The 72089-nt window shown below is 38.4% G+C and overlaps 5 protein-coding genes and 2 long non-coding RNA genes across 11 annotated transcripts in view; 2 read left to right on the top strand and 5 right to left on the bottom strand.

The window, feature by feature from the left end:
- LOC112199277 (L-type lectin-domain containing receptor kinase IX.1) overlaps window positions 1-381 on the bottom strand; it is a 1788-nt gene extending 1407 nt beyond the window's left edge. The window contains exon 1 of the mRNA XM_024340315.1: window positions 1-381. This exon is cut by the window's left edge and continues 1407 nt beyond it. Coding sequence (XP_024196083.1) covers window positions 1-381 — 381 coding nt within the window.
- An 11504-nt stretch (window positions 382-11885) lies between these two features.
- LOC112200134 lies at window positions 11886-15730 on the top strand. 2 transcript variants are annotated; one of them, XR_002936165.2, is made up of 3 exons: window positions 11886-12314; window positions 14377-14494; window positions 15333-15730. It is a non-coding gene; the product is annotated as an uncharacterized LOC112200134 (long non-coding RNA). The 2 variants fall into 2 exon arrangements; XR_005809271.1 differs by having other exon boundaries at window positions 11888-12314; window positions 14393-14494.
- A 1628-nt stretch (window positions 15731-17358) lies between these two features.
- Window positions 17359-18929, bottom strand: LOC121052531. The gene is made up of 3 exons (XR_005809350.1): window positions 18837-18929; window positions 18374-18578; window positions 17359-17842 (listed from the first exon to the last, which is right to left on the bottom strand). It is a non-coding gene; the product is annotated as an uncharacterized LOC121052531 (long non-coding RNA).
- A 7637-nt stretch (window positions 18930-26566) lies between these two features.
- On the top strand, window positions 26567-33162 carry LOC121052950. The gene is made up of 2 exons (XM_040519126.1): window positions 26567-31368; window positions 31473-33162. The coding sequence occupies exon 1, from the start codon at window positions 27698-27700 to the stop codon at window positions 28889-28891; it is 1194 nt and encodes a 397-aa protein (XP_040375060.1). The 5' UTR covers window positions 26567-27697; the 3' UTR covers window positions 28892-31368; window positions 31473-33162.
- A 4573-nt stretch (window positions 33163-37735) lies between these two features.
- Window positions 37736-50512, bottom strand: LOC121052952. 4 transcript variants are annotated; one of them, XM_040519144.1, is made up of 4 exons: window positions 50275-50512; window positions 40378-40494; window positions 38474-40264; window positions 37736-38153 (listed from the first exon to the last, which is right to left on the bottom strand). In XM_040519144.1, exons 3-4 carry the CDS (start codon window positions 39477-39479, stop codon window positions 38029-38031), a joined length of 1131 nt encoding a protein of 376 aa, XP_040375078.1. In that variant the 5' UTR covers window positions 39480-40264; window positions 40378-40494; window positions 50275-50512; the 3' UTR covers window positions 37736-38028. The 4 variants fall into 4 exon arrangements, with proteins under 4 accessions (XP_040375078.1, XP_040375076.1, XP_040375075.1 ...); XM_040519142.1 differs by adding an exon at window positions 44210-44337 and having other exon boundaries at window positions 38061-40264; window positions 50290-50512; XM_040519141.1 differs by having other exon boundaries at window positions 38061-40264.
- A 10089-nt stretch (window positions 50513-60601) lies between these two features.
- Window positions 60602-62959, bottom strand: LOC112199276 (protein DETOXIFICATION 8). The gene is made up of 6 exons (XM_024340314.2): window positions 62723-62959; window positions 61660-62204; window positions 61469-61555; window positions 61326-61382; window positions 60943-61181; window positions 60602-60864 (listed from the first exon to the last, which is right to left on the bottom strand). Exons 1-6 carry the CDS (start codon window positions 62957-62959, stop codon window positions 60602-60604), a joined length of 1428 nt encoding a protein of 475 aa, XP_024196082.1.
- Window positions 62960-69212: 6253 nt separating this feature from the next.
- Window positions 69213-71680, bottom strand: LOC112199275 (glycerol-3-phosphate acyltransferase 9). Its single transcript, XM_040519109.1, has 7 exons — window positions 71658-71680; window positions 71441-71540; window positions 70926-71021; window positions 70738-70834; window positions 70136-70223; window positions 69944-70040; window positions 69213-69790 (listed from the first exon to the last, which is right to left on the bottom strand). Exons 1-7 carry the CDS (start codon window positions 71663-71665, stop codon window positions 69701-69703), a joined length of 576 nt encoding a protein of 191 aa, XP_040375043.1. The 5' UTR covers window positions 71666-71680; the 3' UTR covers window positions 69213-69700.
- Window positions 71681-72089: the final 409 nt, after the last annotated feature.

Here is a 72089-nt window from a genome sequence, read left to right as displayed (position 1 = left end):
TATCCATGCATTACCAAGCTTCCCCGAGATGATGCTAACATTCCAATCGGCGTAAACAACTGAAGCGACATCTTTGATATTGATCCCAATATGAGGTCCTGGTGGATCCCATTCGTTGTTCGACCAAGTATCAAACTCCACGCTTACAACTTGGCTTTGGGAAGCATTAAGAGTACTGGCATGGGTGTTGAAGAGTCCTAGACCACCAACTGAAAAGTCTGGCGGAAACTGATAGCCCACGGGAGATAGGAAAAAGGCAACTCCATCACTGAAGACTTCGCTATTATCAGTGTCGACCATGAAAGTGAAATGAGTACTGAAGTCGGCGAGTGGCCCAGTAGTACTGTTACTGTTCCATAGATGCAAAGGCTCGGCATACATAGCCCGTCCAACACGGTATTTATAAGTTATTTTGTTGAGCTCAATCACTTCCGACGAAGGCCAGGCATCACCTTGGTAGACAACCCCCTTTGTAGCAGCGTTGAATTGATTTATGCTGAAGGAAAGTGGATGAGAAAAGTGAGGGAAAAAAATTATGAAACTTAAGAAGCAAAGATTGCATAAGCAGATTGCCTGGTTGCTTCTGCTTACAGACATGATAACTTGAGACAAGCAAGAACTGAATATTGGTAACAATTATAAAGACTATCATTAGAGAAGTAAATAACAAGTCCACTCCAGCCGTCGGAGTTCAGAACTTCAGACCGGAAAAAGAAAATAGAAAGAAAGACCCAGAAACAAATAAAATAAAAGGATAGTTATAAGGTGGTGCTATCATTGCCGGCCTTGACTAGGTATGGGCTGTCTTATTGCAGGGGGCCACCAAACCGATGAGGGCACAAGTCTTATGTGTAGTTTTTATTACCAAGTCATTCTCAATCTACTATAGACTACTTTTGCCAAAAAAATCCAGCCATAAGAGACTTCTACCGGTAACTAGTTCTCTCTATGCTCATCACGTGTCCTGCTTTTGTTATTTTATTGTTTCACCTCATCAATGATCATCCATGGTCTCTCTAGACAACTCAAATAGTATTGGTATTCTTATTTTCAAGGATTTTTTTAAAAAAAAATTTTAGGAAGATTGCATTAATAAGCGACGAGAATATTTACATCGGATAGTTAATGAGATTTATCTCTATTTTTTTTTTTTTAGGGAAAAGGAATCAAGTTTCAATATATTACGACGTCACTGCGTAAAGTTAGAGGGTTTCAAGAAACCACTCATAGTACAAGTTCAAGCACAATATAGACTGCAAAAAGCAGCTCAAATCTCCTAGCCAAAAAACTAAAAACCTAAAGGAACTGCATCAATCTAACAAAGCGCGAAAATAAAACTCCTACGCCTATCCAACCCTAAATCAAAGCAACCAATTTAACAAGTTTTGACGCCTAAGACCATGTTGGTGTACATCTCCACTCATCAATCAGCAAACGACAGCGATCAAGGGTCATATAGGGTAAAAGCCGAGCAACGCTCGGTTATTGAAAGCAACAAAAAGCTGAAGTCTTTGCCACACTACCATCCCAACCAAACTAGGCCCCAAAGAGGAGGAAAAGAGAAAAAGATGATCCCAGCTAGGTAGCAGCCTAACCAAACAGAGCCCACGACCCATTACCCACCTCCTTCCCCTTCTAACTTCAAGTCAATCTTATATATATATATATATGGCCCTTCTAATGAGGGATCCTTTTTTTTTTTGTCATTTCTGGGGATAGGGCATTAGACCAACTTTTCCATCATAATTTCACATATCGACCGTTCAGTTTTTAAGTCCTAATGTATAGATCACTTATGCGAATTTTCAGCCAATTTGATGATCGTTAAGGCATCCAAAACTTCAATTTACCATTATAAACACGAATGGTTCCGGTTCGACAGATTCGGTCCGTTCGTGTAAATTACAGTTTTGGATGCCTTAACGATCACCAATTTGGCTGAAATTTGTAGAAGTGATTTGTACATTAGGACCTAAAAACTGAATGGTTAAGATATGAAAATATGATTGAAAAGTTGGTCTAATGTCTATCCCTATAAAAGACCAAAAAAAGGGATCCCTTAGTGGAAGCCCTCTATATATATATATATATATATATATAATAGAAGTAAAAAAAAGTCTTCACCTCCTTGCCGGCCACGGACCAATTTTTTTAATTTTTTTTTATAAAGGGTAAATCATTAATCACACTCAAAACATCCCTTTCTGAAAATAATTGAAAAGGACTGAATTATATGTGAACCAAAAGTAATCCTCAATTAGTCGGTCCAAAAGTTCATCATTGACTAGGTAGTAATAATTTTTTTTTTTTTTTTTAAAAAACAATTGTATGACTAAAATTATAAAAGGAATCTTCCTACAAACTCATGATTAACTTGGTAGTAAAACAATTTTGTATTTTGTGACATCTTTATCTTTTGTGCATTTAGTTTATAGGCTATTAGAGTAATGTTGACATCAATTTTTTTTTTATTTTAAACATGTTGTTTAAAATAATGTCAACTCATTTATTGCTTAGCAAAATTATACATCAAGCGGTAGGCTTCGGCCGTTACCTAAGTAATTCAACATTTTTAAGGGACAGTCTAACACATTTAAAACTAGGTACAAGATTATATGAAAACTGTGTTAATAAGGAAATTGCAGAATAGTTCCTTGCATGTGTACAAGGTTATATGCCTATAGTTGTACTATCTAACATTAGTTAAAACTCAATAACAACAATGTAATTCTCGTTATAAGGTTAGTTTATTTATCTGCCGTTTGTGATTTGTTTCTGCCATGAGATGAAGAACTTGAGAGCCATTCCAGTAGATTTTACTTATACTCCCAAGGAAAATATGTTCTTGTACTTATTCGATCCCTTCATATTAGCTTGTTCAAATGAAATTTGTATGTGGAAGCAAGGTTTTAGTTTTTTGCATAAGTGGTTCCCTTAACTGTTTCTTTTTCATTATGTTTTTTTTTTCATTATGTTTTTTGTTCTCAAGAGCTCTCATTAATTTTTGCACTTGATTCTCACAGCTCTAACTAAAAAGAAAATTCACTTGTATGATTATGAATTAGATAGTTATTAACCTATGCTCCGTATGCTCTGCCCAATTCTATCAAACCCTAGCCGCCATGGCTGGGGATCTAAGCAACGCCGGTCGGCACTATCACCAAGCAGAATCTCCCTCTCCGCCTCTCGCTGCCTCATCGCGGCAACCAAACGACAATCTCGTTCAACGATCTCTCTATTAGACTTCCTCTCCACAGTTTGTGGGGGGGGGGGGGGAGGGTTTTGCAGTAGCCGGCCGGACTCTTGCGCTGGAGTCTCGTGACTGGAAAGGATTTCGATCAAGATCCGGATCGGATCCGACCGGAAAGGGCAAGGCTCAAGGCTGGTATGAAGCTGGCAGTATGGGTGGGGATGACGGCAATGCAGATGCAAATTGTCCAATCATGGCAGGGACTAAGTTTCAGTTCCCCATGGATGACGGTGATCGGCCTCATGTCAGTTACAGCGGTGGAGGCGGCTATGGTGCTTCCAGGTGCGACCGCTATGGTGGCGTCTGGCTGGATCAAAACTGGTCTGATGGGTCAGAGTGGATTGACGAGGGGTATGGCGAGGTTGGTGGCGGCGAACGGAGGTGAACTGAAGAGGCGACGGCGTGTCTGGACGCTAATCGTCAATTGCCGGAACCAAGCTTCAGGGACTATGAGTGTGAATGGTGAAACAGTGGGCCAACCCAATCTGGTGGGTGTCAAGATCAGTTTTGTGGCCCAAGTCTTGTTTTAGGTCTAATTCTGTTTGGGTGCCCAAACCTTCTTGGGTGTCCAAACAAAGTTGGGTTCAATTCTTGAGCTCTGGATCTATGTGGTTTCGAATTTGGGACCCGGGAGGATAGAGCCAGCTACACCTCATTGTCCTTGCTTGGATACTAAGGAGAAATTTTAATTTTTTGTCGAACTCTGCCTATTTACTATGTTCTAGTTTTGTCATAGTTATAGGTTTGCTTCTAATAAGTGAGCACTGGTTGTCTAATGGGTGGTGTTAGCATACCACATCCTAAACTTGCCCTAGAGTTGGCAAGGGAAGGTATGTATCCATGCCATTCTGGCTTGAGATGAATGGAATTGAATTCCTTGAGATCAAAAAAAAAAAATTCACTTTTTCAAACCCAAAGAGGGAAGGAACACCCGAGGTCCATGGAACAAATTTAAAATGATTTCATATATAATTGTAAAGGGTATATCATATAATTAATCCAACTGTGATACCATATGATGGTTCATTAAGACATTCAAGAAGTTGAGAACCCTTGCACATAAAACTCTTATGAGAAGCATGCTTTGATATTTCTGTAAGATCAAATATGGACATAACACATATCATCATAAAGTAATTGATGATTAGCTTAATATCAATCCTAGTTTAACATGGATACAAGCAGTAAATCAATACTAGTGACTTAATGAATAGTGTATCAATTCATTAAGGATAGTAATCCATTGCTTAGTCTACAAGGAAGGCTACAAGTTGTGATACATTAAGAATCTAACTAGGAAACCTAATCCGATGAGTAATGCTTTAATGGGAAGCTTCTTGAGGGTTAAGTCACCTATATAAATAAGATGAATTGGTCCCTGATTACTACCGACGTTTTGCATATTGTTCTGTCCATTCAGAAGCAAGTTGGTAAGTAACAGAAGACCATATTCAGTGATTGTGTTTGCAGCTGCATAAGATGGAATCCACGCCAGTGATTGCTGAAGGTAAGCCTTAAACCCTTTTATGATTGTGTGCATATGTTGTGAGCATGTAATTATGGTTTTACAATTGGTATCAGAGCATAGGCTCACATATATCAAAATCGTTTTAGGGTTTTGCAAAACAAACACAAAAAAAAAAAAAAAAAAAAAAAAAGAAAAGGAAGGGGTTTTTGCTTTACGGGTCAAGTAACTGACCAGGTCACTGACCATGTAACTGGTCATGTAACTGATCAAAGTAAGTTACTTAAGTCGATTGCTGCATCTGGTTAATTATCAAATTCACGCTTCCGCTGTGATTTTTAGCAGCAAATTGGGGAAAAAGCAAAAACAGGTTTTTCTGTGAAATTGATTTCGATTCATAGCATGATAATTGAGTTTTTGATTGTGCTCAAGAACACTAGTTGCATTCCCGGCGTGCGTTAGGTTAGAGTAGATGGTGACCGGATGAAATTTACAATTTCTTGATTGTTCTGTGGTTTCTTGGAATCAAATCAATTTTGGTTATGCTTGAATATGCATGTTGAATTGATTGATGATATGGTATTGTATCTGTGATTGTGTAAAAATTGCATGAAGAACAAAAATCTCCCAGAATTTTTTACACATTATTAAAATTGACAGATACGAGAGCTTAATTTTCTTACAAGGATGAATTTGGGTAGAATATAAAGTTAAAAGCTCATGGGTTTTGTGGTTTTCTGTTGGCATAAGTGATTATGATGCACAAAGCATTCTTCATTGATGTTGGCAGAAAACAATGATCAGGTAACTGACCAACTAGTCAGGTCACTGACCATGTAATTGGTCGGGTCACTGACCAAGTAACTGGTCAGGTCACTGACCATGTAACTGGTCAGGTCACTGACCATGTAACTGGCCAGGTCACTGACCAAGTAACTGGTCAGGTAACTAATCAAGTACCTGATCGAATAACAAAACTGAAATTGTGTTTTGTGTTTTAAAACTATGCTTCAGTTTTATCTTCCAAAGAAGTGGTCAAGTATGGTTTTAGAATACAAAATAGCAATATGCATGCTTGATGAAAATAAATACGGATACTTAGAAATTTTTCTTCTATCTAAAGATGTGGATAAATTTCTTTGGATAACTTGTTTTCATTGAACATGGTATATTGATAAAGAACTCCAGGATGTTATGCTTCTGCTCAAAAGTGTTGCTTAACATTATTTTTGGTTTATGGACTGATATGATGGCAAGTATGGATTGTTTAGGTTTTCTGTATGTTCTTGTTTTGGTTGCTTAAAGCTAAATAAAACACAGAAAACTTAAAGTTATTTTCTTTACAAATTGAGAACTCACATGAATTTTTGTTTTGCTCCTTAGGTAACTCTTACATGAACTTGAATAGTGTCTTGATGTTAATTGGAACCAATTATAGAGCTTGGCTAGATTCTGTAGAGAACTATATGGGAATGCATGAGAACATAGACTATTGCTTCACTGAGGACAAACCTGGAGAGTTAACTGAAAAGAGCACTAAGAAGGAAACTGATCTTTACAAGAAGTGGCATAGATCCAATAGAATGGCTAAGAACCTCATTCGTACCTCTATGTCCAAGACTGTCAGGGGAAATATAGAAGAACCTGAGCTAGCATCAGATTTTCTGGAACTCATAGGTGCTAAGTTTAAAGAAAGTGAAAAAGCAGAAGCTGCTAGGCTAACCAAGGAGTTTCATGATTTGAAGTACATGGGTTCAGGGGGAGTTAGAGAGCATATTATGAAGATGATCAATATAAATAGCAGACTCAGGGAGCTCTTGATGGGGGTTAGGGATGAGCAGGTAGTGCATTATGCACTACATTCCTTGCCTAACAGTTTTAGTCATCTTAGGACCAGTTACAACTCTCAAAAGGGAAACTGGACTCTAGATGAACTTATATCCATCTGTGTGGATGAAGAATCTAGGATCAAGGAAGAAAAGGAACCTGCTACAACCATTAACCTCATTGAGAAGCCTAAAAGGAAAAAGCCCCAGAATAAGCTCAAGCCTACCAAAGCCATAACTAAGAGTTCAACAGCTGCAGTGGTCAAGGAAAACAGGCCATTTAGGTTCAAGTGCTACTTTTGCAAAAGAGTAGGACACATGAAAAAGGACTGCACTGGCTATAAAAATTGGTTAGCCAAAAAGGGTAAGATTTTTTCTAATACAGTTTTTTCTTTAGAAATTAATCTTATAAATGTTGAACCACAGTCTTGGTGGATAGATTCAGGCTCACCTATTCATATTACTAATTCTTTGCAGGGATTCATAAGGAGGAGAATCCCAAAAAGTGATGAAGTGAACCTGTGTGTAGGCAATGGCATGAGAGTGGGAGTCAAGGCTATTGGAACCTTAAAGCTCGATTTAGGATTAGGAAAATTGTTAGTTTTGGACAATGTTTTTTGTGTACCTTCCATGAGAAGGAATTTGGTTTCAGTTTCTCTTTTAGTAAAATCTGGTTGTAGACTTGTTATAGATAGTAATGGAATTCTTATTTCTAAAAATTCTGTTCAAATTGGTTCTTGTGTTATTATGAATGATTATTTACAGTTAAATTGTTCAATGGCTCAACAAGAAATTTTACTTGTTGAAAATAACACGAACAGTACTAGCACTTTAACAAGTGTTAAAAGAACCAAACTAAATGAAAAGTCTGCATTTTTATGGCATAGAAGACTTGGCCATGTTTCAAAAGAGAGACTGAAAATTTTAGTGAAAAACAACATCCTAAATGAACTTGATTTTTCTAATCTAACAGACTGTGTTGAATGCTTTAAGGGAAAAATAACTAATACTAGAAAGAAGACTGCATATAGAAGCCAAAATTTATTAGAACTCATACACACTGATATATGTGGACCATTTAGGCATCAAACTATCTGTGGGAATGTGTATTTTATCACATTCATTGATGACTTTTCTAGATACAGTTATATTTATCTACTTTCAGAAAAGGCACAAGCATTGAAAGCCATTCAAATCTTTAAGTCTGAGGTAGAAAATCAACTAGAAAAGAAAATCAAAACAGTGAGGTCAGATAGAGGGGGAGAGTTCTATGGAAAGTACACTGAATCCGGCCAACAAAAGGGTCCATTTGCCTTTTTTTTGCAAGACAATGGAATTAAAGCTCAATACACAACACCCTATAATCCACAACAGAATGGTGTTGCAGAGAGAAAGAATAGGACTCTTTTGAACATGGTTAGATGTATGATGTGTACAACTGGTTTGCCTAAATTTTTGTGGGGTGAGGCTTTAAAAACTGCAAATTATATTTGCAACAGGACACCTAGCAAAGCCATAGAAAATACTGCTTTTGAGCTTTGGTGTGGCAGGAAACCTAGTCTTCATCACTGTCATGTTGGGGATGTCATGCAGAAGCTAGGATTTATAATCCAAGCCTGAATAAACTTGACCCCAAAACTGTTAGTTGTTATTTTATAGGTTATCCAGATAAATCTAAAGGCTATAAATTATATTCTGCTCATCATTCACCTAGAATTTTTGAAACACATCAAGTAAAGTTTCTACGTGAAAAAGTTCACAATACAAATCTTGAGGATTTAACCTCAGATTTTGAGGAAATTGTGTCAGATGAGAATATAAGTGTAGCATTGCCTTTAGAACAAGATGTAACTGATCATGTCACTGGTCACGTAACTGACCATGTCACTGACCAAGTAACTGTACCTGGTCGAGTAACTGGCCAAGTAACTGACCATGTCACTGACCAAGTCACTCCCCATGTAACTGACCAAGTAACTATACCCGGTCAAGTCACTGACCAAGTAACTGTGCCTGGTCAAGTCACTGCCCATGTAACTGACCATGTAACTGTACCTGGTCAAGTAACTGGCCATGTAACTGAACCTCAAAATCCTCCAGTGGCTCTGCCTAGAAGATCACAGAGAGCAAGAAAACCAACTTATGGGGGGGAAGAGAGTGACTACATTGTTTATCTGCAAGAAGCAGAAATTGAAATGGATTGTGCAGAGGACAATGATCCAACTACATTTAATCAGGCCATTGAAAGTAGTGAATCTCATCAATGGCAGCTAGCAATGGAAGCAGAAATTAATTCCATGAGTCAAAATGCAGTTTGGGAATTAGTTGAACCTGACCCCAACCAGAAGCCTATAGGTTGTAAATGGGTTTTCAAAACCAAAAGAGATGCAAATGGCAATGTAGAGAGATATAAAGCAAGATTTTACACAGAAGGAGGGCATTGATTTTACAGAGACTTTTTCTCCAGTTTCTACAAAAGACTCGTTTAGGATAATCATGGATTTGGTGGCTCATTTTGATATGGAGCTGCACCAGATGGATGTTAAAACAGCTTTCTTGAATGGTGAACTAGATGAAGTGATTTATATGAGGCAGCCAGAAGGTTTTGTACAAGCTGGAAGTGAAAACTTAGTGTGTAAGTTAAGAAAATCAATTTATGGCCTTAAACAAGCTTCTAGACAGTGGTACAAGAAATTTGATTCTGTGATTTCTACTTTTGGGTTTACAGAAAATCTTGTTGATGAGTGTGTTTATTTGAAGACAGTTGGGAACAATTTTATTTTTCTGGTACTCTATGTGGATGATATACTTTTGGCTAGTAGTAACATTAAATTGCTTAAAGATACCAAGAGTTTTCTGTCAAGGAATTTTGACATGAAAGAATTAGGAGAAGCATCCTATGTACTAGGTATTGAGATTAAAAGAGATAGGGCACAGAGGCTACTTGGTTTGTCTCAACACAATTATATTACCAAAGTTTTAAAGAGATTTGGTATGGAGAAGTGTGCAGCTGGAGAAGTTCCCATGTCCAAAGGAGATAAGTTAACCAAGAAGCAAAGTCCCAATAGTGATGTTGAAAAGGAAAATATGGAGTCAAAGCCTTATGCCAGACTTGTAGGAAGTCTCATGTATGCACAAGTCTGCACTAGGCCGGACTTGTCTTTTGCAGTAAGGATTTTATCAAGGTTCCAATCTAATCCAGGCCATGAACATTGGGTAGCTGGGAAGAAAGTGTTGAGATACCTGCAAAGAACTAAAAGTCACATGCTAGTTTATAGGCAAGTGGATGATCTGAAACTCATTGGATTCTCAGACTCGGATTTTGCAAGGAATTATCCAGACTCTAAGAAGTCGACTTGTGGATATGTGTTCATGCTTGCAGGAGGTGCTATTGCTTGGAAAACCATGAAACAAACACTTGTTTCAACTTCTACTATGCAAGCTGAATTTATTGCAGTATATGAAACTGTGTGTGAAGGACTTTGGATTAGGAATTTTCTCATGCAAACCAAAGTATTGAGTCACATTGTGGCTGGAACACTTGTGATTTATTGTGACAATGAGGATGCAGTTTTCTTTAGCAAGAACAGTAAAAGGTCAAATAATTCCAAACACATTGATCTAAAGTATTACAGTGTTAGAGAAAGAGTAAAGCATGGTGAAATAGCTGTTTTGAGTTTTGACACAAATTCACAGCTAGCAGATCCTTTCACCAAGGCCTTGTCAGTAGCAGCATTCCAGAAGCATACAACAAGCATTGGAATTTTAGCTAATCTAGATGCTTAGGTTCAGTAGAGAGTTAGTCCTGTTGGAGCAATTTAAAATTTTAAGGTTCTTGAGTTCTTGTATTTTCAATTGTGATATTTTTGACTTTTGTTCATCACAACTTATTTGTAATGGCAGTTTATTATTATCAATAAAATTTTGAGGTATTTCCAAATATGATTTTGCTGCAGCTTTATTGTTTTGTTTTGGAAATTATCATCTTGTTTTGAATGTCATACTTGCTATCAGATGGCTTAAATCATGTATAGCATGATGTTGAGGTTCAAGCAATAATTTTAAGCCATCAGTGTTCGGTAAATTTGCTTGAGTTTCTGGTTTTAGAAACATAAAGTAGGACCTAATATATGTTTACTTGTTGATACACATTAACATATGTTGTATCACTTCTGATTTGACATATGTGGATTGCAGGAGCTTATGTTTGTGGTTTTGAAACTCTGCATTTTTGTTAAAGTGTATACTGTTTCTTGCTCTGCATAAGTAACTGTGATCTGACCATGTTGGAATGGATTTTCGATTTGAGTTTGTTATCTGGCGCGCACTTCAGTAAGTTAAGTAGGTTTTGATGTTCTCTGGTGCAAATCATCGAGCATGATATGTGTGAGTCCAAGGGGGAGATTGTAAGATCAAATATGGACATAACACATATCATCATAAAGTAATTGATGATTAGCTTAATATCAATCCTAGTTTAACATGGATACAAACAATAAATCAATACTAGTGACTTAATGAATAGTGTATCAATTTATTAAGGATAGTAATCCATTGCTTAGTCTACAAGGAAGGCTACAAGTTGTGATACATTAAGAATCTAACTAGGAAACCTAATCCGATGAGTAATGCTTTAATGGGAAGCTTCTTGAGGGTTAAGTCACCTATATAAATAAGATGAATTGGTCCCTGATTACTACCGACGTTTTGCATATTGTTCTGTCCATTCAAAAGCAAGTTGGTAAGTAACAAAAGACCATATTCACTGATTGTGTTTGCAGCTGCATAAGATGGAATCTATGCCAGTGAGTGCTGAAGGTAAGCCTTAAACCCTTTTATGATTGTGTGCATATGTTGTGAGCATGTAATTATGGTTTTACAATTTCACCATCATCCTCATTGAAACCTACACAATTCCTGGCATCGAAAATTTTTTCGACTTGCCAATAAATTCTAGATTCATGTGATTGTTGAACAATAGATTTTCAGGAATACTTAGAGTCTTAATTGCCGGACACCTGCAAATTAAAGAAAAAAAAAAAAAAGATCGATATGAATGAATGCTTCCTATTTTGAAATTGGTCGTAACTACAGCTTTGTTTAAGGGGTGACATACGCATCTATGACAAATTCGAATGCTTCTACCGTACAACATCTAGGTAGCTTGAGCAAGGTTGCATTTCCACCGCTACGATTGACGATGAAATTTATAAAAGTAGTGACGGTGCAACATTTCCCATTGATTCGATATTCACATTCGAATCTCTTCACAAGGTTCTGAAAACCCCAACTACTCTCGTGTATTAAACTTTTCATTGCCTGGAAATACGAGATGTTTCCAGCACGATGGATTGAGAGTCGCTTTGGGTGCTTTGGGGGTTTTGCTCCCCTGCTTATAAGCATCACACAGGTGTGCGTTTGGTAAACCTGCTTTTGCTTAGCTTTTGGCAGAAGCCATCGCTTCTTTTGGTCAAAAAGCCGAAGCCAGCAATCCCATGCTTTTAGAAGCAGGCACTGGCTTTTTCACTGTAGCGGGAGTTACTGTAGTTTAATGAACATTTCGAAATACCGGGTTGTGTCCTCTCTTGCTTTCAGCCATTACACCACACTGCCATCAAACCCTTCTCTTCCGTGTTGAAAAGTGAAGCCTCCAGCGCCGCGCGGTGAACACTCCTCTTGCATCTCGCTGACCGCCTCCTCTCATTAGTGTTCGAAGCCTCAATCCAATCCCCAGATTTTAATAACCAGGCTCTGAAAATCGAAAGCTCTGCAGGTATTAATAACTCCTCCCTTTTCCATTTCAGTTCCTATTTCATCTTTCATTTCTCAATCTATGATTCCCTATCTGGGTCCTTCTTTGATTCGCTTAATGCTCATCTGGGTCATGCTTCTATATTTAAATCCTTGTTTACAATTGTTATTGAGTAAGCTTGATGGTTTATAAGTTCACAGTTTCAACCAAGAAGCTGATTACTAGAATTTTGTTTGTCAAGAGGTGCTTGCCTCTTGTTTCTTTTGTTTGTCTTTTCAATTACGGATTATCTAGCTGCTACTTTGTTTCTGTATTGCTATGTGACATTGGGTTTCTGGGCTTAGACGAAGTGCATGTTTGATCTGGGATTTTGGTTGTTTTTTTTTTTTTTTTTTTAAATTTTGCTAGCTACAGATTGCTTGGTTTTCTGATGTTGGAAGAAATGAGTTTTTTCTTTGAGAAGCATACAGCAGTAGAGTTTTGAATTGCTTTAGGAGAGTTGTTTCTGGAATTTGAACTCATTAGTGAGCTTACGAAGTGGTAATTGATCTGCTCTTTCTCTCCATCATTCTGGTTTGTGAGTTTTGTGGCAAGTTAATTTTATCGTTTCATGTGTTTGGATTTAGTTTATTTTTTGTGGGAAACTCCAATCTAGCTAGGAGCTCTTGTGTTTGTTCATGATAGTTAATTTTTAATTGCCTTGCTTGGTTTTCTGATTGGGAATGTGATGGCTTGAATAACATATGCAATTTAATGGGTTTTGTCTTTGTTGGTTGAGTATTTGTGTGGATTGCAGGTTGCAAATTGTCTGGGATTTGCTGACAATTAAAAATCTGGGTTATGGTCGATTTTGATTTATTATTTCTTTCAAAATCTGGGTTTTTCTTCTTCTTCTTCTTCTTCTTCTTCTTCGAACTTGTCTGCTCAATGGCACCACTAAGTTATCATGTTTGTCTGCTCAATGTTGTGTTCGATCTTCTCCGTTCAGGGAGGAAAATATAATCTAGTCAATGCTTGTTGGGTCATATATAGAAGAACTAGATTGGATATATTTGATTGGCTTTGTCGAGTGCGTCAGGAATGCACGGTTCTGCTACCATGGTATAGACTCTTTCTAACACTGATATGAACAGAATCGTATAACACAAGCCCATTTCCTAGTTTTATCAATTCTGCCATCATTGGCGAACTAAGTTCTTTTTTATTGTTTTTGTTTTGAACAATTGAGTAGTGTATGTTTGGCAGAGATCCAGATAAAAGTAGGGTTCTAAACAAGTAAAGGATTTTTGGTGGAAGCACATTTTTGTGTTACCCCTTTGTGTTATTGCTGTTGCCCTTTTGTGGTTTGAATTTTGAAAAGAATTTTTTGGGCCAAAAAAAAAAAAATTGTGTTTATGGATATATTTGATTTCAAAGAAGAAGCAAAGTATCAACCTTTTTCCAGAATTTGGAAACCTTGTTGGGTGAAAGGTATATCCCATTGCATTTCTAAGCCATTTGTCTGACCTCATTGGTTGAAAGGTCTCCCAGGTTTCAAAAGAAACAGACGCTATATGTCCAAATTTTCACCAGGGCTCACACTCTGCTATGTTTAGTAGATATTAGGCAATAGTATTTGGAGAGATTTGTTAACAGTACATTGGATTACTCATATGTCAATCTGTAATGAACTTATAACCATTAACAAGAGAAGTCTTAGAATTACTCATATTCTTAACAGTACATTGGATTTTGTAATAATAATGTACAGTTTTATCACATTATGGCTTCATTCTTTGATTGATCTTAATACTGTTTATTTTTCTTGGGACTACCTTTTTCCAGTTTACTGGATCTAGTTTAAAATCATAGAATTGTAGTTAAAGAACTGGGATTGAAGAGTAAGGAAGAGAAAATAGGGAAATCTGTTTGGGATATTAACACTTCTAGGATATTAATCGCTGACAAAAAATGCATTAGGAAATCTCAAACATGACCTAAGAAAACTGTAGAAGACACAAGAAGCCAAGAAACTCTATAAGACAAGAAGACTCTGTATCAAACTCTGAACTTTGATATTTCCTGAATCTGAACTCATTTGCAGATCTCGGTCTGTGTAGGCTGGATTCACGCCAAGTGGTCGATACATGATGGTTGGTGGACACAAGGGTCATCTAGCTATTGTAGACATGAAGCAAATAAGCCTGATTAAAGAATTTCAGGTATTCTATGGTACTGAAAAGTGATACCTTTTTGGTCTGATACTGTATTTTACTGTGCTTCAATACTACTGCACTTCTGCAACCATCTTCACATGTTCTATACTTCATATGCGAAGTTTAGTTATACTAATGATGACAAGTTTAGTGAGTTTAGAAACAAAACCAATGAATCATAATTGTTTGTTTAAACTTGGAACCATTTACTTTATACTGTACATCAGTTTTCTGGGAGATGGAAGTTGGAAGGCATTGTGCAAGTAGAATTTGCATAATCTAAACTTTGACTCTTAGTAAGTTGGTTTTCCATCTTTTGTTTTCTAAGGTTTATGTCCAAGACTTTGGTTATGCAAACGTCTTGCTTTCTAAGGTTTATGTTTAAGAGCTTGGTTATGCAAATCTTGAGGTCAATATAGAGTTAAGTTCTTAGTTCAATATGATTATTGTTTTCCGCTCTCTGAATGTGATAGTAGTCCTTTTGATTCTAGATAGGTGAACATGACCGTAATCAATGCTGTGAATAGTTTCTGAATGTGCAGTTGGGTCATTAATAGGAGAATTGTTTTCTGTTTTTCCAGTGATGTACAGGAAAATTGGATGGGGTTTGTTTGTACCTCAACATTTGAGTGGCATGTGGTCTTTGTTCCATTCCTGAGGGATGTGAACTGAATTTTAGGTGTCTGGCATCTAACTCTCTCTTTGTGGGAGGGTGACGAGATTATATTTTCTGCCACAAAAAAGCTTCTTTGAAATGTTTCGCGGCATTAGGTTGTCATTCTTGATGGCTTTCTCCTAGCTGTTGGATAGCTTTTTTAAAATTTTTTTTGGGTCCAATTTTCAGGAGGTTGAGTATTCTGGTGGTGGCATTCCTCTATATTGACATCCATGTTTGTTTTGGTTTGCTGCCAATATCAGCAAGGATAATGAGACTTGCAGAAAGTGAAGCAGGAGGAGATGTGTTGCTGTGTACTGGCTGGCTAATGGCGCATAGCATGTGGCCTGGTGTGGATCATGTGATTCTAGAGTTTAAATGATATCAACTAAATTTTGTGGTGGGCAAAGAGCCAGTTTGTAGTACACTTTTATTCAAGTAACTCGATGGATTATCATCAAATCTGTATTTTAACAGTTTGATATTTGCTAGCATTGGATGTCAATTAGCTTTTCAGTGTGGGATTGTAATCCAAACTGAATTTTACTTTATTAGTCATTTTAATGCTTTGCTAGTCAAATTAGTCACATGGTAATGAGTATGATCATTTTTCTGTTCCATAATATCAGGTTCTTATCACTGAAACAACAGGTATTGCTTAAGTCGGAAGGGAAGATTATCTTGTAACAAAAAAATTTCCCTATTTTTTCATAAGAAAATAAAGGGACAGAAAATAAGAATTTGTTTGGGGTATAACTAAAATAATCTCTCATATCTAATTTGGTCATTCCACAAACAAAAAGCACAAGCCAGTTTGAGTTTACCAAATACCTTGCCACTGCTTTTGCCACTGACAGCACTTATAAAAAGTCAGTTTACCAAACACTCAGCAGCTTTGCTTTTCAACTACTTATTCTCATAAATAAGCGGAAGCCAGCTTTTCTGAAAAGCACAGCCATACCAAACATAGCCTTTGTGCCACGACTTGCACACAAAAGGGACATCCAAGAGAAGTGACTCCGTATCAACTCTTCCCAAAATGTTTAACAAACAATCTATGTTTAAGTCCTCCCATCTTCGTTGATTTTCCATCTGAAAGAAATGACCAATTTAGAAATGCAACCTGCAGACATCAATATGATACCATCGTGTGAGGAATAATATTTAACATGCATAACTTTCTTGTCAGGAATAAGAAGTCGTTACCTTCTTCGGGTTGCGTGAACTCAAATGCACTCTGGTAGCAGGAGGAAATTTTTCTTCTTCAGGGTGTGATTTCTTACTCGTTACTCATGGAAAAAAAAAAAAAGACATTGTTTGCCGCTACCTCAGTCTCTATGAGGGCCTCAAGCCATTTAATCGAGCAACTTGCCCCCATTTTTGAGCAAAATATCAAAACTAACATTCTGGTTCAACTATTAACAACTTGAAAAAGTTGAGAGGAATCGTTGTCTTCACAGCTATATATCTGGGGTAGTTAATCAGTTAAAAAAACTCGGTTTTTTCCTTTACAGTTCTACCAACTTAGTTATCATCTAACAAACATAGAAAAAATAGAAATAGAAAGACAGACAAAAATGGATAAAAATCACCTAAAAATAAGGGTATAGCTGACTATTTGCTTTAGTAGCATAAATTCTCTATTTGTAAGGGATGAGCCTTCTAACTTGATTGGGTTCCAAATCCCGCTATTTCAAAAAAAAAAAAAAAAAAAAAGAGGTAGATTCTAGTTGGACTAAAAAACTACTTCTTGTACAGTAAAAAAAGAATAACTTTGTTACAAAGAATAACAGAGAATAAATTACGTGGTTAATTCAAAGTTCCAAGATTCTCGAGAGTGCATAATGTCGGAAGAAGGACCCTCTTTAGCTCTAACATTTGTTCCTGGTCTTTCTTTGGTATTGGTACTCCTTCAGCACCTAGCCTTCATTGCATCGGCCTGGTTAGCAACTTTGCATGATCCTTTAGTTTCCATACCACGGTGAAAATTTCCAAGTTTACTTCAAACAATTAATTAAGATATGGTACTTAAGACTTTGTATTTCTGTTGATATTGGGGCCAAAGATGCAGTTATCACACGTTAAGATGTGGAACTGTGGAAGTCATGGCATTGGACATCCTAGCTCAAGCTGAAGATTCCAAGGAATGAGGCATTCTTAGAGGTTCTTGTAGGGAAAAAGAATCGTTTCTTAAATCACCGGAAATAAATGAAAGAATAACGATGTATCCCCAACTTAGTGAATGCTTCATAGTAATACAAGATAGACTTTGCGTGTGTTGGTGACTCATGAGAACAGAAGGCTGGAAATTGATAAACAATGTCACAAACAATTCATCACCAGAATCCCCAACAGAAGTTGGTCCTTTATTTGAGAGGTCAACCTCAAATACTCCAGCAAAGATATCAAAATCCACAGCGCAGTGGTGCATTGCAGTCCAATAGGCACTCAGATTGGTGGGGCTGCATAGTGGCTCTATGAGTGTTCAGGTTGCCTGCATACATATAGCACCAACCCGCAAAATTTCAAGGATAAATTTGCAAGAGCCATGGTGACGATGGCCAGCTAGCATTGGCTGTCTCACGGGCTCCCAATGATGGATCAGTCAGCAGATGATCAAAGCTAGGTTCTTAAATTCCACAGCGCTGTCTTAAGTGGGGTACATACCAAAATTCATTTGACATGTAACTGTAGGAGATCTACGAAAAAACAAATATGAAAGAGATGTAATGCTATATAACGAAAATTATAAGTACAACAAACATAAGAAAGAGCTTGCTGAAAAAATAAATAAAAATTGAAAGGGTGAATGGCAACAATCTTTAGCCAACATGTTTGTTTTGCCAACTACGTCCTAGATACACAAATCCATCCATGACCTCAATGAGACAAAAGACATCCATGACCTCAATGAGACAAAAGCTTCCCTCATGATCACTCAACAAAATCATCAAAAGCTTACTCAGAGATCAAGAAATAAAAACTACCTCGCTAAAAATTCAATTATGCAACACTAGATCGATCAAACAAGAGAGTCCCGATATGACTAGCAAGCTTGGATAATTTTTCATCACCAACGAAAACTGTACTACAATTCACCAACCAAAACTGACATCCAAAAACACAAGGTCTTTGCACCCCTTATTATTGTGATAACATCTTCAGGACGAAGCTCACCACAGTTCCTCAAGGTTAAGTACTTAATATTAAGTTGGAAAGTGACAACTAACCTTGCTGTGTCTCTATGAATAGAGGTGGTTTTCGTATTACACAAATGTAAGATGTGTAACTTCTTGCAGTGGATGCCGACCATTTCAAGAATTTTCTCCATTTACTAATCAGTTCTGGAATTCCTGACATCCAAAAACACAATTAAGGTCGTTGCAGCCCCGTATTATTGTGATAAGATCTTCAGGACGAAGCTCACCACGGTTCCTAAAGGTTAAGCGCTTAATATTAGGAAGGAAGTGAAAGAAAGATATTTGGCTAGAATGGATCTTCATTCATTCACGGTGAATAGATATACAAGAAGTGATTCCTAATTTCACGGTGAGTATCCCTACAATCAAGCTACAGCTACAATTAAGGAACTACATGTTAGAAAACATAAAATGAAATAACTTGAAATCCTAGAAAGCTATCTCAGAAAATAAATCAAATGTTAATATAAACTGAATGATTGAGTAAACTAACTTGGTTGACTGGTGTTGGAATCCATTTTGATCTTCTCCTAGATCCACACTATATCTTCTCCAGTTTGCTTGATGGGACAAATCAGAATGAGAATATTGCTGTGTTCTAGCAGGGATCAAAACGATGAAGGCTCCAGTTTTATAAACTGATTTTGGTGCAGTTGCATGACAGTTCCTTCCATCAAGGAACGATCTAAATAACTGCTTGTCCTAATCCGTTTTGTCTTAATTATCATACTTTTGAATTTAATTCATAACAGATAGATACTTACATATACATACATATCATTAACTCGATTAAGTTAATACACATATACATATACACATGTAAGTAAACCATATTGTACTCTAATTTGAGTTCAGGAAAGCTTGCTGCTGGTGTCTGATATGAACAATATATAAGACTAGTTCACATATGTTATTGCTGATATTACACTACAATCAAGGAATACAAATATTCACAGATATACACAGATCATGCTTATCTCATACGGAAGATATGCAAGATTTACTTTCTAACACTCCCCCTCAAGTTGGAGAGTGAATATCTTGAACTCCCAACTTGCGAATCATTGGAGTAAAAATTTCCTTTCCCAAAGCCTTCGTTAGGACATCCGCCAATTGATGTGTTGAACTAACAAATTTTGTAGCAACTGAACCATCTTGGATTTTATCTCTGATGTAGTGGCTGTCCATCTCAATGTGTCGAGTTCACTCATGAAAAATAGGGTTTGCTGCAATGTGCAATATAGCTTTATTATCACAATATAATAAGGCGGGTTCCTGATGCAGCACTCCTAAATCTCTAAGAAGATATCGAAGCCATGTTAACTCACAACAAGCACCTGTCATGGCTCAATACTCTGCTTCGGCTGAAGAAAGCGACACTGTTTTATGTCGTTTTGATCTCCACGAAACCAGCGAAGGACCAAGAAAAACACAATAGCCTGTGGTTGATCGTCTAGTAATCGGGCAACCTACCCAATCTGAATCATAGTAGACCCGCAATCTGAAATCACTTGTTGAAGAGAAAAACAAACCTTGACTAGGAGCATTTTTAAGATAACGTACAACACGTAGAGCTGCTTCCATATGAAGTTGTCGAGGGTGATGCATGAACCTACTTAATACATGTACAGAATACGTGATATCCAGTCTTGAAATAGTAAGATATATCAATCTCCCAACTAGTCTTCTGTAACGAGCCGAATCCTTGAGCAGGTCACTTTTGTCAGACAATTTTAATCCTCGTTCCATAGGAGTGTCAACAAGGGCTGCTCCCATTAACCCTGTATCCTTAATGATTTCTAATGCATATTTACGTTGGGAAATAAAAATCCCATTTCTAGAAGCAGAAAACTCAATTCCAAGGAAATATTTCAAGTCCCCAAGATCCTTAATACGAAAATGACTATGAAGAAATTTCTTGAGTGCAGCAATACTCACAGGATCATTTCCAGTAATTAGGATATCATCAACATATATTAAAAGAGCAGTAAAGGACTTGCCTTGTTTTCTGGTGAACAAAGAGTAAACAGCTTTGGATTGTACATAACCAGCGGATCGAATAGCTTCAGAGAACTTTGCGAACCATTGGCGAGACACCTGTTTCAAACCATACAACGACTTATGAAGTCGGCAGACCAAGTGTTCCTCCCCCTGCCTCTGAAGCCCAGGCGGGAGAGACATATAGATTTGTTTGTGGAGATCCCCATGGAGGAAGGCATTATTAACATCCAATTGGTGAAGGGACCATCCACGAGCTGTGACCAAAGCAAGTAAACAACGCACAGAGATAATTTTGGCAGTGGGAGAAAAGGTATCCTGATAATCAACACCTTCCAATTGTGTAAAGCCCTTGGCCACTAATCGAGCTTTATACCTTTCGATGTAGCCATCAGACCGATGTTTGATCTTGTAAACCCAATGGCAGCCAATCGGGATCTTGCCGGCTAGAAGAGAAGTGAGAGTCCAGGTTCCATTAGCTTGGAGGGCCTGCAACTCAGACCGCATCGCCTTCTGCCATTCAGATGGGCAGCAGCTTCAAAATAGGATCGTGGTTCGGTGACCTGACTGATCTGAGCAATAAAGGAGCGATGCGCAGGTCTGTAGCGGTGATAGGAGACATAGTGGGAAAGAGGATAGCGAGTACCCTTGTGTGGACCTGGAAACAAGGGAGATGACCGGTCGGAGGGTGGAAGCGTGACCTGAGAACAAAGATTTTATCTCAAAATTTCACCGGTAGAGTGGTGGTGCGGCTGGAGCGACGAAGAGGTGAGGGAGCAGGTGCGGGTGTGGGTGCGTCTGGTGTAGGTGGGTCGGGTGAGTGGTCTAGTGAAGACGGCAGGGAAGGCCTTGGGGACGGAAAGGAGGAAGCAAGGGATTCCAGTGAAAAGGATGTGGTGGCGGAGGGAGAAGGGACGATGGGTATGGCAGGAGATGGGAGAGGTGAGGCTGCTATGTGTTCGATGGAATTGAGAAAGATGGAAGGTGGAATAGGGTCAGAGTCAAAAACAGGGTCAAGAGATGGAGTTGGGTCGTGAATGGGGGAAGGAATTGGGCCAAAGATGAGGGAACGGGGCTGGACTCAACAGATGCATAAGGGAAGGTGTTTTCGTGTAAAACTACATCTCCGATCCACTGGTGAAAACTGTTCGGGTTTTTAAATCAAACATTTTCTAAGCCTTCTGACCAACTGGGTATCCGATGGAAACACATTTGATAGCACGAGGGGAGAATTTATGAGTAACACGAGGGTTGGTAGCATAAGCTAAGCAACCGATAGTTTGAAGGTGAGAAAAAGAAGGAGGTTTATTATAAAGACGTTCAAAAGGTGTTTGGAAAGAAAGAAGAGGAGTGGGGAGTCAATTAATGATATGGTTGGCAGAAAGAACACACTCCCCCCAAAATTGAGTTGGGAGTTGTGCATGGAATTTGAGAGCTCGTGCTACTTTCAAAATGTGACGATGTTTGCGTTCCACAACCCCATTCTGTTGAGGCGTGTAAACACAAGAGTGTTGAAAAACAACCCCATTATCTTTGAAGAAAGATTGTAGTGAAAGAAATTCTACACCATTATCACTTCAAAAAGTTTTAAGACGAGATGTGAATTGAGTGGACACATAACGAAAAAAATAACTCAAAAGTGATTGTGTTTCATCTTTGTGTCTCATCAAAAATATCCAAGTAAAGCATGTGTAATCATCCACTATAGTAAGAAAGTAATGAGCACTAGAAAGAGAAGGGTTTTTATATCGACCCCAAATATCACAATGAATAAGATCAAAAGGTCTTTCAGATGAAATGGCACTAGTTCCAAAAGACAAAAGACTTTGCTTAGCCAAAGGACATATATGGCAAGCATTATTAGAATTAACCAAAATATTCAAAAAATTCTTGGCAATAAAACTTAATCGGGAAAGAGAAACATGGCCTAAATGACTATGCCAAAGATCAGTGGAGGAGGTGGTGAGGTTGCAAGCTGGTTGGTGGTTTGAGACGGAAGGAGGGTTGGTCAATGTTTTCTTTGTCGCTAATGCCACCAAGTAATATAGGCCGTTACGCTGCTTACCCAAACCAATTATCCTCCTCGTAACCAGATCCTGTAAAACACACCAATAGGGGAAAAATGTCACCGAGCAATTCAAGCCTCTCGTTAGGCGACTAACTGACATTAAATCAACCTTGAACGTAGGTACACATAATACATCATGCAAATAATATGTAGAGTTCAGAGGCAATGATCCTTTTGTGGTAATATGGGCTTTCTCTCCACTAGGTAACAGCACTGGAGGTAATGAATAATTTTTGTCTCCATGTAAGAATAATTTTGGAGACAAAGAAATATGGTCAGTGGCACCGCTGTCAATGATCCAATTGTGAGAAAAGATTTTAGACAAACCTGGTTTGGTCACGGCTGCATGTGCTTGTGAATTATTACCACCATCATTAGCACTACCATCTTTGGTACTAAGAAAAGACAAGAGCTATTGGAGTTGGGCTTCGGAAATTCCCGATATCACAGATTTTACCTCATCTTTAGTCATTCCTTCGGAGACTTGATTGGCAGCAGAAATATAACCACGGTTCCCATCATTTTTCAAGTGGTTTGATTTCCCTTTTGGATGACCTGGTGGATATCCGATTAGTTGATAGCAAGTTTCAACAAAGTGCCCCATATCTCCACAATAAGTGCATTAAGGTCACCCTTTGAAGGAGCCTGAACGACGTTTATCTTGATCGGTACGTCGTCCATCTTGTGGTCCGTTAAAAGAACGGTTTGAACGATCTGTCCTTCCTGAACGGCCTGACAGATTTGATCGATTATTTCTAACGGCCATGGCAACACTTGTATTGGAATTTGAGGTCATCTGTGTGTTATCGAGAAGTCTTTGTTTTTCTTTTGACAAACTAAAGAATAAGCTTGCCGAACTGAAGGAAGAGGATTCATCAAGAGTATCTGCCCCCGAATAGCACTATAAGACTCATTCAAACCCATTAGAAATTGCATAAGCTTTTGTCGGTCATGTTGTGCTCCACAGGTGCAAGAAGACGCATCAGTGTAGAAAGATAATTCATCCCATAAACTCTTCAACTTGGTGTAATAAGCAGAAACCGAAAGTTGTTCTTGTCGATGATAAGCAATCTCTCGCTGAATTTCAAAGATGCGAGGTGCATTGCTTTGGGAGAAACGCTCACAAAGATCTTCCCAAACTTCACGAGATGTGGTGTAATAGATCACGCTGTTTGAAATTTCCGGAGCAATGGAGTTGACATTAATCCATGAATGGACCATGTCATTACACCTAGACCATGCAACATAATCATCCAGATGTGTTTTTGCCGAAGGAGACTTGATAGTGCCATTGACAAAGCCCAACTTGTTCTTGACATTAAGAGCGATGGTCATTGCTCACAGCCAGGTGAGTAGTTATCTCCATTCAGTGGTTTGGAAACCAAAACCAAACCTGGATGATCTGAATGGTGGAGGAAGTAGGGATTAGAGAGTTTTTGTTCGTCTGCCATGATGAGGGATTGGAAAGGGGCGCTACACTGCACGAGAATATAGAGCACAACAGCGAGAATGAGAGAGACAGGATTTCAGTCCTGCTCTGATACCATGAAAGAAAGATATTTGGCTAGAATGGATCTTCATTCATTCACGGTGAATAGATATATAAGAAGTGATTCCTAATTACACGGTGAGTATCCCTACAATCAAGCTACAGCTACAAGCCTACAATTAAGGAACTACAATCAAGGAATACAAATATTCACAGATATACACAGATCATCCTTATCTCATACGGAAGATATGCAAGATTTACTTTCTAACAGGAAGTTAACAATTGTCCTTGCTGTGTATCCATGAATAGAGGAGGTTTTCGTATTACACAAACATATATAAACTGCATAACTTCTTGCAGTGGATGCTCACCTGTTTCAGAATTTGCTCAAGATTATTTTTAGTAGCTGCCAAGGACAACTCCTCTAAAATTCTCCAATTACTAATCATATCTGGAATTATCTTTAATCTCAAAATTACCAAATCGTGATGCAAACCAAGAGATTTCAGGTGAGGCCACCTGCAAACAAAATTTCTGCTACTTGACGGAAATAAACTACCCGTATACTGAAAATCAAAACACGTGGGGCATTTGTTAAGATAATTATGGGGAAGATGAACTTACTCCGGTGCAACAAATTTCAATGCTTCCTCCGAACACCACCCAGGTAGCTTCAAACAAGTAGCTTTTCCCTTGCTGCGCTCATCTACAATCTTCACAAGACCATTAAGGAAAACACGACTCCTTTGTTTTATATTTAATTATTTATGTTCAAATCTTATCAGAGGAACAGGAACAGATAGATGTGATGGGTCTACATTTGGAAAATCAACACTCAGCCAGCATGAAGGATCATCAAGGCTTGCTCTATGCCATGACTTGCAGACAAAAGGAATGTCCACAAGAAGTGACTCCATCCCAACTCTTCCTAAAACATTTGCTAAACAGTCAATGTCTAACTCCTCCCATCTTCGTTGAGCCATCTAAGACAAAGGAAATGAAACTAAAATTAGTCAATACAGAAAGAAAATATTTAACTTGATTGCCAGCAATTTCATGGTCTCAGAAGCCACAAAAACATCAGTAATTCTATTAAAATAGTCCTTTCTGTAAACTGAGATAGTTTATTTGAGCTCATGTACTTGCATGAGTATAGCAAAACACACACACACACACACTCACATGTATACAGAATCACTAGAAGAAAAATTCAAAGTACCAAAGTAATGAAAATACACATATTAGAGAAGCAATCATTTTAAGTATTTGAACAGCTGAGAGAAAAGTGCAAGGTTGAACAGAAATGGAATTCTTTTAAAATAGGAAGCAATAAATCCGTGCTCAATCACCAACAAGAAAAAAGGAAAAATCAATGAACAAAATCTAGCTCGATGGACAAGGGACGATTGAATTCTTTGGAAATGACAAATCCGTTTACTTTCCAATCACGAAATGTTTTGACCACTAATGCTTTGTAATGCTTATGTCATTTCCACATATAATATAGCATGAGTATGACATGCAGGATCAAGCTTATATTAGACAACTAATTGAGCTTCCTTGGAGAAATTTCTTCTATGGAATGCTAAACACCTTCTATCTTATTCTTTCAACCACTTCTTTCCTTGGGATAAACCTAATCACAGTTATGCAGCCAGTCGGTGGAGGACTCACCTAGGACAATTTAATGGAAGAAAAGAAGAAAACGAAATTAAATGGATCAATTTCTTGGCTTCCCCTTGTGTAGATCCGCCACTGTGAACCTTATTAATAAGCTCAAACCTAAATTATCTATATTTTTCATAGGGAAATTTTTAAAAACATGAACTTAAGGCCACTCCGAATTAAGGTGGCCAACATGTCCAAAACCCAACTTCTGTACATGGACTTTGAAACTCGACCCACCTTTCATACATGTCGTTATTAGAGAAATTTTATTTGCACATCCTTATTTGTTTAATACACACCCCTTAATCTTTTTTTTTTTTTTTTTTGCAATTGTTTCTCCATTTTTTCTTTAATTACCCTTGCTTCTCTCTTCCTCCTTTTTATCTTTCTCAAACTTTCAAAGTCGATTTGCAATCCTTTTATCTTCCCACCTGCAACAACAACAATTGCCCCTTAATTTCTTCTTCTCTCTTTCTTTGGTAAACCAATTGTGGGAGGAAGAACTTGATAGTACTAGGAAGACTATTAGATATCATATATTTGATATGTATAAAGAATTAAACAAAACCAAAGAAGATTAAGTAATTTTGATGAACCGAAAGACATCATGTTTTGGCATCAACAAATCAATTGTAGTCTATGAATCCATCTTAAAAAAAATGAGCTGAAACATGTTGAGTGTAACTCGTAGGTTATTGCTAGTTATTGCTAACAAATCAATTGTAGGTTGCTTGATTTATTATCGATCTTCACTTGCAGCAGAGATGTAGGATTTTTTTTTTTTTTTTTTAGAAAGAGGGAGAAAATAGGAATTATAAATTTTACAAAAAAGTGGGGTGTGCATTGAGAAAAATGAGATGTGTAGATAAAATCTCTCCTAACTCTGTTAACTCTATATTTTTATTCATTTTTTAAAGGGTATTTTAGTATTTTTACTCTCTCTCTCCGTCTCTCTCGTTTTTCTTGCAAGCTCAACACCTGTTACTTCATACACTGCAAAAACCAGAAATGAAAACCAAACCAGAGCAGCAGAAACAAGCAACTGATCAAATACACATAGATTGATGCGTCTCTCTGATTCTCAGCAGACCCAGAAGCCAATTTTTGCAGCAAAGTCCGCAGTGATACCACAAAACCCAGACAAAGTGAAAAAGAAAGCAACTTTGTATGTATTTGCATCAGAAAAAGCAATAATAATTCATATACTCAGATCGGAGAAGAAGATCGGAAGGCTAAAAAAGATTGGATTTTGATTCCAATATTTGAAACCCAGTTTGTCTAACACGTCGTCGCCACCACCCACTTTGATTAATTCCAAAGCTAAATCATTCACCATCACCAAACACATTTTACTTCACTAGGCCTGCACCTCCTCAACTCTCTCCAATCCTCCAAAGCACCAATTTCTTCTCTCTCAATCATTGCTCTCTAAAAAGCCCCAGAAAAACCCATTACTGGGTTTTGAGTTTACTCCGACCTCCAATGGCGGCCGAGAACGCACTGATCAGACAGGGCTTCATTCCCCCTTTGATTCTCGCCATCAAGATCCACCATTTCTGAGACGCACCTAGAGAAAGTCTCGACCCACCAACAAGCCCACACCGCCGGGACCCAGAATGAGCAAAATCAAAGAGATGGAGGAACCCAGAACTCAATTAAGCAGAATCACTTGATTGGGATTGACCCCAATTCTTGATTTTGCCCGAAGCCACCACCACCACCAAACCCAAAGCCACCGCCACACGCCCCAATCCTCCAGAGTCTGCCAAGTCCGGTTCGAGTTTGCCTCAGATTGTGTTATGAATTAGTATTGAGACTAGGAATTATCTGTTGTTGAGTTAAACGCACCGTTCTATTTGTTAGGATGATTTCACTTTTATGTGCACAAGACTTGCACGTGTTTTGTTCTAGTTAGCTAGGGTTGAGTTAACTAGTTAGATGGTTGCCAGATGTCAAGATCGTATCTCTCTTTGATTGGGTATATTAGGAACCTTGTAATCCCCGCAGCCACATGAATGAAATCTTGCTTTAATTTATTTTTTCTTCATTTCCATTTTCTTGCTTTCTCTTTACTCTCTGGGGGTTCAGTACCATATCAACTGGTATCAGAGCCCTTGATTTTGGGACAATGGTTAAACTGAAAGGGGCTGGAGGTGGTGGATCTGTACCACAAGCTTCTGGGGAACTCTCCCATGTTGAATTTGATCTTCAGGTGCATAAGGATGAAACAGCTGCAAGGTTTAGTGAGCTGCAAATGACTCTCAACGTGTACCAGGAGTCGTTGAACTCTTTCAGGACGGAGTTGATGAAGGAACTCCAAACAGTGAAGGATAACTCAGCTGTTGCAGCAGCTCAGATCAATTCTTCCTTGCTCAAGTTTGGGTCCTTGCCTCCTACTTCTGGATCCCCGATTTTAGTTGCCAGAGAAGACTCATCTTCGTCTACAAGAGCCCTTACCACTGCAAATGGTAGCATATCTAAACCAGCTTCTGCTTCTCCTTTAAACTTAGTTGGAAACAACGTTGCCTTAGACACTACTTGTGGTACCACCACTGCTATGGTGGATCTATCATCTGAGGTTAACACAACTAGGGTCCTAGTCACTAATGCCTCTGGAGCTATAATTTTGCAAGCTATTAGTACTGGTTCAGCTGAGGAAAGAGATCTTAGCCGACAGAAACAACAGTGCAGTGAGGCACAAAACCAAACCCATTACTACCAACATACCATTTTAGGACCCCAACCTCTTGACCAATTTTTAGGACCTTATTCTGCTTCCAGCAGTAACCATGTGCATGCTGCTCCTTATTTCGGGAATCAAAACCTTTCCATGAGCTCTGCAGACCCCTTCACCATGTCGTATTCTGGTCCATACTCCCACACCCTCTTGAACTTTGCACAAGCAACCCCTCCACCCTTACAAAAATTTTCGGCACAACCTATGGGAACTGCTCGTCCCATATTTGCTACCACCATTACCCAAACACCCCAATTTAATGTTATTGGTAATGTACAAAACCACTCAGGCCCCCCATATTCCCAGCAACAGTATACACTCTTTCCTCCACCACAATACTTTCAACAATCCCCTGTGACTACTTGGGACCCCAACCTACCAACCATGAAACAAATGAAGCTTGAGTTTAGTGTTTTTAGTGGAGGAGATCCTGTGGAGTGGTTAAACAAGACTGAACAGTTCTTTGAGTTTTATCATATTCCTGAAGAAAGAAAGTTAGCCATTGCCACTATGCATCTTACAGAGAAAGCTTCTGACAGATGGTTCATGTTCAAACATGAATTCCCCAATTCTTGGCCAGGCTAGCTGATCTATTAATGAGAGAATTCAGTGGCTACAATGTCCTTGACTACCAAGCTGCCTTAGCCAGGATGTCTCAAACTGGTTCTGTTGAACAATATAAAGACTAGTTCACCAAACTTTCAAGGAGGGCCCCTGGCTTCCCACAGCAGGTGTTGTTGTCCTGCTTCCTTGGGGGATTGAAAGATAGTATTCAGCTGATGTTAAGGCTCAGAAGCTGAGGACCCTATATGAGGCATGTGAACTTGCAAAGATTTATGAGGAGAGAGAGCTACAACATAGAAGCTATGCAAGGAACACATTTGGTAACAGACAGAACACTGGCCTAGCTCCTAAGCAGCTTACTGCTCCAATCAACCATCAAGCTCCCTTTAGGGCTCCACAGCAAGCTGCCCCAGCTAGGCCACCACTCAATCAGCAACCAGCGGTTGGAAACAACATGGGGAATAGAAGATTAACCCAAGCTGAATACCAAGAAAGGAGAGCCAGAAATCAATGTTTTTTTTTTGTGATGAGATCTTCAGACCTGGCCATAATTGCATAAGAGGGCAGGCAATGATGATCATGGAGGTGGTGCAGGAAGAGATGGACATACCAGACCCCATTCCCCAGGAAGAAGAAGAAGGCATAGCTCAGGGTGATGAGGAGAATGAGGTCCAAAACATCCACCTCAATGCTGTGGGAGATGGCTGTAGCAACTCCACTATGTAGCTCAAAGGATCATGCAGCAAGAAGAAGAACTTACATGTTTTGATAGACTCAGGTGCATCACATAATTTTGTCCATCCTATAGTATTAAAAAATACGAAAGCTTTTGTACAGGTTATTAAACCATTACAGGTGAGACTAGCTAGTGGGGAAATTATGCAGACCACCAAGAGGGCACAACTTCAGCTCAATCTGCAAGGCTTTACTTGCATAGCATACTACTATGTACTACCAGTTTCAGGCTGTGAGCTCATTTTGGGAGCTAGTTGGCTGAAGACACTTGGTGACATCATTTGGAACTTTGAGTTCATGACCATGAAATTCAGTATTGATGACCATTCTTATTCCCTACAAGGTGAGACTGAAACTCAAGCTACTTTGGTTGGGTGTAAGGCAATGACAAGACTACTAAGGAAAGAAAGGGAAGCATTATTGGTGCAACTATATAGTAGCAGTACTTCTAAACCTGAAATGGCAACTCCTCCAAAAATCCAAGCATTGGTATCTAAGTACTCTGGGATCTTTGAAGCTCCGACACAACTCCCACCTATTAGGAAGCATGACCACAAGATAGAGTTGGTGCCCAATACTGCCCCAATTAATGTGAGGCCTTATAGGTACCCCCATTTCCAGAAGGGTGAAATTGAGAAGATCATTCAAGAGTTACTAGACAATGGGGTGATCAGACCTAGTGTGATCCCATTTTCATCCCCTGTGCTGTTAGTAAAAAAAAAATGGGACTTGGAGGCTTTGTGTGGATTATAGAGCCTTAAATACAGCCAGTGTGAAGGATAAGTACCCCATCCCTGTTGTGGATGAACTTTTAGATGAGGTCAACGGAGCAGTGATCTTCACCAAGTTAGACCTCAGATCGGGTTACCACCAAATAAGAATGAGTGAGGAAGACATTAGGAAAACAGCCTTCAGGACACACTCAGGCCGCTATGAGTTCCTTGTGATGCCTTTTGGCCTCACTAATGCACCCTCCACATTCCAGTCAGTGATGAATGACATACTGAGGGATTTCTTGAGAAAATTTGCATTAGTCTTTTGATGATATCTTGATCTACAGCTCATCCATGTCTGAACATTTGCATCACTTGGAAAAGGTGTTCCAAAGGCTGCAACAGCATTCTCTGAAAATCAAAGAGAGCAAGTGTAAGTTTGGGGTACCTCAAGTTGAATACCTGGGTCACATCATAAGTGCAGAAGGAGTGGCAGTTGACCCCACCAAGATTGAGAGTATCAGCAAATGGCCAAAACCTGGAACACTTAAGGAGCTTAGAGGATTTCTCGGGTTAGCAAGGTATTACAAGAAATATGTCAGAGGTTTTGGAATCAGTGCCAAACCTTTAACTGACATGTTAAAAAAAGATGCTTTCCAATGGAATGCTCAAGCTATAGCTGCTTTTGAGGAGCTAAAGAAGGCCCTAACCACTACACCTGTCTTAGCTGTTCCTGATTTTTCAAAGGAGTTTATGATAGAGTGTGATGCATCTGATTTGGGCATTGGGGCAGTGCTATCACAGGAGGGACACCCTATTGCAGTCATGAGCAAGGCTTTGGCACAGCCATGTCAGTTTATGATAAAGAGATGTTGGCTGTGGTGGCTGCAGTCCAACATTGGAGGCCATATCTTCTAGGCCACCATTTTAAAATTTTTACAGATCATAGGACTATTGAATACTTTTTGACACAAAAAGTGACTACCCCTGCTCAGCAAAAGTGGTTACTGAAGTTGTTGGGGTATGATTACACAATACATTACAAAGCAGGTAAAAGCAATGCTGCCCCTGATGCACTTTCTCGAACTCCTTCTATTTTTACACTCACTGGTGTATCTCAACCTATCCATACATATGTGTCTGAGGTGCAACAGGCCTGCATGATAGATGCCGAGGCACAAAGCATCATGCAAACCCTACAGCAGGGCTCAGATGGTAAGAAACACTTCTCTATCAACAATTCCCAGTTATTTTACAAAAACAAAATTTTTGTTCCTCAGGTTGATGGCTGGAGAAAAAAGATCATTGCTGAGTTCCATGAAGGATTAACTGGGGGCCATGCTGGCAGATCTAGAACCTACAAGAGAGTCCATAGAAATTTTGCCAGAGGATATCAAAGCATTTGTGGCTGAATGTGAAGTTTGCCAGAGAAATCATTATGAAACTATCAGACCCCCAGGCTTGTTACAACCTTTGGCAATTCCTGATAAGGCTTGGAGTAACATCTCCATGGATTTCATCGATGCACTACCCAAGTCTGAAGGTAAAACAACAATATGGGTGATTGTGGATAAGCTAACTAAATATGCTCATTTCATTCCTTTGTCCCATCCCTACATTGCCTCTACTCTAGCCCAAGTGTTTGTGCACAATTTTTTTAAGCTTCATGGAATGCCAGACAACATCATCTCTGATAGGGATCCTGTGTTTTTAAGTCTGTTTTGGGAAGTTTTTTTTCAAGTTACAAGGGACCAAACTCAGCAGGTCTTCTGCTTATCACCCTCAGTTTGATGGCCAAACTGAGAACCTGAACAGAACTCTGGAACAGTACCTGAGATGTGTGGTGGGGAAAAGCCACAAACCTGGGTACAAGCACTACCATGGGCTGAATGGTGGTATAACACAGCCTCCCACTCTGCCATTTTGATGTCCCCCTTTGAAGCTCTTTATGGATATGCTCCTCCTCCTACTTTGCCATACTTACCAGGCTCCACCACTCTTGCTCAAGTTGATCAACAGTTAAAAAGTAGGGATGAGCTACTGTCTTCACTTAAAAGGAATTTGGTGAGGGCTCAAGCTAGAATGAAAGGGTTTCATGATCGAAAGCATTCTGAAAGAACTTTTGCAGTGGGAGACATGGTATACCTCAAGCTGCAACCATACAAGCAACAAACTCTGCATCAAGGTGCTTTTCACAAACTATCTGCCAAGTATTATGGTCCCTTTGCTGTGACAGAAAGAATAGGCTCAGTAGCCTATAGACTTAAACTTCCTGCCAATGCAAAAATCCACAATGTCTTCCATGTGTCCCTACTTAAGAAGAAAATTGGAGACAATGCTTCTGTGGCATCCCAACTTCCACCTATCATGGATCCAGCCAATCCCAAGTGGACACCCTCTGCTGTACTTCAGAGAAGAATGGTAAAAAGACATGGTGCTGCTACAACCCAATGGCTTGTGCAATGGTTTGGCACTACCCCAGAAGAAGCAATATGGGAATTTGCTGATGAAATCCTTCTCCGGTTTCCGAATTTTGATTCTGAAACTTGAGGACAAGTTTCAAGTGCAGCAGGGTGCAATGTTATGAATCCAATATGGACTACTCTATTGTGACTAGGAATTATCTGTTGTTGAGTTAAACGCACCGTTCTATTTGTTAGGATGATTTCACTTTTATGTGCACAAGACTTGCACGTGTTTTGTTCTAGTTAGCTAGGGTTGAGTTAACTAGTTAGATGGTTGCCAGATGTCAAGATCGTATCTCTCTTTGATTGGGTATATTAGGAACCTTGTAATCCCCGCAGCCACATGAATGAAATCTTGCTTTAATTTATTTTTTCTTCATTTCCATTTTCTTGCTTTCTCTTTACTCTCTGGGGGTTCAGTACCATATCAGATTGTTGTTCTAGGATGTACTCAAAGAAGATGGTGAGGAGAGAGAGAGAGAACTGGTGAAGCCTTGGATGTCCATATCAATTGCTAGTGTTACATACCGTTTTTTTTTTTTCATCAATCTTGAAGAGACTGAATTGCCCTTATAAATATGACAGGTGGCATCTTCCGTAACAGAGGAGATAACGGTATGTATGAAAGGGGGGTCTGGTTTAAAAGTCCATATACTGAAGTTGGGTTTCAAAAACGTTGGCCACTTTAATTCCGAGTGGCCTTAAGATCATGTACTGTTCTTAAAAATTTTCCATTTTTCATATTTCCTCCTCAAACAATTTATCAACAGCTCCAGCAACCAAGATCCAAAAATTCAAATATATATACTACAAAACAGAAATGAAAGAGACTCACCTTTGTTTTTCTTGAAGTGGATAGACTCATTTTAAATTGAAGGGACGATGAATGGCAGTGCTAGCAGCTCCAGTGCCGAGCCTTCCCTTTCTTCCTCCTTTTTTTTTTTTTTTTTTTTTTTGAGAAAAAGAGATAACTTCATTCAGATATCAAGGGCCAGAAGGCTCATACATCCAAAACTATCTTACACCAAACTCATAAATGGTATAAGCTACCAGATAAAGGACAGGCTACCTTCACTGTTAACACATTCGCTCAATTATTGAGCCTAAACACAAGAAATAAGGCCCTTTCTTCCTCCTTTATAACAGAAGCGAAATGAAAAATGTAACGTAATGCTAGCTAGTTGAATACAAATGGAATCATTTATAATGAGAGGCAACAAGAACACCGATGCTCAACAACAAAAAAGAAATAGGAAGGATGGTTTTAATTAGCTGTTATGCATGCCATGCACATGTAAATTCCAGATTCGGTGTTGGAGCAGGCATGTAACATATGAAGGGTGCAAAGATATTAGAGATATAGCTGTTGTTCCTAAGCGAATTTACCTTAGAGAATGAGAGTAATCTTTTACCTTATCCTTAGCTTCAACCATAATTCGTTTGTGTCCTCTTTGAAGTACGAATTTAATTTTCAGTATGTTAAAGACCTAAAATTTAATGTCTTTGAAACCTGAACAACTAAGGTTCTCACCTCTCTTTTTCAAGCATCACTAGTTTAGGACATATCATTCCATCACAGTCAACAGTAGATCTTATTATGTTGAAGCACAAGAAACATTGGCTCTTCTTTTGGATATGTTGTGATGCTTCATTGGCCTTAAAACAAACAACCATGAAATGTTGAAAACATCCATTATATCTACTTATAGATTTGTAATACAAAGTTTCAAAATCTGGCTTCCTCAATTTATCAAATATTAACTGCATTATTGGCAAAATGCTTATATACCAAAATAATAAAAACGAATAATGGGATAATTTACATTACCAAAACTGATTCAATCACTCTCTTTGTCCTGAAAGTTTCATACAGAAGACAAAACAGACAGCTTGATAATTCTAATTTATGAATTAACACTTGAGAATAAGAATGTATTTGAGAGAATGATGAGATAATTTTATTCTTCTCACAAGGAGGTATTTATATACTAAGGTTACATATACTAACTAGCTAAGTGCTAATTACAATTAAAGGGATAATTACATTCCTAATTGCATACAATAAGCACATTCCTAATAGAATAAGAATATTCTAAATAGGATACATTGACTCACGCTAACACTCCCCCTCAAGTTGGAGCATACAAGTCACGGATGCCCAACTTGTCAAGTGAGTCATGGAACACCTTGGTGGAAACTCCTTTAGTCAACACATCTGCTAATTGCTCTTCAGTTGGAACAAATGGAAAGTCAATCAACTTCGCGTCTAGCTTCTCCTTAATAAAGTGCCTATCAACTTCCACATGCTTGGTACGATTATGTTGTACCGGATTCTGTGATATATCGATTGCTGCCTTATTGTCACAGTATAACTTCATGGCTTGCTTAGGTTTGAACCCTAAGTCACGCAATAAATTACGCAGCCATAGTAGCTCACAAACTCCATGAGCCATCCCTCTATACTCTGCTTTAGCACTAGACCTTGCTACCACCTTTTGCTTCTTACTTCTCCAAGTAACCAAGTTTCCTCCTACAAATGTAAAGTACCCTGAAGTAGATCTCCGGTCAGTAATTCAACCAGCCCAATCTGCATCAGTAAAGCCACTCACCTCCAGGTGATTATGTTTAGAAAACATCAGACCTTTCCCTAGTGCAGTCTTTAAGTATCTTAAAATTCTCACAACGACATCCATATGAGCCTCACTTGGATTGTGCATGAACTGACTCACTACACTGACTGCATATGCTACATCTGGTCTGGTATGAGACAAGTAAATTAATCTTCCAACCAATCTTTGATATCTAGCCCTATCTGTAGAAACTTGATCAGGATAGTCTGCCAACTTGTGATTTTGCTCAATAGGTGTGTCAATCGATCTGCAATCTAACAAACCTGTTTCAGTCAGAAGGTCCAGAACATACTTCCGTTGGCATAAGAAGATTCCACTTCTCCCCCTTGCTACCTCAATGCCCAGAAAATACTTTAGGTCTCCAAGATCTTTCATCTCAAACTCAGAAGCCAATTGGTGTTGCAGTCTTCCAATCTCATCACTATCATCACTTGTAATCACCATATCATCCACATAGATTATCAACACAGTTATCTTACCCTTCTGACGCTTGAGAAAAAGAGTGTGATCTGAGTTGCTTTGTTTATAACCAAAGCGGCACATTGATTGAGTAAACCTCCCAAACCATGCACGAGGTGATTGCTTCAAACCATACAAGGACTTTTTCAATCTGCAAACCACATCAATATTTGTAGTAGTTTCATATCCAGGAGGAAGGCTCATGTAAACTTCTTCAGCTAAATCCCCATGAAGGAATGCATTCTTCACATCAAACTGCCGAAGTGGCCAATCTAGGTTTGCAACCAAAGACAATAGCACCCTGATGGTATTGATTTTTGCTATAGGGGCAAACGTCTCATCATAGTCCACACCATAAGTCTGTGTGAACCCCTTGGCCACCAATCTTGCCTTGTATCTATTAATTGAACCATCTGCATTGTGTTTCACTGTATAAATCCATCTACACCCCACAGTCTTCTTTCCACTTGGAAGTGGTACTAACTCCCATGTATTATTCTTCTGCAATGCTTCCATCTCTTCCTCCATTGCCTTAGACCACTTGGGATCTCTCAAAGCATCCTGCACTTTGTTAGGAACATATACAGAAGATATCTGGTGCACAAAAGATTCATATGACTTAGATAACCTATGGGTTGACACATAGTTGGCAACGGGATACTTTGACTTGGCACTAATGGTAGGTTCATATCTTTTTGAAGGTTTACCACGATTGACTCGATTAGGCAAAGTGTATTTGGTAGGTTCAGACTCTTCATCTTGATTAACAACATTAAGAGGATTAGACACATGTTCAGGATTTACCTCAGAATGATCTTCAAAACCTTGGGAACCTTAGTCGGAGTGGGGTAATGGAGGAAGGGGAGTTGCTGTAGAAACCTCTTCATTCGATTGATCAAAAAGAACGAAAGGAACGTTAACTCGTTCTTCAGGAATGACAGGAATGCTTGACCATTCTTCAGGAGGTACATGAACGACTTCAGGAAGGAGAGGAACGCTCGACCGTTCTTCAGGAATGATAGGAACGATCGACCGTTCTTCAGGAATGCTCGACCGAACGGTCGAACGTTCTTCAGGAATGAGAGGAACGCTTAACTGTTCTTCAAGAACGACCGACCGTTCTTCAGAAACAATTGGAACGACCGATCGTTCTTCAACTTTTTCATCCCGTTCTTCATCTTTTTCATCATCTTGGCTTCCACTGACCATCTCTTCAAAATAGCTAAACTTCTCCCCCTGAAGAGAAGTGAGAGTGGGAGAAAAATAGCAGGCATCCTCGAAGAAAGTAACACCTATAGTAACATAAAACTTTTTTGTGGGAGGATGAAAACACTTATACCCTTTTTGATGAGTCCCATACCCGACAAAGACACATTTTAAGGCACGAGCCTCCAACTTAGATCATTGGTTCTTGGGAACATGAACAAAGGCTACACACCCAAAAACTCTAGCAGGTAGATTATGAAAAGAAGGAAGGGAGACATGTGTGGAGAGTACCTCAAATGGGATTTGGCCCTGAAGGACACTAGAAGGCATACGATTGATAAGATGAGAAGCAGTTAGAACAGCTTCTCCCGACAAGTACTTGGGCATATGGGCACTAAAGAGGATGGAGCGGGCAACATCTAGGAGATGACAGTTTTTACGCTCAGACACGCCATTTTGCTCAGGTTTTTGTGGGCAAGTTGTTTGGTGGGCAATGCCTTGTGCCTGGAGATAATCTTGAAACTCATGACTCATGTACTCCCCCCCCCCCATTATCTGAACGAAAGACCTTAATTTGACCATTATATTGAGTTTGAATCATGGCTTGAAAGGCTTGGAAAGCTGAGAAGACAGCAGATTTAGACTTAAGTAAAACCACCCAGGAAACTCGAGTACAATCATCAATAAATAAAATAAACCAACACATGCCAATAGGAGTAAGATCACGGGAAGGTCCCCAAACATTTGAATGAATCAACTCAAAAGGGATAGTACTTTTATTGGAAATACTTAAAGGATAACTGACACGATGGCTCTTGGCCAAGACACAAGTTTCACATCTAAGAGAAGAATCATTAATGCCCAAAAACAAAGAAGGCATAGACTTTTTCATATTACTAAATGAAGGATGTCCTAAGCGACGATGCCATAACCACAACTCACTCAACTGCTCAGAACTCGAAATCAAAGCGATTGGGGCCATCTTCCCTGGTTTCTTCCCTGCATACATCTGGTCCAAATGGAACAACCTCCCCCTCAGATCTCCCCGACCAATAGTCTCCCTGGTAAGAAGATCCTGAAACACAACATACATAGGAAAAAAGGTCATAGAGCACTTAGCTTAAGCATTTAATTGTGGTACAGATATCAAGTGGTGAGATAAAGCAGGAACATATAAGACATTATGGAGCTCTAATGTAGGTGTAAGTCTAACTGAACCAGTTCCTAACACAGGAAAGGCTTCACCATTTGCATTGGTAACTTTAGACACAGGTGGTGGTGACAAGTGGGTAAAATAGGATTTATCATAAGTCATATGGTCCGATGCCCCAGAATCAATGATCCAGGTATCTTCCCCAACAAAATCAGAAATATGTAAAGCAACACCAATCTTACCACGTCCAACCATGGATACAGAAGGATTACCGGCAGCAGTTGTGTGATCTTGCCCCTCCACACCATAGTAATCAGGATTTTGGACTAAATGAGCACGTCCTTGTTGATTAGGTGCTGGTTTTCCCCAAGATGTAGGATATCCATTTAGCTTGTGACATTTAGCTTCAATGTGCCCTAACTGTTTGCAGTAGTTGCAGAAAGGACGATTGCCAGTAGGTGATGTAAAGCTAGACTGAGGACGCAACTGTTGAGTATGTGGTGGCACATATTTAGGTGGTGTAGGATTAGACTGAATTGTGAGACTAGACAATTCAGAATGAATTGCCTTAGCACTCTCTAGTTGAGCCTCATCCTTGCGAATATAAGCAAAGGCTCCATCAAGGGAAGGAGGAGTAGCAAGCCTTAACAACTCACCTTTGGCACTAGCATGCTTGGAATCAAGTCCATTCAGAAATATATGCACCCGCAACAAATCTTTCTCCTCATTGTGCAGCTTGATATCATCAGCATTCTTCATCTTATTAGGGCGCCTCTGATCAATCTCCAACCAGATGTTCTTCAAAGCAGCAAAATAAAGGGATACATGTTGTCCATTCTGAGTCATCTTGAATGCCTTGGTGTGGAGTTCATGAATCTGAGCAAAGTCAGAATCATTGAGATACAACTCTTTCAAAGTCTTCCATATCTCAGCAGTTGTCTCACATCCAATAATCAATTGAACTACCTCATCGGTCATTGATTTGTAGAGGATGGACATCACAGACCCATTTGAGTTCTCCCACTTTCCGAACCCTAGGTCCTTCTCATCTGGTACTTCAATTGTGCCACTCACATATCCCATCTTGTCAAGCCCACACAGATGGGCAGTCATCATCTTCCTCCAAGTACGGTAATTGGTGCCATTCAACTTAGCACCACCAAAACCCCCAAAGGAGTCTTGATTCAAAGATACCTCCACCTTTTGAACAGCGACATCATCATCCTTGCCTGACCCTTGTCCTCCCATTGCAGTAACAGAGCACAGCCGAATAAAAAGATGAAATTGGGTAGGCCGAAAAAACGAACAGTAGAGGCTTGAAGAAAAAAAAAACCCTAAAACCCAAATTCTAGGTTTAAAGGTTTGAATACTCTCAATCACAAGAACACAGACAAACAAATCCTGATTACTGGATAGAAGAAAATTTAAGAGAAATTAAATTGAGAGAATTGAGAGCAATGAGAGAACAAAGAGACAAAGTCCAATACGGATCTTTGCTCTGATACCAACTTGAGAATAAGAACGTATTTGAGAGAATGATGAGATAATTTTATTCTTCACACAAGGAGGTATTTATATACTAAGGTTACATATACTAACTAGGTAAGTGCTAATTACAATTAAAGGGATAATTACATTCCTAATTGCGTACAATAAGTACATTCCTAATAGAATAAGAATATTCTAAATAGGATACATTGACTCACGCTAACATTAACTGGTATCAATATAAGTATAGGTGAGCAATTTACCTCAGTTCATATCAGCCTGTATATAGTGTTGAGCGGGATAGTGGCTCTGAGCTGTTTCTTCTTTCATATCCTAACTGGCATTTAGCCGGATGATTAATTAAGAGCTCTATATTACTCAAGTAGGAACACAAGACTTTGTCAGTTGGTGAATCATTAACACTCTCCGAGTAAAAGTCTAAAGAAATCTCAAAGATCTTACATATCTTAACCTCCTCCGATCCGTCCACCTGAATTGCCTCCCTGGTTAGTCATGATCACCACCATTGTAATAATCAAAATAACCTGAAAATTGTCCTCCACATCAGTAAGAAGTTTATCATCACGAATGTGTGAGATATATATTACAAAAATTAGCAACAAAAAGTAGATAAAATAGAATAATAAGTACTACGTACCTTCATGAATAGGACCTTCACACATGAAGTTCAGAATATGAAAAGCAAGCTCGATCGACTAATTCTTCATCATCACTCGTCATATCAAAAAACGCAAGAAGGTTTTTGCATATACTCCTGTAAAATTGTGACAAGATCACTAGAAAGATGGTCCTTGAAGTTCCTCATGATTTGGTAGTATTAAGGAAGTTGACAAATGACATTGCCAAGTCTTAAATGATCCAGGTTTTGAACATAGATAAAGCACAAACAAACCATAATCAAGCACAAAGTACTAGAATGTCACTTTCCTTATAATGACAAGTAAAACACAGGGTTGTCCCCAAATCAAGAGGGAAACAGATTATAACAACCGTTCATGAAAAGAGCAAGGCCCAAAGACAATGACTCAATAGTGGTTGCAAAAGACGAGATAAAGATGAACAGAACAGAACAGAAAACAAATAAACCAAAAAGAGTCGTACAATAAATAAATAAGATGTCAAAGGAACATGGATTTATATAACGAGATCAGCTCAGTTGATGTACATATAGAGATGCCAAAACTACCAAATTCAAAGATAATACTAACAATTTTAGTGGGGCCAACTAATTAGGTCTACCTAAATACACATTCTAGAGAATTAGATACTACTTAAAACCTAGAATATTTAGCGCATATATATAAATATATATATATATATATATATATATATATAGATATAGACACACACACACAGAGGAAGAATCTAAAGCGGACGTCCGCACTTTAGCAAAAGTGCGGACGTCAATGAAGCAACCCCGCTGAGGCCTGGACGGCGGCGCAAATCAGGCTGGATGGAGGTCGGAGGCATCCCAGATGGCTTCTGGGTAGCGATCGAGGTCATAGGAGATCAAGGTTGCAGGTTTCTGGACAGCGACCTCACCTGCAACTATGAGTTCTGGGCAGCGCTGCAACCACATCGCAGATGACTCCACATGACTGTAGACCGGTCTCATGTACCTCCCGATTGCATTCTGGATCTTCTACAATCGGATTGTAACCAAATGTAATTTTACAATCAATGAAGATAATTCTCTTATTCAAAAAAAAAAAAATATTCAAGGCTTTGAGAAAAGAAATTCAACATTTCCTATATTTGGTAGCACAAGGATGAAATCAAGTGTTATGGAGGAAGGAGAGAGATTGTTTCATCGCAGTAGTTACAAATAATAAGTTCCTGATTTATTTCCCACTGTTCCCGTGAATGGAGATCGAATTGATGGGAATTAGGGTTTTTTACTTCAACAACTCTTCGAGGACTTTTGAAATGATACCTGAACTCTCAAAGTGATCAAAATAATACCTGGACTTTATTTTTCTTATCAACATCGTACCTCTGTCCATTTTCCGTCACAGTGCCGTTAATCCAAGCACGTGTGATGCATGTGAGGCTCTAAATGATGGTAAAAAGACTAATTTGCCCTAATTATAAGGCTATATCCGACATTTTACTTATCTTTAATAAAATTTATCTATTTACCTTTAAAAAAAAAAAAAAAAAATTTTGCCACCCACCTATCATCTTCTTCCTCCCAAACTCTTTCCATAGATAGATCACATACAGAACCAAATCAAATCACGGCCCAGTGAGGAATTGGAATGTTGGCGGTGCACCAATTTTCCCAAATATTTTCAAATTTTCAATTGGTGGATATACCAATTCACCTCCCCCATTTTTTTATTCTTGTAAATTTCACAGCAATTTTTGGGAAATTTTTGCACCAATCTGATCACTTTTCGTACTGGGCTCCCTCAAAGGACATCACTGTTCAACCCCAAGTCCTTTCAAAACCCCAACAACAAAATTGACAATCTGATGGGATTACAACTAACCAGATTAGACCTTTGTTCAATCAATGCAAAACCCAAATCAACACCCAATCCAATTAATCAGATTTCATACCTCTCTTCTTTCTCTTTTCGTTATAATTCTCTCTTTTTAATCAAGCTACATTATCTCAATTGAACAATTGGAGAGGAAGAAGAAAATGTTTGTAATTGTGGAATTGTGGAGTGTCGTCATTGAACAGTGGATCTCATGCTATCGGTACTTTCGACCACGAGAGTGATGGGTTTTGGTTTTTGCAGAATTGCAGGATACCAAGGCTAAGATCATTGGAAGATGAGCGATGGAAGATGAAAACCCAATGTTTTCTGGGTGGAAGAATTAAACATAATCTATTTACGAACTCATCTTTAACATGAACTCACTCACCGATCGTACTCCGATTTCTCATTCTCTGAGTTCAAAGACTTATCCACTCTGCTCCTTCGCTCCGGCGCCACCGACCCATTAATCTTGTAAATGATGGTGGATTGATGATGGGTTTTGTGCAGAGTGGATTGATGATGGTCTTCTCCACCTTATCATACTCTGCACAAAACCATCATCAAAATCAACACCAAAACAATCTAACTGAGGGTAACAAAAGACCGAAGCTTTTAACCCAAAACGCCATCGTACCAAGCAGAGAAGCAGCATCGAGCTCGTCGCAGCCGTTCTTGCTCAGAAGGAGCAGAAAGTTTCACTTTTCTCCTTGTCTTTGCCACACGGCTGCATCTCGTGAAACAGAGCCAGCTCTTCGTCTCTGTTGTTGGCATTTCCCGAAGCTTCTTTCTATTTCAGTCTAATCAGTCCAAGCAATCAATCAACACAGAGGTAGGAGAAGAGGGCTCTTCTTAATTATTCGGTGAGCCAGAATTTCAGAAGGCCGGTAAGCTAATTTCACACCGGAACCACCTCGATCCTCACTGCTTTGCTGATTCTGCTCTTCCCCGCCACCGTGAAAGGACTTGACCCTCGAACTCGCAGCGGAGATGGCGACCTCAGGTTTGGGTTGGCGACGGCCCTTGGACTCAGCCCCCATAGCAGCTTCGACTTCTGTCTTTCAGTTTTTTTTTTTAAGTGTATTAAGACTATTTTGCCCTTGAAAATCAAGTCACATGCGCGGCATTTGCTTTATTTTAACGGCATTGTGACGGAAAATAGACAGAGGTACGACGTTGATAAGAAAAATAGAGTCCAGGTATCACTTTGATCACTTTGAGAGTTCAGGTATCATTTCAAAAGTCCTCGAAGAATTCAGACACTGTTGAAGTAAAAACCCTGGGAATTATAATTTCTTATGCTTAGCGAAAAACAAACATATCTCCTTTCAAATGAATCAAATGAGGTATGATTGTGGTTGTAACTAGGCTTACCGGCAATTGTGTACGTCAAATGCAAGCAGAACTAATAAGGGTTTTCTTAAGCTATCAGAATTGTAAACTCTAGACTGGAGAGGCTACTTGGATTCTACTGTAATTTTACTTTCTAGCTTCATTTCACTCTTTTCTGAAGCTATTAGCTTGAATGGTCTGAGACTAATGCACTAAGCTGCTGCTTCGTCAATATCAAATCAAAATCTCGTGCAATGAGCCAGTGGCCAAACTCTTATACATTCCTTTAGTTCCAAAAGAGTGATTCTATACGATGACCGAAATTCTGGACTGTTTATTCATATTTGTACTAGTTTTCACATCGCTTAATTAGCTATTAATCATTTTTTAGACTGTTTTGTTCACACGTATATACATGGAAATTAGGTCAAGACAAATATACATGGAAATTAGGTCAAGACAAAGGAAAAAAATGTACGATCGAACAAGGCGATGATGATATTGGTTTCATATGAAAAAGTCTACAGGCAACTCATGCTCATGTAGACTAGGCTGTAACTTATATCTTAAGAACAATCATAATCATTAAGAACACTAATACAATAGGCATGCTTGAAAACAGATTATTACAAAAGGAACCAAGATACATACCTGAAGCAGTAAAAGCATCAAACGCCATTGTGCAAGTCCAGTCTTCTGCAAAGCTCTATGTTCGAGAATACTCACTATGGGGCTGAGATTCCTTAGTACTCGTGTTAAGAGGATGCAGGGACCTTAGACTTATATAGAGGTTGATTATTAGGATTCATCCCATAATAGCAATCCTAATACTAAAGCAATTAGGTCCTCTATACTTTGTATCAATGTAATCACTTCTCATAGAAGTAAACTAAGTTTCCCAATACGATAAGGATCACAGATATAAAATCCTTATAGTTTCAGGGATAGAATCTTTAATGCAATCTTGATCACTTCATCCATAAGTAACCATATGCAATTGTTGAAATCATAACGTGAATAATGTAAGTCCAATCTTACATTCTCCCACTTGGACTACATTAATCACTCAACTGCATACAATTAGAACAATGAAGTAATCACTGAAGTGTGCACATGAAATTGCATAGAATCCAAAAACTTAGTTCAAGCTCTGTCAAGTTGCAGCAGCCAGAATAAAGCTGAGGAAAAGAGTACGCTTACAAAAACATATCACTCCAAAACTACCAAACCAGAACTGCAGCTTACAGGAGCTCGATTGATACAATGAAAGTAGAATAAAACTCATACATATACTGTGTATATCTGTCCCTACTTAATGCATATGTATATGGTCCAAACTGAAGGATTTCGACTATCAAAATCATAAGCACAACTTTATAATGGTATGGATCATAACCTGATGTGCTTACATCTAAAGACCAAACTGAAATGTTGATATAATCAACTAGATCCATCCATCACAAAAATCAAATAGCTATTTGCAAGATTCCAATCAACACAGATATAACACAAAAATAAAATAACATAGCTGCAGCAAATTATTTCTGTAATGAATACCATGGAATGACTTGAACTGAAACAACAATGATTCATAAATCTCAAGTTTCAGAAAAGACAATACTAAAAGAAAATAAGTTGGAACCACTACATGAAAAAACAAAAAAACTGAAAACTGAAGATAAAACTCATACAAGAAAACTTAATGCTCCCACTGATCCTAGGCGTCTAAAGTTGGAAGAATTCCCATATCAGCTACATGTTTCTGAAAAGCTGCTACTGTTAATGCCTTGGTGAATGGATCAGCTAACTGTGAAAGTGTATCCACTTGAACTACTTTAATTTCCCTTTGCTTCACCCTCTGTCTAACACTATAGAACTTCAAATCTATGGGTTTAGAATTATTGGATCTTTTGTTATTCTTTGTGAAACACACAGTTGCAGAGTTATCACAATACACTCTCATAGGTCTGGTATTAACATAATCTACTAGCTTAGTTTGCATTAGAAAGTTTCTAAGCCACAGTCCTTGACACACACCGTCATAAACAGCTATAAATTCTGCTTGCATAGTAGAAGTAGCTATCAAGGTTTGCTTAACACTTCTCCAAGCTATCGCACCTCCAGCCATCATATATACATATCCAGAAGTGGACTTCAAGGAATCTGGATATTTTCCAGCAAAGTCTGCATCAGTATACCCTACTACTTCCAGGTTCTTCACTTTCTTGTAGACCAACATGTGACTTTTGGTCCTCTGTAGATACCTCAATACCTTTTTCCCCGCAACCCAATGCTCATAACCAGGGTGTGGATTGAAATCTAGATAACAGTCCTACTGCATATGCTAAATCCGGTCTAGTACAAACTTGAGCATACATCAAACTACCAACAAGCTTAGCATAGGGTCTGTTATGCATATCTTCCTTCTCAAGTTCATTTCTAGGAGAATGCTTCTTGCTTAATCTATCTCCTTTAGAAATAGGTACCTCTTCAGGTGCACACTTTTGCATATCAAACCTAGCCAACACTCTGTTTATATAATTCTGCTGAGATAAACCCAATAAACACCTTTTCCTGTCTCTCTTGATTTCAATACCCAGTACATAAGTTGCCTCACCAAGATCTTTCATATCAAAGTTTTTAGATAGAAAAGACTTAGTCGATTTCAATAAACTTAGGTCACTGCTAGCAAGCAATATGTCATCCACGTATAAAATCAGAAAAATAAAATGCTTGCCTACTGTTTTCAGATAAACACATTCATCAACAATATTCTCAGTGAATCCGAAGGAGGCAACCACAGCATCAAACTTTTTATACCATTGCCTAGATGCTTGTTTCAGTCCATAGATAGATTTCTTCAACTTACAGACCAAGTGTTCGCTGCCAGGTTTAACAAATCCCTCAGGTTGTTTCATGTATATGGTTTCTTCTAGTTCCCCATTTAAGAAAGCTGTTTTAACATCCATTTGGTGTAATTCCATATCGAAATGAGCCACCATAGCCATAACCATCCTAAAAGAATCCTTTGTAGACACTGGAGAAAAAGTTTCAGTGTAATCGATGCCCTCTTGCTGTGTAAACCCTTTGGCCACCAATCTAGCTTTATACCTCTCTACACTGCCATCTGCATGTCTTTTAGTTTTATAAACCCACTTGCATCCTACTAGTTTATGATCTGGAACAGGTTCAACTAAATCCCAAACTGAATTGTCATACATACTTTGTATCTCAGCTTCCATAGCTTGTTTCCACTGTTTTGAAAAATTACTCTCAGCAGCAATTGTTTAAAAGTAATAGGATCATCATCTTCCCCCCAATCAAAATTGGTTTCTTGCAAATACACAACATACTCATTTGGGACAATGGTGGATTTTCTCACTCTACCAGATCTCCTAAGTGGCTAATTTTGCTCTACATTATCATTATGTGGTTGCACAACATTATCTTGAAGTGGTATGTTTACAGGTGCTTCTTGTATTGGCTCAGCATTTTCTACAGCTAGGTATGGAGATTGTAGAGTAGGCACTACAGGAATAGAAGGTAAAATTTTAACTGGATATGTGTTCTCTGCAGCAGTGATATCTTCAGTGATCTCATCAAACTCAAACTCTAAATTTTCAGGTTCCCTGTTGTAGAATACCTCATCTAAGAATTTTGCTTTATTTGTTTCGATACTTCTGGTGAAGTAATAAGGAGTATAAAATTTATACCCCTTTGATTTCTCAGGATACCCAATGAAGAAGGCACTTATTGTTTTAGGATCAAGTTTCTGAATCTGAGGATTATAAATCTTAGCCTCAGCTTTACAACCCCAAACATGAACATGATGCAAGCTTGGTTTTCTACCATACCAAAGCTCAAAAGGTGTCTTTGACACAGCTTTGCTAGGTGCTCTATTGCAAAGATAATTGGCTGTTTTATGAGCCTCACCCCAAAGATATCTTGGCAATCCAGAAGTACACATCATACTTCTGACCATGTTCAACAAAGTCCTATTCTTCCTCTCTGCTACACCATTCTGTTCTGGAGTTCCTGGTGTAGTATATTGTGCTTTAATACCATACTGCTCAAGGTATAAAGCAAATGGACCCTTACACTGTCCAGCCTCAGTGTATTTTCCGTAGAATTCTCCTCCCCTATCAGACCTGACCACTTTTATTTTCTTTCCTAACTGTTTTTCCACTTCTGCATGAAAGACTTTAAAGGTTTCGACAGCTTAGGATTTTTCAGAAATTAGGTATATATGACAAAACCTAGAAAAATCATCGATAAAGGTGATGAAGTAAGAATTTCCACAAATCGTTTTATGTTTAAATGGGCCACAAATGTCAGTGTGAATTAGTTCTAAGAGCCCTAAACTTCTGGTGGAATTTTTCTTCCTAGAGTTAGTCATTTTTCCTTTTATGCATTCTACGCAGTCACCTAAATCTTCAAAATTTAGTTCAGGTAGGATATTTTGTTTAACTAGAATCTGCAGTCTTTCTTTTGATATGTGACCTAATCTCCTGTGCCAAAGGGCTGCAGATTTCTCATTTAAATTGTGTCTTTTAACACCAGTAATGGAATTAAACGTTGATGTGCCATTCACTTTGTTTTCAATAGATAAAATCTCTTTAGGAACTGAACAATGTAACTGTAAGTAATCATTTACAATGGCACCAGAAGCAATATGAAAAGAATTTTTAGAAATCTTTATTCCATTACTATCAATAAGAAAGCTACAACCAAGTTTAACCAAAAGGGAGACACTTATCAAATTCCTTCTCATGGAAGGTACAAAATAGACATTGTCTAAAACAATAAAATTTCCAGATCCTAAATCTAGTCTAACAGATCCTATTGCCTTCACTGCTACCCTTGATCCATTGCCAACACAAATGTTTTGTTCCTCACTTCTGGGATTTCTCTTCCTTATGTATCCCTGCAATGAAGTAGTTATGTGAATAGGCGACCCTAAGTCAATCCACCAACTACTAGAGTTGTTTTGAACTAAATTAATTTCTATAGAAAAACTGGGAATTAAGTTAGAATTACCTTTTTTATTCAACCAAGCTTTGAAACCAGTACAGTCTTTCTTAAGGTGGCTGGGTTTTCTGCAGAAGTAGCATTTTGTCTGATAAGGTTTGTGAATTTTAGACTCAGAGGCTGGAGCTAGGGCTTGTTTCGAGTTAAATTTCTTCCCCTTCTGGTTGTTTCCTTTCCACTTAGGTTTCCCCACAAGATTTACTGTCTTCTCACCCTTTTCTTTCTTAATTCTATCATCCACTTGTACGCAAATTGAAATCAACTCATTGATGTTCCATTTGTCTTTCTGTGCTAAGTAGGTGGTGTTGAGATGTTCAAAACTAGGTGGCAGAGAATTCAGAACATGGTGGATAATCATCTCATCAGAAACAGGATTCTTCAAGGCTTTTAGTTTAGCTGCATAGTCTACAAACTTCAGAATGTGTTCCCTAATTTTCCCTGAACCGGTGTACTTAGTGTTCATTAATTTCCCCAGCAAATTTGCAGTTTGAGCCTTGTCACTCTCTGTGAATTTTTCACCAATGGAAGCTAGAAAGTCTGTGGCCAACTCCTTCTCTTCAATGCTACCACTAATGGCATCTGACATGGTTCTCTTCATTATGTTTTTACAAACTCTATTCAGCCTATGCCACTTATCAAAGTATTTCGGTCATCACTGGTGCTAGCTATAGAGAGAGCTGCTGAAGGTTCCTTATACATAGGCATATCTAGATGGTGAATGCTCAAATAGATCTCTATGTCTGCTTTCCACTTTTTGTAGTTTGATCCTGTGAGGGGCTCAATGTTGATGAAGCTATAAGGGAGTGAACCTAACGAAGCATTGAAGTTTTGTATAAGTTTTATGAAAAAGTATAAATACAAAAGTGTTGAATTAAATTTTGTTTTTGCTCAGGCTAAGTGTTTTCTGTTTTATTCATAAGCTTTCAATCATTCCAACAATCACAGAAAACATACATGAAGCAATAAGCATTCTGAGAAAAACTATAATCAACAATCATCAATGCAATAAAAGAAAACTGTAAAATTGCATTAATCCCCATTTTAGATTTTTGCTAAATGTTCCATGCCAAGCATCACATGAGAGCAGAAGACAATGGCACAACTGAATCACAAGGCCAAAATAAATAAAACATGGTATACTTAGATCAATCATCACCTAAAATGGCAGAAGAAGAAATCTATGTATCTGAATGCGTTTTATTCAATTTGCAATGTGCTATCTCTGTGTCTTAAGAACATGTAAAGAGGAGGCCTTCTATGGAAGCTATAGTCATGTCCCTAAAACACAGAGTACAAGATTTGGTTTATGCATACTGCATTGGCTTACCGAGATTACTAAGGATGAAGTGCTATGACACCATCTTCCTTAATACCCCAATAAGTCATAAACCGAAAATTACCAGTTGATATTATAAGATTTCTTAATCTCATTCAGCCATTTAATCAACTAGCTGCCTACATATTGCAAACATCATTAATTCATAGGAAGAAAACTGGAGTTGATATTTACCGAAAGTACCAATCAATTGCTAATTCTGCATCTAAACGTATAGGCATACTCAGACGATATTTATTGAAATTGTAAAGCAATTTTCACAATTGTCCATAGAATGGAGTATCATCCAGATATGCAACATAGATACAAAATCAACAATTTATCATGAAATTCAAGTTCTGAGAATGTGTACCAAAGCAGAACTCACTATTTGCTGCATAATCTTATAAGCGGAAGCAAGAACATTATGCAGCCCTCTAGCCGAGACCATCCGAACCCAAAACTCAGAGCCATTTAACGTCGTATGCCCAGAATCAGAGAACTCCAAAATTGGGATTTTGATGAACGCCAAGGTGCATACCCAGCAAAAACAAAATGACCGTTGTTGTAAAACATCGGTCAGATTACTTTTGTTCTATTATTTGGATTAACAGGCCAAGTATGGGCCTTGAGTTCTTTTGCATGAGTTGGGCCCGAATAACCAAAGACAAAATTTTTTATTTTTTTTTGTTAACACAATAGGAAAACGTTTTCTAAAACATGTTCTGTAAACCATAGCAAGCATACAAGGTTTGTTTTGAAGAGGTTCATAACATCATGAAACCTGGCTCTGATACCACATGTAACTTATATCTTAAGAACAATCATAATCATTAAGAACACTAATACAATAGGCATGCTTGAAAACAGATTATTACAAAAGGAACCAAGATACATACCTGAAGCAGTAAAAGCATTAAACGCCATTGTGCAAGTCCAGTCTTCTGCAAAGCTCTATGTTCAAGAATACTCACAATGGGGCTGAGATTCCTTAGTACTCGTGTTAAGAGGATGCAGGGACCTTAGACTTATATAGAGGTTGATTATTAGGATTCATCGCATAATAGCAATCCTAATACTAAAGCAATTAGGTCCTCTATACTTTGTATCAATGTAATCACTTCTCATAGAAGTAAACTAAGTTTCCCAATATGATAAGGATCACAGATATAAAATCCTTATAGTTTCAGGGATAGAATCTTTAATGCAATCTTGATCACTTCATCCATAAGTAACCATATGCAATTGTTGAAATCATAACGTGAATAATGTAAGTCCAATCTTACATAGGCCACTAGCAAATTAATATGACATACATAATTCGTCACTCCAAAGTCCAGCCATATACAAAAGAACCCAATTATTAATACCATTCACCTGAATCAGACAAGTTCAGCATCAAACTCATCATCACCTGCCTCAAAAGCAAGAGGCGCAACATTCTGAATGTAATCACATATAAATCAGAAGTATAAAACGCCTTAACAGGTTTCTAACAACTTTATCACTAGAACCGTCACACATGAAAGTAGTGATATGAGAGGCAAGCTCTGTGTTAGTATATATGTATTGGCATATATCATGTATTGGCATTCCTCACTTTAACAAAACACTACTCATTAAGAAGCCCAAGTCATGTGTTTATTCATTAAGCCAAAGTGTGATGAGGTCAAATCCCAAGACAATAATTGTTTAATTACAATTTAGGGGGCTGCCTTGCTGTAGAAGACCAAGACCAAGTTTGAAGATTAGTTCAATTGTAACTTGCTACCTCATCTCAGTTTGCTGCCTTGCTAGCGTGCTTCACAATCCCATCTTTGCTTCCTGTGTTGTCCAAGATCAAGATCAAGCTTCAATCTTGAAGATCAAAAGAAGACCCCTCTTCATCATGGCTTAGGTACGCTCATACATGGCATCTCTTTCACAGAGTCAATGGTTTTTCATGGGTTCCCTTCTTGTGTCAGCTTTGATTAAGGAATTTACGAGTTGGCTTCTAAATTTGGTTTTCCAAATTGAATTTTGGGGAATGGGTTTTCATCTACAATACAAAATTAAGGGCATGGCTTTACCTACTCCAATTGAGCATAATGGGTCTTTGAGTGAACTGTCCTTCCTCCTCTTCCTATATATATGGGTACTCTGTTCATTCTCGGTGATTGAAAATACTTTTGTTTTTTCAGTCCCTTTGTTTATCAAGAGTTTATCTCTTTGGTTTTCTGCTTTTCAAAGTGTCTTTTTCCATGTTGAAAACAATTTGAAAAACACAAAACCATTCATGCATATTCATCTCTTGCATCCCATGAGGTCAATTGGGTATTGCAAACTTCAAAGGTAAAATCTTCAAGAAGGACTTGCTGTGTTCATAGCTTGTGTCTTAGTAAGATTTCTGAGTTGTTCACTTGTGTAAACAATTAGCAAGATCTGAGTACAAATAGTCTAGTGAGTGAGTCTAGAAAGGTTGTTGCGATCAGTGTAACCTTTGTGTTGTAATCTTGTGATTTGGTTTCATTAGTGATTTGGTTTTGGTCTTTCAAGAGTAAAGGCCACGCAAATGTTTTCCCTTGATAGGGTTTTACTGCGTCAACAAAACATGTGTTCTTTATTGCTTTAGTTGGTTTGGTTGATTGTTCAATACATTCTGTTCAATATCAGCACTCAGGATTGATCACCCAGTTGCAATCCCTGATAAAGTTTTTGAATGAAAAAATTGGTTGTGAGCCTATTCACCCCACTCTAGGCTCCTTCTAGGATCTACACGTTGATAGTTGTTCATCACTCATTAAAACCTCCGCAATCCCTGACATCCAAAACCACGAGGTCTGTGCATCCTCGTAGAATTATAACTAGATCATCGCGACGGATTGTAGTCTTCCTCATGGTTAAGTACTTAAAAGTACTCCTGAAATTGACAATTCCGTCCATGTCAGGACTGTTAACTGATGTGTCGAACATACGCAAAGCACGAAAATTCTTGCAGTGAAAGCTTATATGTTCAAGGATTTTGACAAGATTATAGGTAGCTCTCAAACACAACTCCTCCAATTTCGTTTTCACCTACAGATGAGCTCCGGAAACAAGTTTGAATTCTCTCACAAAATTTCTTCTGCCAAAGATAGAGACATCATGCCAAGACACCTATAAATAAAAGTAAAATAGTGATCAGTTTTGAGGTATGTACGTACAAAAGAAAAATGTGGTTCAAATGTTCAATAATTCTGAGAGGACTTACTCATCTGTGGAAAATTTCAATGCTTCTTCTGTACACCATCCAGGCAGCTTGAAAAAAAGTTATATTTCCACATCATCAATGGAAAATGGATAAGGAAAAAAGTTCTCCTACTTAGTACTTATACTATCTCCAATGGTTATGTCATTTGCCAGACGGACACACCAACAACTGCTTTTGACATGTTATTTTCCTCCAACCCTTATGTCAAATCTGACGTGGAAATAACATATTCACTTGACTGTCAAATTTGACAAAGGCAACCTCATCTGTCTTTTATTTTTTTATTGTTTCTCTCTCCTTCTCCCTCTTTGCTTCTCTTCTCTCTCTTATTCTTCCTACCCATACCAAACCTTCATATTCTTACCCAGATCTCTCCTCTCTAGAGATCGGCTTTCGATCTCTTCTCTCACAACTTCTTCTGACCTCACAGCTACACTTCTTCTCCACTGTCATCTCCTCAATCGTCTCTAGGCCTAACCGCCATCCAATTAATTAGCAACCCGGGCATGTTTCACCGCCGGCCAAGACCGAGCAATCACTGCCCGTCAATCCACTCTGTCAAAACCGCCTGCCATTCAATTCATCAGGCAACAATCTCACCTATATCACCCTATCAGTCACCCAGACTCCACCACCACCTCCAGTGCAGACACCGGCAATGATGGAGGAGGAGGAGGAAGCACTAATCTTTATGGGCATCTAATGTTTCTCGTCAAAAAACTAAAAAACAAAACCCAGAAGGCGAGGATAATTAAGGATTTAAGAAGGAGAAGTGGTGAAGGAGATGAAGAACCAGAAGGAGAAGAAGTCAAGAAAGAGGAGGAGAGAAGAAAAAGATAGAAAAAATTAAATTATTTGTAGATAAAATAATTTGAAAAAGAAATAAAATATTGATATTATTTGACACATCTGTTGGAGAAGAAGTTGAACAAAAATAACATTGCCACATCATCCTTCAAATTCAATTTTGACACACTTCAATTGACTATACCATTGGAGATGCTCTTACTATGGTTACTTGGAAGACAATTGTATATGCCTTGCACTATCAGTTTTTCATTTCACAATGCAAACACATATAAAAATGATATATGGCTTTGTCTTCTCACCTCCTCTCTTTGGCGGATGACCTGGTGCTGTCCGTGGTTTTGATTGTTTCGTTGGTGTCGCGGGGGAGGCTGGCTCTGGCTGTGGAATGGCTCCTTTGCCAGCAGGGTGGCTGAGAGGGGTGCTTTCTTGCTCTGTGGCATTGGTCGGTCATGTTGAGCGCCTTCGTGCTGGAGCGTTTTTGGAGGTGCCGACATGGGTGTTGGCACATCGCTAGGGTTCCAGCCGTCGTTCAAAGCCTGGCTATGGGCTTGGTTAGCGGTGGTTTTACTGTAAAGGCTTGCCGACGGATGGGCTTCTTGTAGCTGCTTTTGCGCTCAATGCTCAATACCTAGGCCTCTGTTCTTACGTGGAATGTTGGGCCTCCATTTTTTATTATTTTTAGGGTTTTTGTCCATTTACCCCATTTCTAGGGGTTTTTTTCCTACATACCCCATTAAGTTTTTTCGAATTCCTCATTACCCAAAACACTCTAAGGAAGTCTTCCTTAATACCCCATTAAGTTTTTTTTTTTTAGACTATTTTACCTTCACCCCTTTGTTACTTAGAGAGAGAGAAAAAAAAATGGAAGAGAGAGAAACCATAGGAGACTTCGTTGGATCCCCGTCACCAGCCGCCGGATTCCAGCCAACTTTCGCCTGAATCTGGTCACCGGTCGCCGGATTCTTGTCACTTGCCGCTACCCACCGGACTTTTCTGAAAACCTCACCGAAGGTCCACAAAGAGGTCATCAGAGATTTCATAGGTTGCCGGCCAGAAATGTTTATTGCCCCCAACAAATGTCTATTGCCCCCCCCCACCCAATAGAGGGGCAATAAAGCTCTACTGCCCTAATAGACCCCAATAGAAGTCTATTGGGCCCCCAATAGAACTTTCAATCGCCAGAATAGGAACTAATCTGCATAAAATTAAACAAATAAAATTTTGATTAAAGAAAAAAAAGCGAGCAGATTATATCAATTCAAAACATCTATTGCCTGCCAATATAACTTTTTTTTCTTTCTTTCAGTTTTCTTTCATGTTGGGCCTTCTACCTCATTTTACAAAATTTTACCTAAAAAAAAATCTTCTCTCATTTTACCCAAAAAAAAAAGTTTGATTTGGGCACCCAAAAAATGATTTGGGCACCCACGTCCTCTTCTCTTTCCGGTTGCACATTCGAGACCGACTTCTGTCTTTAGCACGAACTCGCCGCAAGCTACACGATCGATGGCGCGAACTCCGAGCTCACTACATGAACCGGAACTCCGAGCTAGCTGCACAGAGGTGATGTACCGGAACTCCAATCTCGCTGCTCGACCTCACCACCATCTTATAGGCTGTACGATCGATGGCATCAGCTGCAAGAACTCAAAGCCGTCTTTTGGGCTGCACGAAGATCTCCTGCTGCACCTTCACAACTGAGAGAGAGAGAGAGAGAGAGAGAGAGAGAGAGAGAGAGAGAGGGAGAGTTTCATATCGGAGGGGACACAGGAGGGAGAGATCGATGGTATATGGTGTAGTTTATTAATTTGGCTCAGGGTAAAATTGTGTTTTTATGTTAAATTGGATAGTTGGGAATAAAAATCTATTGTTGGGGTAAGTGGGATAATTTTGTCTCATTTTGGTGCTTTAGGTCAAGGACCCTTATTTTTATCTCATATTTTTGTTGAGCCTGGGGAAGCGCCTCAATATAGGGGTTTTTTTTTTTTTTTTTTTTTACCTCTTAGTCGACCCCACCCTCACATATGCCAGTGAGAATCGAACCCATGACTTTTACAATATTGGAATTATAATTTACCAACACATTTTTTTTAAGAACATGAGTAAACTGGGGAAGGGTCTTGACTGTATTCAGAATCTTTCCTAGTAGTGTCGTTACTTGGTTACTTGGAGCTCTACTTTAGGGTTACATTATGTTAGTTTGTTAAAAGATTTTACTTTAGGGTTTTCCATCATGGTTCATTTATGTCGTAATCCGGTTGTTCGGATGAATAATTTTTGTAATATAATTCTCATTTACATATAAAGGATTGGTACCCCTTTTGATAAAATAAATACATTAAAAAAGATTCACTTCGCAATAAAAAACGGAAAGTTTTGTTTTTTCTCATTCAATTTGCTTCCATGTCTGTTGATGATCTCTCTGCGAATATCCTCTCTTTTGCCAACTTTACCTGAAATATACATATGTAAGTTATCAATATGTTCTCTACAAAAGATTTAAATACATATTTACTAAAAAGACAATCATTTTTGTTAAACACGACAAGCGTGCCCCGCGGCCTACCATGTACTGATATTGTCTCAACTTAACCACCCAACACCCGATATCAGGTGTTGGGTTTTAATTAGAAAAGGCCTCGGTATAATTTGATAAGGGTCAATTACTTATAAGTTATATTTTATTTATCACTTTTTCAATGTGAGATCTTTCATTTCCAACACGCCCGCTCACGTGCAACCTAGCTCTAGGCCTGCACGTGAAATTAATTAATCCAATTTCACATTGAAAATTGGGACACAAGCCTCATATCGGAGACTTGGTCAATACAATCCAAAGCCTACATCAAACACTTGGTAATAATCCAATCGGAATATTCCGATGGCAATATAAGGAACCCAAATTCGGGTCGGTGACAGTTGGAGACGCAAATGGAAAATGACCCACTTTGATACCATATTAAACTGTGACAAGTGTGGCACGTGACCCACCATTGCACTGATATTGTCCCAACTTAACCATCCGATAGGTGTTGGGTTTTAATCACAAAATGTCTCGGTACAATTGGGTAAGAGCCACCTATTTATAACTTATATTTTACTTGTCACTTTTTCAATGTGGGATCTTTCATTTCCAGCAATTTTATCACAACACTTACCCCATAAAAGAGTCGCCAAATTGTACGAAAAAAATTTCAATCTCCTAAACAAAGAATTCGCTCTTTTTCTTTAGAGTAGAAACAATTTTTGTTTAGTTACTTTTGGCTTGCGTGGCCCATTGAGTAGTTTACTAGTAAAACATTAGAACTATTCTCATATGTAAGATACCTACAATTATATTTCGTTAAACCTTTTAGTTTGCATCTAATCACTTTCAAAACTAGAAATTTTGATTTAGCACTATATTTTATTTATCTATGGGATCCACACGCTAAACTCTGGATATTTTACTTTGGATGAGGGTGGGTTGGTGTGTTCTACAGATTGCTCTGAAGATTTTCCTAGTGTTTGGGCATCCTCTTTGGAAACCGGGTGAGTTTGCATAAGAATCCAAGGATTCAAAGTTGCTTCCAGATCCAAATAGGCGATTCGGGTAGCTTCGAAATTCGGATATGGTATTCAACACGGAACAAATTAGTAGGGACTTGGGCCACGTCTTTTTTGGTTTAGATGTAGGGACTTTTGTTGAAATCTCATCTGAGTAGTCTAGCATACTTATTCTACAGCATTTGTCATGATGAAATCTTTTCGAGTATGCTAGATGAACCAACTAAAACTCATTTTATATAGCTGCCAAGGTTCGCAAAACCGCTAGGCGCTAGTCAGACTGTGGATAGGGGACTAGAGCCCAGACGCCTAAGCGGTTTTGTATTGTTTTTTATTTTTATGTTATTTATACATATAAAGGAAAATTAAATAAGAGGAGGAAAAAATATATATTTAATTAAATTATTAAACTTTTGTTTAACTAAACACTTGTTTAATTGAATATTTATTTAATTAAATGAAGGAAAAAACATGGTGTGTTATTGTTAAAAACCCTAGGAGAGTTTTTTCTTTCAAACCCTAGTTAACCTAAGACGCCCTTGCCTCCTTCGTTAAACCTTCTCTACCACTTCTCCCACTTCCATGGCTTCCATCGATGTTGTTACAGCGAGTTTTGCTACCTCTCTTGCCCTCGCTGAGGGCGGCAATGCCCCTGATCTGGGAAAGATTGGTGGTTACCCTGTGCGCAGGTCCTCGCAGTCCTTCCTCCTTCGCAAACCATTGACCCGAAAGCAAATTGATCCGAAGGCTTTCAAAACCCATTTCCACCGGACTTGGATGATGGACAAGGATTTCAGGATCCAAGAAAGAGCGGGGGATCTGTTCTTATTCTCCTTCAAATCTGTTCGAGATTGTAACAAAGTACTCTGGGGAGGGGTCTGGTGCTTTGATAGAGCCCCCGTGTGTTTTGTAAAGTATGATGGAGTCAAACCTTTGCACGAAATTCAGTTCAAGTATCTCTGAATATGGGTTAGGGTTTTTGGTATATCCCACCCCTATATGAAGAGCCTGAGAATCTCACCCTGATTGGGAACCTCCTAGGGGGTTTCTTGGATTATGATAAGAAGGAGTTCAAGAAAGGTTTGATTAGGGTTTTGTTTACTTATGATATTTCTAAACCGATCTTGCTTGAACGTAAAGTTTTTCTGGATGTTGGTGTTGAACCTATTCTTCAGTTTCAGTTCGAACATCTGAAAGGGAGATGTTCTCAGTGTCGACTCATCACCCATGCCGGAATTTCTTATGTGGAGCCAAATCTGGCAAACCTTACGCCTAGGGTTTTGCATTTTCTTGGACCATCGACTTCTGAGGGTTCTTTCTCCTTCTCGGCTAAGGATAAGAATGATATTTTCACTGCCTCCTCTTCCATTCCTTTGAAGAGGAAACCAGTCATACGTCAAATGAAGAAGCCAAATCCTCCTCCTGCTTCTCCTATGGGTTCTGTACCTGCAGTGGATATTGTTGTGGCTGATGCTCCTTTGGAGCATGAATTGGAGAATGATCGAATCTCAGTCCTGGAATCTACCATTGAGTCTTATGAATTGGATGGCTCTACAGGTATGCAACTACAGCAAGAAGCGGGCCTGTTTTCCAAGAAGCGGAACGGCACTGGTGTTTGTAACTTTTCCCCCAAGAAATTTAAAACCATCTTGGGTGGTAAGATTCCTACCTTGCAGGCTGATGCATTGGGATTGATCGAAGATGATAATGATGTTGCTTTGGTCAGGCTAAAGCAGAAGACTGGCAGGCCTCTTGGTAGTAAGAATAAGAACCAGCATTCTACCAAGAAGACTAGTGCCGGTCCTCTGAAGCTCACCTATCCTGCAACTACTGGTTCTGCTCCCAGCCCTAGTGGCAAAGGCAAAGGAAAACTTTGATTTCCTGGTTTTTCCTTGCCTAATACTAGAAGTCGAGTCTTCTACTACTTTCATCTTAGTTATCTAGTTGTACACCAATTGAGGTCTCCAGGTGACTAAGTTACTGCTTCATGAGATGTTGGTAGGGAGGATTTTGTTCTTGTTGTTAGGCTCAATAAGTGAGTGAATGTGTTACTAATGAGGGTACCTGTCTTTTGTTAGTTAGCTTATACCATTTCTGATTCTAGTATGAGACAACATCGGATGTACGTACGTGTCTTCTGGCCAATGATAAGTTTAATATGAAATTATTCATTTCTTAAAAAAAAAAAATTAAATGAAGGAAACATAGAAGCAGTATTCAATTATGCAGCCACTTGCCCATCTATGATCTATCCCTTCTCTCTCTCGACAAATAGCAGCCACACTTTTTTTTATTTTCCATTCTTCATTTGTGTTTATCTGATCCTTTCTTCTTCTCTTGCGCAAAACCAAGCACCCTCCACATTCTCTCTCGTCTCTCTCTTCATCAATTTTTCTTCGTTTCTTCTTCATCGTCCACGTTCAATCACTGAGTGAATCATCCCACAAAAAGAAGGTCGATCTTAGCTGTCAGATTTCAAGACTTTGTGATTTTTCAATGGCTCTTATTAGAGGCATTATCCTGGTTTTCAGTTTTGAATCAACATGACTGCGAGAGCTAGATTTCAATTTTGAATCAAGGGGATTGAGAGAGGTGGTCATAGATTCAAAGGACAAGGTTTCAATTGTTTAGAATTAGAGATGAAGTTTGTTTCTAATCCTTGTTTTGGTTTTTACGAGAATAAATAAATAAATAAATATATATATATATATATATATATATATATATTCAACACCCAGGCAGAGCCGCCTAGGACCGCCCAAACTCCGCCTAGACCGCCTAGGCGGCCACCTAGGAGCCCAATGCCCAATCCATTCGCTCAGCCCTTACTCACCTCGGTCCGCTGCCGCCCAGCGTCTAGGCGGCCTGGGTGGCCCTTTTTTAGAGCTTTGATAGCAGCTTATATTACATAATCATTTACGAACTAAAAACATTCAGTAAATGATGTAATAATGCTACATCTGCTACTATATAAAATAGGTTCTAAGTGGTACACTAAAAGGTGACTTACTCACCATTATTCAATCTTTTTAGGTAGAAGAACTTAGCATCTTTCTTAGTTTTTGCTGATCTTTTTTTCAAGTAAAATGTAATTTTTTTTAATTTTTAAAGGGTATTATGTAAGTTCATGTAAAATGAATTGGTTGATATGATCTAAAATAGAGTTATGAACCTGTTTAGTCCAATTTGTGGAATAGGTGATGCAACCCAGAAGAGTTGATTGCACAACAGAGCCGACCACTATTCCAATCCAAAGGCCTTTCCCCCTTAAATGCACAGGAAACCCGAGTACCATAGCCACAGGAAGTCCAACCAAATAAAATGCCCCAAGATTGACATACGCCCCCAAATGCTGCCATCCACTTCCTCTAGCTACCCCTTCACAGATACGTATTCTTATGGTGAGATAATATGTGCAAAATTAGAAAGCATTCTCTTACGTTTATAGGCATGTACCTGAGAGTACTGCTTGTAAGCTGTCCATAAAAACTGAGAGGCAAATCAGAGGTGTCATAACTGCAACATAGTCCGCTACCTGCGTCTCACTGCTGAAAGCACTCCCCAAAACATAGCGACAGCAAAAGAGGGTTGTGCTTACAATAATCGCCTCAGTGACTGAGAGAAACACTGCAGCCTGAACAGCTACTCGAGCTGCTTGTGGATTACCAGCTCCTAATTCATTTGATACCCGAGTACTGTAAGATAATTGATGTTTTAGTTTTAATTGATTTGAGTATATTTTGCAGACACCAAACTTGGTGGCCTAATAATAAGGCATTACTAACATAACAACAATGCACTAAAAAAAAATTTTAAAAATGAATTTGTTTAGAACATACCTTGCAGCAGCTCCAAATCCATATGATAAAGTGAAGTGCAAAGTAGAGATTGTAAGGCTATCCAATCACAAAGTACAAAAGTGAGTTTCAGTATATCAATATGTTACAAATTTATTTCTTCTGGTACTGAAATTGAATTATACCATATGGAAAGAACTGAAGTCTCTAGTTTAGGATTTGGTAGAAGGCCTGACAGCAAAATAAGTAGCTCGCACGACCACCATTTCAGACTACAATTTTATCAACAACAAAAAATTAAGATGTGTATATATATATAGTGGGATGAGTGGGAAATGATATGAAAATGTAAAACAGAAAAAATATGAAAACTCACCAAACCATTACAGCAGACGGGATAGCCAAGCGAAAGAACTCTCCAACATGAAGAATAGAATCTTTTGAAATTGTAATACGGGTTTTCTCGAAGACTGAGGAATACATTACATGGGAACCCAGCATCACCACATATAACCAAGTGGATAAACTGAAGGCTATTGCTGAACCTTTACTTCCAAATCCCAGCTTATACACAAGAGCCCATGAGGCAGATATATGAAAGAGAAGAATGGCAAAAGAGGATAGGAGCATTGGGAAAATGAGACTCTGAGACTGGAAGTAGCGAGTTAACGGTTTAATAATTGAAGCACCAAATAGTGCAGGAATAAGCCACATTGAATATTTGCGTGCCTGAAGGGATATCAATGGATCCTGGCCTACTAAAGGTAAAAATTTATCCATGAATATCCATAGGAGACATACTGGAGGACAAACCAAGAGAAGTGATATCATAGCAGTACAAGTATAAGTTCCAAGTTTTTGGTATTGCTCTGCTCCAAATGCTTGCCCGCATAAGGTTTCCAATCCACCTGCCAATCCAGACTGCTCTCCACAAATGAATGCAAATTAAGAAACTCGCTCATTAAAACTTATCTAACTACCAATGAAGGTGTCAATCTTAGTTAAGAGTTATGACGAATTAAAAAGAGATGTATCTATTTGCACCGGGTTTTCTTACTCAACAAATTCATCAGATCCCATTGTACCAATTTAACTTGTTTACCAAAATTTCAAAACAGCATACACATGAAAAGGAGAACCAACGAAAAAAAAAACAAAAACGGTGCAAATATAGTGGTCAAGTTCCTAGCATCCCAACCCATTTATTAAATGAGTTCATTGCTATCAATGACATGTAACATGGTTTGTGTGTGTGTGTGTGTGTATTAGACATATAACATATATGACCAAGTTGACAAGTGCAGCCAAAATTTGACCCTTGATACAAGGTAATGAGTTGAACATATTCATCACAAAAGAAATGTGTAGTTGATGGAAGAAAAGAAACTAGCTTCTGGCAATGCAACACGCGCGCACACATAAGAAAAAGCAGGACTTACAAGAAGGCTGAAACCAGTGACATTGGTGAGAGAAATGGCAATTGCTACACTGGATAGCGAGAGCTGATCAAGATGTCCGACCATAATCATCGATACTAGTTGCAGAAGATACTGCAGTACCGTCACTGCAACCATTGGTGCAGCTATAATACCCTCCTTCTTCAACTCTCTCGCAAATGTAATCGTCCATTTCTTATCTTCATCAACCATCTGTCCCATTTCTAGTTTCTGCTGCATTCTGTGAACTCCCCCTCTTGCTAGCCGGCTAAGTAATCTTACCAATATGAGTTTAAATAAGAAGAATGGTTATGAAGGTATGGCTGGTCGGCCCGGTTATGCATATATATATTACTCTCTAGTTATGGCTCTCCATTAATATATGAAGCTACTGCATGTGATCTTACTTTTGTCCCTAGTGATACTTTGATAGTGTCATAGTAGGCCTCTGTAAATCATAAATCTAGTGACATTTATTTTGTTTGTTTTTGTGTATGACAAAAAGCCGGTCAAATAATATATTTTATGTATGCAAGAAATACTCTTGAATTGAAAGTTTTACTTTCTAGATGTCTTAATTTTATTAACATCGATGCATCTATATATTTCAAATAGTAAGTCAAAATAGTAGCATCGTATAAGATTAATATAGCTGCTCTCACTGCACCAAAAATTTTATCAGACAACGGCAGAAAACCGTTGTGGGATTTGGAGACCCACCTATGTAGAGTGAGCCGTTGTCTGATTTTTCGTTGTGGGATTTGGAGACCCACCTATGTAGAGTGAGCCGTTGTTTGATGAAAAATCAGACAACGGTGGAACACAATTGTGTGAGAAACACACAGACAACAGGTATGTGTTATAACTGTTGTGTGATAGCTCGGCAAATGCCAAGCGCTGCTGCGCAACAGTTGAGGCGCTGTCTTCAAACAACAGTGCCAGTTTTAAGCTGTTATATATTAAGCGTGTCAGACAACATTTTTTTATTTTTTCTGTTGTCTAATTGATCTTCAAACTTCAGTTCTTAGACTATATCTGTTGTGTGATTAACTTTAGGACAACAGAGTTCAATTAATTCTGTTACGTGATTAACTTTTACGACAACAGAGTTTAATTAATTCTGTTGTCTGAGTATAAATTAGAAGATACTGATTCGTTAAAAACCGATGTGTGATATGATTGATTACAATGATTTAAGTCCCATTTTTGGCCATTCAGACAACAGGCAATGATCATTATATCTAATCTGTTGTGCAATCATTTGAACATCCCATTCCTGAATTAGATTGTGCATTCATTCGGTCCATTTACCAAACGAACAGTATGTCGTTAAATACAAACATTGCAAACTATCAAATAAGAAATCTAACTAATACAAGAGCAAAAAATGGTGTATTTCTCAATCATTGAAGCCAACATTTTAAACAAGAAATGAATTATAGTGCGTGCCCATCTACTTGGGACATCATCTCAAGAAAAGAATTATAGGACTCAACATAAAAGCTGCAGTAAGCTGGAGCCTTAAAAGCTAACCTATCCAAAGAAACAATCTTTGTGATAGGCCTCATCAACGAGCCGGGCCGGGCTCCATTAGTAGCGGGCTTGGGCCGGGCCGGGCCTTATTCCATTTTTAAATAGTAGCAGGCCGGGCCGGGCTTTATTGTAAATTGAAGGATCCAAGCCCATCAATTTAATGCGAGCCTCACGAGCTTTTTGGGGCCGGGCCGGGCTAAGCCTTACCGGCTTTTTCGGAGCGGGCCTTCCGGGCTTTATTTACAAATAAATCTTTAAAGATAATATTTTTTATAAACTTATATTTATATATCATACACTCCAAAGAGAAACCTCTATCAACTTTAATAAAATAGGAAAACCGATCGTTGGATGAGATTATTATAATAAATTATAAGTGTGGTAAAAAAATTTAGCCAATTTCGCCATATTTTCGAATTCGATCGAATTGGTCAATCGTCGTCACTTTTATGTTTTCTTGGTTGACCGATGGCATGACGACAGCGAAACGTGCTTATTTTTTCACATCATGTCTGTAAATATTCCATCGATGAATGTGCGTTGACGTAAGATAAAAATTTCAATTTTAATTGCAAAGATGTTGGCCTATATCAATTTGCCTCCTAAAGTCGTATGACTTGTATATTGCATTTAAATTGTTGAGGTTCATTCTAAAGCAACCATGAAGTGGAAAATGAATTTAGAGAAATCAACCTCTCGATTGAGAGATTATAATGTTTTATGGTAATTGTAAAAAATTCAGCTAATTTGATTCTCGTTTCGAATTCGATCAATTAGGCCAAATTTAGTTACTCTTATAAACCTATATCTATCTAAATAAAAAGAACCCAAAGCTAGAGACCTAGCCGCTCCTTTGCTCTGCTAGGTTTATGAAATATCCTCTTCTCTCCGTCCGGCGGCGCGTCCGGTGAGGCTGTCGTCAGACGAAATCTGTTGGCTGCGGTTTTGTTGCCTGTGTTAGCTCCTTCGATCTGGTTCACAAGGGATAGGAGGAGATGGTAGGGGAGATCGAGGCGGCTGGCAGGTTGTTGTTCCTCTCTTGCTGGCCGGAGGGAGGATCGGTGGGTCGGCGGCAGGGTGCGGTGTCGCGGGTTCAGATGTGGACTGGAGAGGAGGAGATCGTGGCGGCGAATCAAGGCTCGGATCGGACTGACCCAATCTGGTTTGGATCCGATCGGAACTGTCGGTTCTGGGTCATGGCGTTTGACTTCGACATGGGGAAAGGAATGGGTGGAAAGGGCGGCGCTTCTCCGGGCGGGGATGGAGCGAGGTGGACGACGATCAGGCGATTGTGGCTGTCGGTGGTGGGATTGGGCCACGCTGGGCTGGCAACCTGTGATTTGATTTGGGCTTGGGCGTGGGCCTGGGCTTGGGCCGGGGCTCTAGTTCCAAAGTGTTTTTTCTTTATTTGGTTTATGTTTCTTTGTTTTTCTTTATCCGCAAGTACTGGCATAATGCCAGCAATAATTCCCTGTTATTTTATAGCAGGGCGATGTGGGCTTGGTCCCAGACTGCACACCCTGTGTGCCTGGTTTGCCCTAGTTAGGTGGCGGGCTCATTGCTTGGTCAAATGGTCGCAACCTCCTAGCGGTAGAATGAAACTAAGTGTCGCCGGATTTATTTTTCGGTGGCAACATAGTGGGAAAGCTGCTGTAATTAGTATATTATGGCTTCGAGTAAGCATTTACTTTCCAGTATGTCACCACCTTTGTAAAGTGAATAGAGTAGCCAAATGTGCACTCTTCGCTAATTGGTGCTTTTTAGAATACATATCTTTAGTTGAGACGTCTGTTATTATCTCGGGTGATTCTCTCAATGCTGTTTATGATTTGGGGTTTAGGCTATATGTCCCCCCCATGTATTCTATGGTTTCATTAATGACTACGGCTTAAGGGCAGCCAATCTGGCCCTTCCTCAAAAAAAAAAAAAAACCTATATCTATGTATCATACACTCCAAAGAGCAACCCCTATCAATTCAAAGAAAATTGGAAAATGGACCGTTGGATGACATTATTACATTAAATTATGAGTGTGGTAAAAAATTTAGCCAATTTCAACATATTTTCGAATCCGATTGAATTGGTCAACCGTCATCACTTGTATGTTTTTTTGGTTGACTGATGGCATGATGACCGCAAAACGTGCTTATTTTTTCATATCACGTCTGTAAATATTTCATCGATGGATGTGCGTGAACATAAGATAAAAATTTCAATTTTAATTACAAAGATATTGGCCTATATTAATTTGCCTCCTAAAGTTGTATGACTTGTATATTGCATTTAAATTGTTGAGGTTCATTCTAAAGCAACCATGAAGTGGAAAATGAATTTAGAGAAATCAACCACTCGATTGAGAGATTGTAATGTTTTATGGTGATTGTAAAAAATTAAGCTAATTTGATTCTCGTTTCGAATTAGATCAATTAGGTCAAATTTAGTTATTCTTATAAAGCTATATCTATATATCATACACTCCAGAGAGCAACCCCTATCAATTCAAAGAAAATGAAAAAATGGACCGTTGGATGACATTATTACAATAAATTATGAGTGTGGTAAAAAATTTAGCCAATTTCACCATATTTTCGAATCCGATTGAATTGGTCAACCGTCGTCACTTGTATGTCTTCTAAGTTGACCGATGGCATGACGACCGCAAAATGTGCTTATTTTTTCACATCACGATATGTAGAATATATATATATATATATATATATATATATATATATGCACATATTCTATATAGAAGTACCGAAATTTCTCAGGTGCGGACGTCCGTACCGAAATTTCGGTACTGATTTCCTATTTTCGACCACTTTCCGGCCACACTTTTACATCTTAACCGTTCAGTTTTTAGGTCTAGTGTATAGATCACCTCTGCAAAATTTCAGCCAATTTGGTGATTGTTAAGGCATCCAAAACTGCAATTTACACGAACGGACCGAATTTGTCGAACCGGAACCGTTCGTATTTATAATGGTAAATTGCAGTTTTGAATGCCTTAACGATCACCAAATTGACTGAAATTTTGCAGAGGTGATCTATACATTAGGACCTAAAATGTGGCCGGAAAGTGGTCGAAAACAGGAAATCCGTATCGTCCGCACCTGAGATGGACTGTGTATATATATATATATATATATTTATATATATGAACAATCACACATAAATATAAATTTATGTGTGTGTGTGTATATTTATATTTATAAACACACACACATATCTACATATATATATATATATATATATATATATATATATAAACACACACACACACACATATATATATATAATATTTTACGGGGCTTTTACGAGCCGGGTCGGGCTGGGTTGGGCCGGGTTTTTGAGGGCTTTTGGCGGGCCGGCCCACTACCCACCGAGGCGGGCTTTTTAACGGGTCGGCGGGCCTCCATCGGCCCACTTGATCCGCGGGCTTTTTAATGAGGCCTACTCTGTGATGAGATTTTTTGGCCGGTAAGGAGAAGATTATCCCTACTCAAGTATAGTTCTGTCTGATCATATCAGATGCTTTGGCAAAAATCAAGCACCAAGGAAGTGAATATCAAATGACAATTCATTGTTTCAGCCTTGTGTTCTCTGTATCCAGTCTAGAATATCTGAACAATCTTCATGTCTGATAAAATACCTGCACGATTGCATATAAATAAAACTATATATTAGCCCTTTTTGCCAACTCAACAATAACTAAAACCATTCAATGTTCATATACTATACATGTTCTTAGTTTGGTTGCCCTTTAGTTCAGACACTTCTCAGCGGCTTGACAATTCTTTCTTCATTTGCAGTGATTCAGGCACAACCCAATTTCCACTTTTGTCATGGTATGCATCATAAATAAAGTTTAGAACAGTATCCTACCAAACTTGTCCAGTGTGAGATGAGTACACAAAATTTACATGAGCATAATTTAACAATTCCAGATGCCCATACTGATTAATGACAAAAAAAAAAAAAAATTACTAAAGCTAATATGTCTAACCATTCTCAAGTGCAAAGAAATACTGTGGGAAATAATACATAAAGCTTAGGGTAGAGTTACCTACATCTCTAGCAAATAATGGAAACAAATTGGAGAGCATACCAAGGTTTGGAAGCGTCAAGCCAGTGATAGATATGCTCGTTACGAAACCATGTCAATTGCCGTTTTGCAAAATTTCTGTAGAGAATTAACAAATTCTGGGTTTTAAAATTTGAATGTAATGAGTAAGAAACATGTAAACACTAAATAGGACACAGGGACTATTAAATCTCCATGCAGCACCAGGTTTTCTACACAATCATGCAAGTTAAATGTTAACTTCGTTTTGGAAAAGAAACGAGATACCGTCAAACATTTGAAGATGTCTGTAACAAAATGAGAATGCTACCTCTTGGAACAAATTTGAAAGCAACAAGTACTAATGCTGAGGATGGTGGCACTCGTGTACTTTTATTTCTTGTATTACTTGATCTTTTACCAAGTAAATTCAAATGGATAACTCCTAAAAGATATTTGCAAAATGTCTCTTTGTTCCCCCTAACCCAATGGTTTTATCAGATGTTGCTTTTATAAAAGGTATTAGCAATATTTATTGAGCATGTCCAAAAAGTTGGCTTATGGCTTTTTTTATAGATTTATTTATTTTATATACATATATATATATATATATATTATATACATATATATACATATATATATATTATTCAAATGAGCTTTCAAGACAGAATTGTAGAGAAAAAATGCATTACCTAGATGCCTTTTGAAATTCAGTCAAAAAGTTGTAGAACTCTCTTGGTGAAGAACTACCTCCTTGCTCCCAAAACACTAATAAACACTCCATAGCCTGAAATAACGGGACCTTCTTAAGTCCTGCTCGAACAGAAATTATGTCCCTGACCCTGCAATGAAGTATCCAAAATGGTGGAGATAAAACAAGATCAGACCGACCTAGGCCAAGGCACTTTGTTCTTAATACATGCCCAGGAAAAACTAGTTGCCTCTGCAAATTCAATGGCAGTCTCCCCAGGCTTCATATTTCCGGGCTCCAAATACCACACATCACAAACAACAGCCCATGATGTCATAAGCTGTAGCAGATGCACTATGAAGGACTGCCTGCAACAAAACCATATTATATAAATCCTTACGGTACCATGGATAGCATAACAACAGCCCAAGCATTGCTAAAGGTTTCCAAATCATGGATCTAAAGCAAAAAAATATCAAAGAGCACCATCAATGGCCAGCTCACAAGGATTGGACTATAACGATTGTGTTTACTGGCATTGAAACACTTCATGCTTTCCATTATACTAGCTTCAGAGTAGATATGAGTAGACAACTTTCTTGGTCATAATAAGAAAGATATGTCAAGGAACAAACTCATTCTCCAAGTAAATAAATAAGTCTGAGTGCATATTATATTAGTCTGTCAGAATTCAAGCTTACTTTCTGCTGTTCCAGAATGCATCAACGAAAATTTTATTGTACTTAATTGCGACAGGGAAAACTGAGCAGCCAAGCTCAAATGCACCCTCAACATATAAACAAATAAAAGAAAAAGTTAGATCAAACGACAAAGACCAAGAACTTCTTAATAGAAACAAATTCAGTACATATATGTCCTACAGTGAAACACGAATATTAACACACTAAAACCTGAGCAAAACAAAAACTCAGATACAGACCTTCTTAAACATAACAGTGTAGTGATTGTTTACACAAGTTCCTTCGGGAAATATAAGGAGAGGGTTATTGTCAGGCCCCACCACATGATCCCTTAATCTGAAAAAGAGATATAACTGTACAAGTTCATATACCAACAACATGGGCAACAACTTAATACAGAAACCCAGCATGCTCTTTCTATTTATACTTACTTCTTCGCAACAATTTCCCGATCCTTTGATTCTGAACGATTGAACCAGATACATCCCACACTCTCCAAAATAGCTTTTTGCAACAATCCTTCTTGTGAGGCATAAACAGAGATAATAATCAGTTTAATTTCATCTTTCTCCAAGAAAATAAAAATCAGAAGGACTCCATTTATTATATGCAAAATGCGAACTTAGATTTTTCCCATTCCTGACTATTATTATTTGTGGTAAACAAAAATAGCATAGATCTAAAAGGCCAAAACCTGGCTCTTTACTTGGCCACTTTTACAAAAGATTCATTGATGTACAAGAAAAAATATGGTAACACTACTAAATTCATTTTCTAAACCATGAAAATAAAATAAAATCACGCAAAGCCAGAAAACTTCACTTCCATCAGAGGCCTGAGGAACTTACATGTAAGATGGATAATTGTAGTAATTACACTACATAAATCGGGCAAATCTAACCCGGTGTTTCAATGATACAGACAAGTATAGAACTCTGTGCATGAAAGTGACTCAAGTTTCCTTTGAGGTTTTGGCAGAAACACTTTCAAAAATGGAATTCCAATAAATAAAAATATTAGCAATAACGCTTACCAACCCATCCAGGATGCTTTTGCATAATTACAGCAAATGTCGTCATTTGTTCCAGGATGATGAAATCAATCATAGAAGTATGATTGGCCACAAAAACCTGCTCAAACCAGGAAACAAAATATAAGGACAGGAGCAAATGAATATGGTTATTTAAAAAAAAAAAAAAGGAACATTAAAGTTAAAACTACCTGCTTTGGCCGCATACTAGGCTTTGGTCCATGGTACTTCACAACCCCAGTCCAAGATGCAACAAAGAAGCTACACATTAACTCCACCAAACATCTCTGAAGGAAAAAGAAACAACATGGCATAATAAGTACAGGATGTTCAATGTAGAAAGCAAAACCAGATGAAGGAGCAACAAGAATATAAGTGTATTATGCCCTATGCTATAATAGACTAGGACTACCACCCAGAGGATTATGCACATGTAACACTTGCTAGACAAAGACTAGAGAAAAAGGCAAATAACTTATGTTGAGAACAATGGCAAAATACAGTTCAACTATTTTTTAGAATGGATAAAAAGATAATACAAGTGTAATCCAAACTATATTGTAGTAGTCTGTGAAAGATTATGCAATACTACTTCATTTAACCTGATTCCTATAAAAGGCAGTCACAAAAATCCAACCTTGTTTTAAGACAATAGGAAAAAATGCAATACATGATAAGTATAGAAATGTAATAAAACAATCTGCACCTCTAAATTTTTGCCCAATTTTTCATGGCCTTTGAGTAGGAAGTGCACAGGAATGAATGCTGAAAGGAAAATTATCCATCCAATAGTCAAGACCAGTACCCTGCACAATAAGTTAAGCCCCTCAATAGCTAAACAGACAACAACAATAATGACAATGGCAAGCACAATCAACTAATAATCAGCGAGACAATGTTCTGTTATACCAGTAACCTCATACCAGCACATTTCGTTGCTTGATGGCATAAATGCATGGAAGTTTGAATATGTAAGCAGAAGATAGAGGCTCTAACCTTGCCGGAAATAGAACAAAGTATCGAATCACCACTCTGAAACATCACAAGGGGAGCAAATAGATATTCCAATTCCACGACTCCGGAGGATTCGACTTAAAGCACCGCGCGAACGAGTCCTGATCATCCAACATTCACAATCAATCACTAAAATTCGATCAAAACTTGAATCTCTAATGAAATTGGTGAGATTATAGAACACTTAGCTAGCAAGCTTCTAGTCAAAACAGTCAATTATTAACTTTGTCTCCCTAGTCCCTACCAAACAATTAGAGCTTGAACATAAATGGAAACTCAAACTTCAAATTCAAGGGAATAAAGGGACTTACAGAGTTAGAGATTGAAGGTGGCGCGCATTA

The sequence above is a fragment of the Rosa chinensis genome, chromosome 4, assembly GCF_002994745.2.
Source record: "Rosa chinensis cultivar Old Blush chromosome 4, RchiOBHm-V2, whole genome shotgun sequence".
NCBI lineage: Eukaryota > Viridiplantae > Streptophyta > Magnoliopsida > Rosales > Rosaceae > Rosa > Rosa chinensis.
Note: the sequence above shows the minus strand (reverse complement) of the source record. Positions and strands in the feature narration are given on the sequence as shown.

Bases quoted from the DNA above. Each gene is read 5' to 3' on its own strand.
- LOC121052950 (XM_040519126.1), top strand. From the start codon at position 27,698: ATGGTTAAACTGAAAGGGGCTGGAGGTGGTGGATCTGTACCACAAGCT.
- LOC121052952 (XM_040519141.1), bottom strand. From the start codon at position 39,479: ATGGGAGGACAAGGGTCAGGCAAGGATGATGATGTCGCTGTTCAAAAG.
- LOC112199276 (XM_024340314.2), bottom strand. From the start codon at position 62,959: ATGCAGCAGAAACTAGAAATGGGACAGATGGTTGATGAAGATAAGAAA. The intron at 62,205-62,722 runs GTAAGTCCTGCT...TGTGGAGAGCAG, and splicing joins TCACTGGTTTCAGCCTTCTT to TCTGGATTGGCAGGTGGATT. The intron at 61,383-61,468 runs GTATAATTCAAT...GTGATTGGATAG, and splicing joins ACTTCAGTTCTTTCCATATG to CCTTACAATCTCTACTTTGC.
- LOC112199275 (XM_040519109.1), bottom strand. The intron at 70,835-70,925 runs GTAGTTTTAACT...TGGTTTGAGCAG, and splicing joins CTAGTATGCGGCCAAAGCAG to GTTTTTGTGGCCAATCATAC. The intron at 70,224-70,737 runs GTAAGCGTTATT...CCTCACAAGAAG, and splicing joins AAAGCATCCTGGATGGGTTG to GATTGTTGCAAAAAGCTATT.